Below are 67,202 nucleotides of genomic sequence, written 5' to 3' on the forward strand. Positions count from 1 at the left end.
AGCTCTGCTACTTTGCGTGCGTTTGTGACCACGTGGTTAGCCTATATCTGTATTTTGATAGTCTTCCAAAAACTTCGACGGAGGGGCCCCCTCCGATCGGAGGGTTTGGAGGGCGGTTGCTACGCCTCTGGTGTTACTTGATGATAGGCAGCACCTCGACTAGGAAACTGCACGGTTATTTAGTGCTGCCAGTCCTTTCTCCATTTAGCTATGTAAGCTATGTGTTTCTATTGTGTACAACTACGGTAGGCTACTCAATTTTTCTCGTGTGGAAAGAACAAATAAAAAACACCTCTCTTTCAGTGGGGGTGCGGGTGAGGGTCACTAGTCCTCACACCCTATGTTCGACCTTGCCTTACATGCGATGGTGGGTTTTTTTTGGGATCTCCCGACGTTGGGTTACTCAGCCAAGGCAAGTCGACCGTTGTGTTCTAACAGAAACAACTTAGGTTTGTGGTACCAAAATAAACCAAAATCTCGAAAGCGGATTAAACTGTTCGTGCCACAGGGCAAACATAATCTAATATAATTAAATAAAACATTTTAACTGAAGCAACGCCGCAAAACTAAACGTCAACACTGCAACGGATACAGGACCACAGGGAGCTGAACACACATTATTTTTTCTTCAACGAAACGATACTTATGTGAATTTATTAGCAAATCTGCAAATTAAGAACAAACATATTGCAAAGAAGTGAGCTTTTGCAATAAAAGGAAATTTGCTAACGATTTGGCGTTTTGCATATCATATCATAAAGTTCTTTTAAAGAGTGCTCTGTGACATGAGACCGAAGAAGACTTTCAGCTTCAGCAACATCTTTAATACTTTTCTTTTCATGAGTGACATCTATCGAAAAGCCACAAACTTTGCACTTACAAACTTTTTGCACACATCTGACTTTGACACAAGTATCAATGCAGTTGAGATACGCTTCAGGAGTATTGATCTGAAAAATAAGTATAGAAAACTCTATTCTCATTTCTGTAATAATTTTGTAATGTAGCCTACTCAAAAATTTGAAAACTACAGTTTGAGTGAATGGAAATTTTGTTTGTTTTGTTTGTCATATCTTTATCCTGCATTTCGGGAAAGCGGACTTGAGCGCTATGCATCGGATTGTACGCCTTCCGACGTACACCTGACCCACGCTGCATCCGACGACAATGTCTGTTTCCGGTTGTCTACTCTACTTATGACTTAAATTTCGTACTGCCCATTACTCAAAATCGATCACTGGGTAGAGGCAATTATCGTAAAGTTTCTTGCCCAGAGAAACAACAGCAAGTGCGGGTGGCTGGGTCGAACATGCAGGCTCTCGACTGCGAGCCCAACGCGCTAACCACTCGGCCACTGCTGCCGGCACTCGGCCACTGCTGCCGGCACTGCACTGCTGCCTGCCGGCTGCATTTATTTTCCTTGGACTGAAAAATCATTTTCTGGTACAAAATTGTGGCTTTAAGCTAGCTAATGGCACAGGCCCGAACACCGAAACTGGCAAGGTAGAGTTTCTGTTTGCAGTTGAAACTGTTGTTTTCTACAAACATTAAATCAGCAGAGGTCACTGAATGGACAACTACATTTGATATAGATTGCTCTGTTACAAAGAGCCTATGAGAATTGAAAGATTGTTGCTTGTCTGGCCATTTTGCAAGGTCTTCAGGCCACTAATTAGGCTAAATGGTCTATGAGCTCAAACTGTAAAACATCAGTAGCTGATATCTTACTACGTTGGCCATTCCGTTATGGCTGTGAGTTTTCTTTGCGTTCAAATTTGTTACAACTATTTCTTTGTTGTTGAAGTCAGCGAGAGAAATTTCTTTTTCTAACTGAAGGCAATCTCCTGATCTCAACAGAATGTCATCCTTGCTTTTGAAGTTGTTATCATTGGATAGTTTCAAATTTGATTTAACGCTGCTGTGATGTTCCAGTCTGCAATAGAACAAGTTGACCAAAACATTTCCATGGAACGAAAAACCACGGTTTCCCAAAACTTACTTTAAAGTGCGGCAAAAAATCTAGAAATGTTGAGAGAGCGATGAAAGAATCTTTTCGTCCATATTATTGAGCTAACCCTAACTATCTAATACGTAGCCTACCCAGTAAACATTTTTCCTTGGTCCAACGTTGGCTGACGGTTGTTCGGGTTAGCTGAGGGTAGTGTAGTTTTGCCAACTTTGCCAACTTTTGAAATATTTTAATTGAAGATACCTTCGAAGAATTGTTTAAGTTTGCTTCATGCATGGTAGGGGAAAGCCGTGTATTATGAACTCCCTGTTGTTTTTAGAAAACGTGGCAATAAAAATGTTTGACTTTTAACAGCTTGAATTAAGTAAGTTTGCTAGTCATTCGACCGGAAAAGTTCTTGTTGAAAGTTGGCGTGTTATTGAAGTTTTGAGGGTATGAAGGTTTAAAGCTTGTGTGATATTATTTTGCAGATGGAGAAATTGTTGTTTTTTTTTATCAGTATATCAATGGACTTGTATTTTTTTGATTAATATACCCTCAAATAAACGTGATGATGGAAATCACAACAAGTTTTGTTTAAAAAATGCATTATTTAGTTGATTATCAGCATTTTAACTGGAATCACCACAAGTGTGTAACATGAACCCTAGCTGAATGTGTAATATGAACCCAGGTTCATATTACCAAGTGCTTTATGATGGTGTAATGAATTTTTTTAAACTGGGGTTCTGTAAACTGGGGTTCAGACTTCAATTTTACCAGCATTCTCAATGCAGTGCACGTCATTCGATTAATGTTGCTTATCTTTTTGTGAATTTAATGCTTGCATTTAAAAAGTAGTGCATGTTTACTAAAATTGGTGTAAATTATTTGAAAACCTTATGGTAATAAATTTTGTTATGCTGCACATGTAATGTGGCTTGCTTTAGTGCAGTTTTTGTGTAGTCAATCCACCTCTATTCAGCAATGATTCAAAGCGGTTCATATTACACATCACAGGGGTTCATATTACACAGAGGGTTGTGTAATATGAACTCTTTTGGTAAATTAATAAAATTGAAATAACTTTTTTATTGCAAAATATCACATACTAATATATTGATGGGGAATAGGTATGCATGTTAGCTTGCTGTTCTGTAAATATTGTCCATATTTTCATTGAAGTTGTGAAATTAGGAACATTTATTGTTAGGGGGTTCATAATACACGGCTTTCCCCTATTCCTTTTACAATATTGTAATGGGACAATGAAAATGCAAAAAAAATTAGAATTCAAAAGTCGTTCTTGCCAATGTTGGTGTGCAGTTGTACAGAACGTTGGGCCAACGTCAGTATTTGCGGGCGAACTATGGTAACCCCTCAATATGTTTTACGTTGGCCCAAAGATTTTAAAATAAGTTGGCCCAAATGCGTCGAATGGTACAAGATACGTTGGGTCAACAGAGGAGCACTATTTTACCAACTGTCACACTACGTTGGGCCGAGGTACAATGTTTGCTGGGTATGTTTAATTAGAAAACTTTTAGCAATGTTAAGGGAATAATACGTCAATAATAAAACGAACAATTTCTCTGTATTTCATAAGTAGGCCTATTTAGTAATAAAGTCTATGGTAGACTTTACTAACTTTACTTGTTGCTTAGACTAGGCTTTATGCGGAATGACATTTTTGGCAATACTTCAGAAAACAATGACAACGTGAACAAAAAATATGTAACAATTCATATAGAAACTAAATTCCAATGAAAGGAACTCAAACCTGGAATTCAAATTTGTCTTGGAAAACGATTTCGGCTCCAAGCAATTAGAACGTTCATGGGAGACAAAATAATTTATCCGGCCGTTTTTATGAACTTTGTCAAAGGAAGGTGTTACTGATATATATTTTGCATTCCATGATCTTTGCAGATTTATATAGGGAAGAATTAGGTCTTTTTCTTGATCACTGAGTAAAGGAGAGAGTGGCAAACTAGATGGTTGGTGAAGTGAATGTGTGTGCTGTGGAATATGCACGCAGTTTGAAGGAAGCGGAGCGATTGCACTTTTCTTTGCAGTGACGTCAGAATTTAGTGAATTTGATAACGCAGAAATTGAGACAGTGGATTTGTTTGATGTTTTTCGTCTTTTGTACTTCTGTTGTTCAATTTCGTTGTTACATTTGGTAGACGAAGCTTCATTGCCGAAATTTTGTCTTTTGCGAAAGTTTGTAAAGGGAACATCCGATTTCTTGCACTGCATCAAACTTGTACCAACAACATCTGCAAAAAAAAAATTATTGAAAATACCGTGTAGTAAAGTAAATTACGTTTCCACCACAAAATCAAGGTAGCTAAGCGAGCGACTTGTCATTATCTCACATTTCCAGTTGAAATGCTGAGTTAGGTGCCACGCTAAGACGCTGTTGTGTTTTCAGTGTGAGACAAAAGGTCACCATGCAGTAAAGCATAGCAATTATGACTGGCTTCTCAAAAATCAATAAAAAAGTACTACAATCTTCATGGTTTGCAGATCGTAGCAATCAGTTTTCAGCTTTTTAGAACTGCGGGATTATGATTTGGTTTTTAACGTTTTATCGGTTAATTATATCTGAATAAAATTATACATTTCTTCATCGTAGCCTTTATGTGTCATGGATTGGATTCAGTATAGTACATTCAGTTAGTTGCATTCAGTTAAAGTCGCAAATTAACCTTTCTCTGATTATTGTCGGCAGGCTCGGATTTAGGGGGGGGCAGAGGGTGTAAGTGCCCCGGGCCCCCCGAATTTTGAAGGGCCCCCCTACGTGGAAAAGATGTGATTTTGCGTTATTTTTTTTCTTTCAGCCTTTGAAGTTTCTGCAAAATGCTGTGCAGTGCTGGATTAATGTTAGCCTACTGTATAGACGTAGAGTTGGTTTTTCACGGGGGCCCCCGATCTAAAAGTGCCCCGAGCCCCCCATCAGCTAAATCCGGCCCTGATTGTCGGTATCTATCAGTATCACCACACTTAGGCTACTTCTCCGAAACTCCAAGTACTCTATCAAATATAAAAAAATCCGAGACTTTGTTAAACTTACCAGTACTTAAAGATCCCAAATCGAGATTTTCCTTCTGACAGATTACATTATTTTCGGAGATCGGTTTTTGGTTAATCTTTTTCAATTCACCGAAAGATGATGATGGAAAGCATAAAGATTGACTGACATCTTCCTGAACATGAATTAAAAACGTCACATTGACGTCAGCGCATAACGTCATAAAACAACCAGAACAAATGAAACCAATCAATTCTAAAAAATTAAATTAAATCACATCACTCAACCTTAGATCGAATTTTGAACTGGGAACTTTCCAATGCAGCAGTGGCCCACTCTCCAACTCCGTAATACTTGGAAGCAGATGCATCGAAATTCAAGGAAATATCCGAGCACTCAGAATCCTGATAAAATTTGTATAAGAATTGTATAGTAGCAAATTAAAAAGTCTTTTTCGATAAAAAACAGTTTTTTACATTATTGTGCTATCAAATTATTGTCCAATAGTTTTGTATTGCTGAAATAGGCAAAAGACTTTGTAGTGGGGCAGAAATGTACGACTTCTCGCCCTCGGTTTATAACCGGGCCCCTGGGCCCCCCTATAAATCCGCGCCTGATTGCGCTACCAAATTGTTGTACAATCGTTTTGTATTGTGGAATTAGGCAAAACTATGACGTTTAAAAAAAAATCAAGAGTGAGAACAAGAAAAAAAAATCATAGCATATGTTTATTGAGCTTTCATGTGACAGACATCATGCTTACAGCGGTTTAAAACAAACACCTGAAACATTATAAAATATGATTGAACCCACCTCTGCACCAACGCCATTCACCAACGAAGCAGAATAAGTCGGGTCGCTGTTTGTGTGAAGAGTGTCTTGGGGTATTTCTTCTTTTTTTTGCTCTCTCAACGTCACTTCTGTGACATGCCACAATATTTTTTAAGTGAATATAACTCAAGGAAATAATTACGTAAACCACTTTGCGTCTTACTTGATGATGTAAACACTACGTCATATGACACAATCATCACAGGACGTAAGTAATTACAAGCTAAAGGGAGTGTCTAATTTCGTTTGTTAAAATAAACTGTAATAAACACACTTCAAAATCAATGATAACAAGACTAACAAGAACAATGTCGTGTGAGCAATCGTAGCTAACGTGTGAGCAATCGTAGCTAACGTGTGAGCAATCGTAGCTAACGTGTGAGCAATCGTAGCTAACGTTTGGCTTAAAATTTCTGGTTATCTCAATTTACGTGAATTTGCACTAGTTTTACTCCTCCACTCGAAAGCACATTATTCATCTTCCAAAATCGCTTCTTTCATTAAGCTCAGTACCAAAACAAACTGTTTGCTTAGGATGCAGTTTCTTACCACTTGAATTGATGTACTTTGCGTTGATTCCAGCGTCATGATTGTTTTGTTCCCTTATAAATTGGATTTTTTTAGCGTAAGTTAACTTTTTTGCCACCCCAGACAAGCAAGATGATGCGCGTGAGGATTGTTTTCCACAAACGGAGGAATTCCATGGCTGTAAACAACTGTTTCATTACCGGTCACACCATTGTAAAACAAGCGCATTTGTTTCTACTGAATGGTAGGGTGTGATCAGGGGTGTAGCCAGCACAAAATTACGGGGGGGGGGGGGGCAAATAAGTATTGTTGCACTTGTCAGAGCCCAACAACGAGTCAACAAAGATGAAGGGCCCAGAAGTTGGTGTGGAGGGTTCCCTTGGACATTTTTGAAACAAAAAACCTTAAAATTACGCATATTGAGAGTACTTTTAGCCCAAATCACTCATAAAACTTTGTCAAATAATGCTGTAATAAACGGTGAAATATTTATTTAAAACATTCCAATTCCTCCCTCCCCTGACTACACCCCGGCTATGATGTTAATTACAGCTTCAGCTTCTATCACATATAGCAACTTTCTGCTTTGTAAAGTTACTTAAAATTAAAACGATTTTTGACAATATTGTAATTATTGCTTCAGAGTATAGACTGCATGAACATAATTTCTTGTGTACCAAACCTTACTTTATTTCTTTTTCGAGGTGTAGGGCAACTTGTTGCTCTGGAAGTGTTGCATTTCGTAGACGATAAACTTGGATCTAAACAAAAATGAAACAATAAAATTAAACAATCTTGTCGTGCGAAGAAAAATTAAACAAGCAGTGAATAGTAGGCTATAGTATCCTAATTACAAACGCTTGTGTGTTTTCTGGTTGTTTTTATAGTTTCATGGTTATTTACAGGATATGAGATGGAAGGAAAGACATTTTTTTCATGTTTCATAACATAAATTAAAGAGTAATAATAACATTAGAAACTTTGTTTATTAAACCTGAAATTTGGCTTGCGTTTAAAGATGGCAAAATTTACTTATCACGAAAAGTTTCATTGCGACCTTTAATACCAACTTCGACCCTTACGCTCTCGTACAAAATATAATTTCGAATTTATATATTAATACTATCAGAATTTTTTGTTTTACTCGCTCTGAGGATGCACATTGTCACGATGCGCGAAACGTTAGTGAAGCAATAAAGATAAAAGAACGTGTACAAAATACCATTCTACTTTTACTTTTGTATTCATTATGTGAATGTTGCAAGTTGCAACCATTGCTGGAAAGCATTTTTCGGTGAAAAAAAAAGGCGAAGTGATTAATGAAATCAACTCCCTTCTGTCGAGAGTAATGACATCCAGATGCTGACGTCAGAGTTTGGCAGAAAGTTTGCCCAGGGCTTTAGTTTGAATAAACTTATCCAAACGCACGCGTAAGCACGTTCACTGAGGTCGGATGAATCATAATGGTCTGACGTCATTGTTGTTCAACAGCTCCTTTGGATATCGAATATGAAATAAACTGAACCGTGACGACCAAAAATGAGAACGTTTTTATTTCAAATTGATTTCGACAAATGATACTTTAATGCCCGCTCTTGATTTCTTTGCTTTCAGGTCAATCGTTTACTTGCCTAATTACCGCTGTATTTTTACCACAACACAATGCAAATCCGAAACTACAACAGAAGTAGGCTACTGGTCGGTAGCCTACAATAGCTGTTGATATAAGTCTGGAGATTGTTGCCAGGGCAGCAAAGTGGCAGCCTCAAATATGTAACACCAGGCCTTTGGTTTTTGCGCAAATAATGTCGCATTTGCATCTTGCACAGTAGGCTACATGTTGTCTGGGAACTGGGGAGGGAGCAGAGAGGTTACTTTAGCTACCCTTGCCACAACGCACACGATTAACTTACCCATTGTCGACTAACAGTTTGTACTTGATATCGGAAATAAAAACTTAGTAATAAATAAATAAATAGTTCGCATTGCTACACTGCGAATGCACAATGATGCAAAACTACTGGCCACTGGTCACGTGCTGCTGACTAGCCAACTTTAACCATAACACTTAAAAATGACCCACTCACAAGAAATCACAACTTACCCCTGTCCATCTGGTTTACTAAATCTTTATTCAAACCTCAAAAATAACCTGGGCTTCCTTGCTTGTGAGCTCACTGTTACACTGACGTCACCACAAGTTGGCGATTGTGTTTACTCACTCTCCAAGATGACGTCATATGAGCATGAATAATGCGCGTGCGGTTTAGTAAAAAAAGAAACGTGCAGATGCAAGAACACACGCTAACGTCAGCATTCCGAAAAGCGAATGACTACATCAATACAACGTATAAGTGACTCGAAATTTGCGTTTCCAATGTTTTATTTTATTTCCAAAAAGTTGTCCCGCTATTTCTACTTCGTGGTCTCATACACTCAGGTTGGGAGATACATTGCCAGTGGCGTAGCTAGGGCTTCCAGCCCCCTGGGATAGTGACACTTTTTGCACTCCCTAGAGCTAGAGGCCTAGAGAATAGTATGTTGAAATGTTTAGTTTTGCAACATCACGTCTGCGCGCTGAAATGTTGCACTTGGAGACAATTGTCCTTTCTTGCCCCCCCCCCCCTCCTTAACTACAACATTGTTTATCTGGAGTTGGTTTTCACGGTTCCAATCAAAACTGGAGAGACAATGCAAATCATTTTGACTCCTTTGCCAGCACTCATTCATCCAATGGTGTTGGTTTCAGCCGTAATTTAGCTTTTGACAAAAGAAAGACGGTTACTGAGCTTTGTATACAAATAAGTAAAATTGTGGCCGATTGTAAGTAAGCCTAAAACCCTAGTAAAAGTTGGAGGCGAGATCCTTTGACTTAATTGCCTTTCCTTCAGCAGCTCCGCCCGCTCAATATCACATTTTGAAAAGAACGGTGTGTTTCAACTTTCACATTCACCTGGTATCGGACCAAGGTCAAGCTCAGTAGGGTTAACAGAGGGGTGCGAGAGGTACTTTTGGATTTGGGTCCGGAATAAATTTTGGAGTCTGAAACCTTTTCAGGGACTCGGGAAGGAAAAGAAAACGTCGCATATATTTTTGTTACATTGCATTTGTTTAGCAGTGTTTTGTTTTAGGGATCTGGAAATGTCACTGGTACCGAACCCAATGTGACCTCTGGACCGCTTTCCTTAAAACAAGACGTTGCTAAAGAAAATGACACTACTCCAGAGATTCTATTTGAATAAGCTTAACTGAAGATGATCTAGTTGCTAGCTGATCGAAATCGATTTTTAGCTGTTTATAAAATTCGTTTGTACTCCAGAGAGTAAACATTTTACATTTGCTGATTTAATAGGCCGTTGGTCCGGCACAGTTTCCTATCATGGTTGTAAAATCGAAACAAAAAATATTTATATAGAAATCACTTGTTGTTGTGTGAACGTTGTTGTTGAATTCACTTATACTGTAGTTGAATCACTTTTATCTTTTTTTTAATTGTAATATTTTCAACAATTTTACTGCACATTGTGTTTTGATTTATCGCACATCTTTTTCCCAGCAACCGATAAACACCTATCTATCAATAAGCATAGGCATAATTTTTTTTTGAGTATGTCGCGAAGCTAAACAACATAGGCATATCTATTGTTGACCTTAAATAGTGAAGAACATCTGGCAAACTGATCGTCTTAAGCATTTGCAAGTGCGTTGCATTGAATCAACAACGTATTGCATCAAAACAATCATACCAAAATTGCAGCTGACTCAGACATAAAAATGTCTCGTCATCCAGCTGGCTGCGTTTGTGCCTTCAAGTTGTAACACAAGATCAGACTTAGATGCCTGAAGCCATTTTCTGCCAATTCACTGAATACCATACCTCAGTTGCCTCTGCTTGCTTATCTCACTCAGCATAATATGGTGCATATAGAGTAGGCTACAATATGTTTATTATGAAACTTTTAGAAAAGTTGCATGAGCAAAAGACAACCAACTCAGATTAACGATATGTTTGGTGACTGGTTCAAAATTAAATATTTTTTCGTTACAAAATAATTTGAAATCGTTTGGTTGCGCTTCCATGGCCTTAGCTGTTTTCATTACTGAGCCTACCACTAGGCTACTCCAGGTTGCAAAAATCGTTAGACGTTAAAATTGTTCTAGTACTATGACAGTAATCCCTTAGAACGGGAGGGTATCATAAGCATCTGCTTCTAAATTTTTTGAATTGAAGAGCAGTAGTTTCATCTGATGAATAAAGAAGTTTATAGGTTGTTTGGCAAGATATGCAAGAGCATGAATTCTAATCATTAGCAACTAGCATACGGCCCAAGCTTTTCTATTCCACACGACTGTCTAGTCTAGTGGTTGACAAAAAGCAACATGCTAACTTGCTTTTTGAAATAAAAGAAGGAGAAAGATTGTTCCTTAAAATTTAGAGAGGCACGGATTTTATCAAGCGGGATAGACTGAAGGCGCATACAACCAGGCCCGGATTTAGGGGGGGGCAGAGGGGCAGTTGCCCCGGGCCCCCCGACTTTTGAAGGGCCCCCTATGTGGAAAAAAATGTGATTTTGTGTTATTTTATTCCCTTTGACTTTTAAAGTTTCTGCAAAATGCTGTGCAGTACTGGACTGATGCTACTGTAGACATAGAGATGGTTTTTACGCGTCGTAGGCGCGAAAAATTTTTTTGCACGGGGGCCCCCCGATCTAAAAGTGCCCCGGGCCCCCCATCAGCTAAATCCGGCCCTACATACAACAACAACAACAACTGTTTCCACATCACTGTTTGCAATTCCAAGAATGTTCTGATTGCTGTTTTGCTGAAATCATTTTTTGCAGGTTGACAACATTTAGTATTTGCTGATCTAAATGGCTAATTTCACGTAAAATGTTTTCGTTACAATTTCACCCGTTAATTCATTTTGCTATTCTTCTTTTGAGTTTACAAATAACAACTAGCCAATATGCACCAGACGACAATGTTGTCAGAGGTGGAGAATTTGATTCAAAACCTACAGGTCCTGCTGATAAAGGTAAGAATTAAGCTAAAAAATATCTTTTGCTTTCAATGTTTTGATCTACAGTATCAGTAGGCTACCGTAATTAAAGCAAACGTTTTGTGTGGATTTGATCTGTTTATCCACAAAAGCAATTTCTTAGTTTGTAGCAAACCTGGATTGAAACCGATAAGGTCATAACTGTTACGGCCAATCTCTGTACAAATCAAACGTCATATAAAACCGTTCAAGTCTACTGAATATTACGTCATGGAAGTTGCTAGAAAATGTGCCAAAATTGCACCATCGTTCATAGACTTGTGTCAAACTTGTTTGGACTTGTTTGGGCCTGTTTAAACAGGAAATATTACATCAGCTTTAAACACCTGTTGGAATGACTTCATAATTGTCTTTCATTATTGCGTCACAGTAGGCTACTGCATACGTGAATTTGAGATATTGCTATCTATTCTGGTCATTCGTAAAATGATTGTTTGAAAGTTGGCCGCACATTTAACTGTTGGCTTAGTGCTTGCTAGCTGGACAAAGGTTCCGTCTTTTATCCAAGTAATCTGTTCTGTAGTGACAGTTTTTCAGTGGTGTAAGGCGTTGCACCCCCTCGTTTTCGGTAGCCGTGGGCTAATTTTACAGAAATACACTGTTTGAAAAGAAGTTCAAGTGTGTGTTTCTTCGGTCATTATATACAGACGAACGGATTCGGGAACTTTATGTTAAAATTTTCCCAAGAAGAGATTATGGTTTACCGCTGTGACCATAAAAAATAAAAGACGAAGTTTGTAGTTGGTAGGCTAAGAAGCACTTAGAAGCAAAAAATAAAAGACGATTCTCTGGCTAGTGTTTGTACGGAAGCACAGGCAGCATAAAAAATAAAAGACGGTTCTCTGTCTAGTGTTTGGCACAGAAGCACTTAGAAGCAAAGAAATAATAAAAGAAGATCTTATTGGTTGGTAGTCTAAAGAAGCAAAGAAAATTAAAGACATTTCTTCTCGGTAGGCAACTGAAGAACTTTAAGCTAAAAAGTAAAGACATTTCTTCTCAGTTTGGTACAGAAGAAAAATAACTTTGACATTTATTGGCAAGAAAGAAGATTAAAGGCAATCCATCTGTGCTTGAAGATTCAAGTGGAAGAATCCAAGCAAGTTTTGTGGACGTTTGGACTTCACATACTCGTACAGCTACGGTATCGTGCATTTAAATTCTTTTTTGTATTTTTACGGTCTTTGCAGTTAAGTTTTTTATAACTACTGTAATTTTGTGTGTTTGTGTAACTTAATTTTTTAATTGTTAAATTTAGCTCTAACATTTAATATGTCTACACTCGGTGGTGACAGGGACTCGACCGCCGTCGACTCGACTGAGTTTAAGCCTGATGATGTTCTTTGCGGTCGGGCAGGCCATTCTGGGGAGGGACCCATTAACGATGAAGCTAAGTCAGTTCGAGAGGCCCGGCATCTTAGACGGGATATTTTGACTCAAATTGGGAAACTTTCTGTGGCCCTAGGTTCTTTGAGTGATAAGCAGGAACTGTTAATTTTTAGATCTAACTTATCTACTTTAGAAGAGGAATTAAGGCATTTCCATGCTCTTTTGAGTAAAATTGTTAACTCTGCAATCTTGGCAGAACTTCGTGATAGGGTAGATCCCGAATTTAACTCGTTAAAAAATAACTTCGAACAAAAAGAAAGTGATTTCTCAGATAGGTTAGATGCTGACATACATCCTGAGGATAGCGCCTCAAATGTAAGCACTAGGATGTCTGAGAGCTCGTCACGGATAGTTGCACAAATTAACCTACAGCTAAGACGAGAGGAGCTCCAGATCCAAGCCGAGGCCGAAGCAAGAGCTGCTGAGGCCGAAGCGAGAGCTGCTGAGGCCGCCGCGAGAGCTGAGACCATACGAGTTGAGGCCGAAGCGAGAGCTGCTGAGGCCGCCGCGAGAGCTAAGGCCGTACGAGCTGAGGCTGCCGCGAAAGCCGAAGCGAGAGCTGCTGAGTTCGCACTCAAAGACGCACAGTTGAGGGCTGAACAACGTAAGGAGGTAGCTTTAGCTGAATATCGTTCTGAGTTGGGCTCCCGGCGTAGCTCTAGGAAGGGCTCTTCTAGGCATTCCAGAAGTGAACATCAATCGCAGTTTAATTTACCTAACCTTTTCCAGACGCCTGTTCAATCTGTAAGTGGACCTGTACAATCCACATGTTTTCCAGCTGTTTCAGGAGGTCTCGGGACCGCGGCTAAGGGTCTTCCGAAGGCTGTAGAGCCAAGGTCTGCAAATTACAACCGAACTCCTCCCCCAGAGCGTACAGGTCACGGGGCCGCCATTAGCAGTAATGCTTTGCCCCCTTCAAAGTTTTCTGCGCCGCTAGTTGCTGATCGCCCAGCTACACGTAATTTAGGTGGTTGTGAGAGGCGTATCGTGTCTCCTGATTTTAACGTGTTTGAGGATCGTGATCAGGCTGTGCATGTGACTGAGCCCACTCAGCCCCTTAAGGGATATAGCTTGTCTTCTCCCGCTAAATCGAGTTCTCAACAGCAGGATTGCTTTTTTGAATACCAAAATAGTAGGACGTTCTTCGATAAGGCGGCCTTGATTGGTTACGATGGTAATAATATGCCATTTGTCTTCTTTAAAAATCGTGTTATGGCCTTGATGGCAGCTTCGCCCTTTAAGGGAACTCGTTTGACTTTGTTGCAAGCAGCTTGTGTTAGAACAGCTGCACAAACGATTGCTAATTTGGTTTCCGACACTCCTGGCTTGTCAGAGGAAGACAGGATAGAAATGTCGTTATCTCGCTTGTCCCAACGTTTTGGAGTTCGTGGAGGTCTTTTCGCAGAACCAGAAATTAGAAAGTATCGCTATGGTAGCAAATTGACTTCTATCTCTTCCAGTGATTTGAAAGAGTTTAAAGATGAATTGTCGCAGTGTTTGCTTTACGCGAAAGCTTATGGTCAGCGTGATAAATTAGAAGGACGTTTTGTTTTGGATTTGGCTAAACGACTCCCGTTTGACGCTAAGCAGCGTTATCTTGACTTTTTAGGTGATCAGTATGGTAGCACTGAGGAACCTACTTTTCAGAGTTTGTTTGATTTTGTAGTACGGGAGGAAACGCGCAAGTCGACTGATTTTAGCATTATGCTAATGGGCGATTCTGGTGAGTCGCAGCATTTTAAAAAGTTTGGCAAAGGAAAATTGCCTTCATGTCCGGTTAGGCAGACGTCGGTAAAACCCCATGATAATGTGATTTCAGGGAGTTCGCAGTACTCGACTGCTGTTGGCGCACCGCGCGGCGGTGTGGCCAGACATAATGACATACCGGCGTGTTTTTGTGGTTCGTCACGTGGTCAAGTTGAATATCATTTTTTGTCTAATTGTAAAGAATTTTTGCGCTTGACACCTAAAGATCGGAGAGATGTCATTGTGAAAGCTGGCAAATGCTTGAATTGTTTGCGCCAGCATATGGTTAGAGACTGTAATCATGCAAATAACTGTCGTAAGTGTGGACCCACCAACGATAGGAAACACTATTTTCTTCTGCATGATTTTTATGTGACGTCACGTGATTCTCTGGATTTGGTCGGTAAAGATGAGGCTGGTGCCAGAGTTCCTGTGCGTAATGTTAAAATTGGAAATGTTAAAGCAGCCTTTAACCGCGTTACTGCTGCTCGTGTTTTGAATCCAATGACTGGCAAATCGAAGTTGGTGTATTGTCAGCATGATCCTGGTTCGCAGTTGACCTTTGTTTCGAGTGACTTGGTGTGCGAACTTGGTCTTAAACCGTATGATAAAGCGTCGTTTAAAATGGATACTCTGGCTGGTCAGAAACCTACTTGTGCTGAACTTGTTAAACTCAACATTCAGTCGTTAGAGACGAATGAACTGTTTTGTGATATAACCTCGGTGGTTAACCCAGCTTGGGCTGACGATGTTAAAACTTTACCCCATAAACAAGATTTAAGTGGTTTCCGTCATTTTCATGACGTGAATATGTTTCATTTGAATGATTGTAGTACTGTAGATGTACTGATTGGCAACGACAACGCTTATTTGATGTGTGCAAAAGAAGAGCGTGTTGGTGACAATCGTAGTGAACCGCATGCTTTGCTCACTCCTCTCGGTTGGTTGGCTTGTGGTGGTAAGTCACCCTTAGTTGAAAGCGTTGCTAAAGTGTGCAGAGTGCAGACGTCTTCAGAGTCGGATGTCATCTCTGGCTTTCAGCGTAAAATTGAGTCTCGCGATATGGAAATAGCAGACCTGAATAAAGTCATTCAGGATTTGACTTTGCAAAATGAAACCTGTGAATTGTCTCGCAATGATATTTTGGCTAGAGAACTTGTCGAACCGAATATTGAGTTGAAAGATGGTCGATTTGAGATACCTGTTCCGTTGAAGGAAGATATTGATCTACCTAACAATTTTGTGTTGGCGTCAGATAGAGCTGCTGCTTTAAGAAAGAAAGCTTTAAAACAACCTGAACTTCGTGATTTCCTTACTGACACCATGAAAGATCTTAAATCTAATGGCTATATTGAGCGCGCGGGTGAAGCAGGAAATGTCAAGGGATTTGAATGGTATTTACCATACTTTGTGACGTCACAATTAAAAAAGCGCATTGTTTACGATGGCAAGTCTGAATTTCGAGGAACTTGTGTTAATGATGTAATGTTTTCGGGTCCTGATTTGTTAAACTCTCTGGCAGATCTCTTGGCTAGATTGCGGCTTGGCAGATTTGGTTTCGTGGCCGATATGACCAAGTACTTTTTTCACATTTTGGACTCTTCAATTCGTAAGCCCAGTTTTATTGAACTGCTTACGTACACAGGCAGTGCCGTTCGGATCGTGAACGAACGCCCTTTGGTACCTTTGAGTGACGACCCTAGGGATTTTACTGTCATCACCCCTGCCTCACTTTTGACCCCATACTTAGACCCATACTGTGCTGTTGGGCAACCACATGATCGTGACCAATTAAGAAGGGATTATCGGTTCAATTTGTCACTTTCTCAGCAGTTTTGGAATAAATGGATCGATTTTTACTTGCCAGGTCTTCAGGGCCGGAAAAAATGGCCGAGAATTTGGAGCCTGGTCAACTTGTAGTGGTAGGTTCTCTCCAAGACATTGGTAAACGTGGGAAGTATCAACTTGGGAGGGTGCATGAGGTAGTTCCACAAATTAGGAAAAGGAAGCCTGTGGTTCGTAGAGCCAAAGTTGCCGTCTGCAACTATGATGAGAGTACGGGGAAAGTGAAAGTAGACTACGTGTTGAGGGATATTTCGTGCCTCGCCCCCGTAAAGAACACCTAAGTGTTAGGGTTTGAGCCTGGTTTTGTCTGCGGTGGCCGATACTTGTCTGAGCCCGGAACAGTCGGTTATTATCGCAACTATTGTATATAGCGTCATTTAGCGTGTACCTATGGTACCAATTTCATGTATCGTCGTGTTTATTCTTATTGCTGTTCATTCTTTGCATGCCCTTTGTATTTGCGTATTAACTTAAACGTGAGTGATTCAAAAAATTTGTGTATCGTGTGTTTTATTCATTGGCTCACGATTGTCCTTCAATTCTTTTTTAGTTATGCCATGTTAGACTGTCATAACTAGGGGCCGCTATGTTACGGCCAATCTCTGTACAAATCAAACGTCATATAAAACCGTTCAAGTCTACTGAATATTACGTCATGGAAGTTGCTAGAAAATGTGCCAAAATTGCACCATCGTTCATAGACTTGTGTCAAACTTGTTTGGACTTGTTTGGGCCTGTTTAAACAGGAAATATTACATCAGCTTTAAACACCTGTTGGAATGACTTCATAATTGTCTTTCATTATTGCGTCACAGTAGGCTACTGCATACGTGAATTTGAGATATTGCTATCTATTCTGGTCATTCGTAAAATGATTGTTTGAAAGTTGGCCGCACATTTAACTGTTGGCTTAGTGCTTGCTAGCTGGACAAAGGTTCCGTCTTTTATCCAAGTAATCTGTTCTGTAGTGACAGTTTTTCAGTGGTGTAAGGCGTTGCACCCCCTCGTTTTCGGTAGCCGTGGGCTAATTTTACAGAAATACACTGTTTGAAAAGAAGTTCAAGTGTGTGTTTCTTCGGTCATTATATACAGACGAACGGATTCGGGAACTTTATGTTAAAATTTTCCCAAGAAGAGATTATGGTTTACCGCTGTGACCAATAACCTAGAATCCGTCCTAGAATCTAGAAAACAATAGATTAAAAACAAAACATAGCCTATAACATACAACTATTTATATATGCAGGCGGAGGTGCAACAGGCTGTAGGACGTAGGTAGCCTAAAGCAGTTTTTAGGTTGGGATAGAATATATATAATCGTGATGTGGACTGATTTACTTTCTATATTTGCTCTGTTTTGAACTAAGCAATTTTTACTTACGGCACTTTTACTTTTAGATTGAATGAGGCTGTTCAGCAGGTATTTAGTTCAATAATATTAGACGCTCTTCTGGTGTAAACTAAGCTAAACTATCACAAGTTGCTTCAGGTTATAATGTATAATTATTCCAACGTTTTGTCAACCAGACACGACTGACTTCTTCAGGTCACGGTTGACTTATTTTGATGGTTGCGCTTACATTGGTTGCGCTTACATTGATTGCGCTTACATTGATATGTTCCGCTGTTCTGTTAAAATTAATTATTACTGTCTTGATAAAAACAGAAGAAGGAGGTGGCAATTCCGTTGTTGTGCTGGGAGTCACTTTGTGCTTGTCGGTCATTTTCGCCATAGCCGGAATCTTCATCGGTGTGTACTTCCACGTTGAACGGTTTCTTTGCTACTGCTGCAACAAAAGAAACGTGGATTCTAAACTTGAAGCCAGTGATGCCCCTTTGTACGGAAGCGATAAAGCGAAGACCGCGAACATGTTTATGACGGCTGGTTCGGTACGAAAAGATTTTGTGACTTATTTTTGTCTTAGGACTATATCCAAATAGTTAGGCGTATCATTTGTGGCTAAAGTTTATGATTAGCGAGATGGGAGTCAAGGTAGGTTTAATCTGGTTGTCCATTCAACCACTTTGGGCTACCCATGTCTCTCCCTCCTCATTAGAGGAATGCAAAAAGAAAATCTGTGGAGACCTAAGTCTTCAAGCATGTGATTAAATGTGTTCTCAAGACCCACTTACGTACTATCGTTTGTTATCGAATAATCGTCCATAAAAATAACTACATGTAACTGCCAAATAGCTTTAGGAGATTTGTTGTTAACAATTGGTTGGAATTTATTGGGGCCAAACCGATGAAGGCTGTTGGACGTAGGCCTACCAACGTGACGTTTCTATCAATTCGGTTCTAACCTGTAAGCTGTAGTCCATCTAAAATATGGCAGCTTACAAAATAGGGTTTGTGGAAACAAAAAGTGTTGCTAAAACATATTGTAGAGCAAGGAAAACACAAAATTTCATTTAGTTTCGGGGAGAAATTTCTTTGGTTAGATTCACTTTTATTTTGTTGCAAGTTAAGCTTCTTGCTCAAGACTTCTATTTCGTTTCGATTCCCGAAAAAACAATGCTTCTCACGATCATAATACGTATGTTCATGTATGTCGAAATACTTTGCATTTTTGGATCACTAAAATGAAATGTCACCAACAGAATTCCGCTTTTACGCAAGATGAAGAGAAGTCGCAGAATTTCAGTGTTGCTGCTGAAAATCCAAACGAGGCGAAAGAAAAGAAACCTTCAACCGCTCAGTTTGCCCCAAGACGTAAACCATTTTTTCCACCAAACACCAAAAAGAAGAAAGCCAGAGAAACGTCACTAATGGTCGTTGACCCGATTGCATTTGCTTCGTCAACCACTCACGTGACCGATGACGGAAGCATTGTTCGTTCAGCTGATAAAAACGCCTGGCAACCTCCACCCAGAACGTCCCGGCGAAATCAAAATAACGAAACTACTTACAAATCATTCTCCACCCAACAAGATGATATTCTATTTTAAAAAGGTTCAAGGTTCATAAACCTTGACCTTGTGCTTCAAACTTAGCAACTTGGCTACTGTGCGAGCAAAAGAGAACATAGGTTTGTTGGCACCTTCTCAAAGCAATACTTTCGTGCATCTAATTAAAGTTATAGCTTGCGGAAAACTTAACTTTCAAAATGATATCCAAGAAATCTATATAGCTACAGATGAAGTAATAATCCTTCGCTAAATGAGCAATTCATGCTTGCGGTTTCTCACCTTTGTTTTGTTTATCTTCTGCACCCCAAGTTGTGCATAAATCAGCCAGCAAACCAATCTTTTTACATTGATTCAACGTCTGCGATTTAGTTTTAAAAGTACTGTTTGTACTGTTTATTTGATCGTCACTAAAAATATTTACTGGAGAAAATAAACTTTTTTAGATTTTGATGTTGACTCAAGAAAGGAGAAAATGTTCGATTTATTTCTTTTTTTGCATAAAAGTTAAGGATGGTAACGTTTTGCATGTTTAAAATTATGCAGGCTATATGTAAAACTGTTTTAAATTTAAGCAGTCTAACCGTTAGTTTGAATGTTGTTGTTATTTTTTTAGTGACTTTCACCATTGAAGTAGTATCATTTTTGAAAAGTGAAGTTATGCCAGCCCATCCAGCCAATCCTTTGTTTTTACATTTATTGAACATATACATACGTAAATTTATGTAAAAAAACCTTGAATTTATGTTATAAACGACTCAATACTTATCTGGGTATAGCCTAAGCAGTGAGCACAAAGAAGAAAAAAAACGTTGCATTTTGCTACAAGACGGTCAGTGTCAGCCATGGTTTCAGAATGTAGCCTGAAACACGCAGTGTTAATACTGTACTGCAAATTCAAGCTTGCTTCAATACAGCAACAATAGCGTAGCCTACTGTATATTGACAGAAAGCAATATTGCAGATGGTACTAAAAAAAGACAATGCGATACCAATCGCTGCTACTAACTGAGAGTGTAAGTTTTAATTACTTTTGTGAAAAGTTAAACTAAAAGCCAATACAAAGAGTCTTCATCTTCTTGGTTATTTTAAATGTGTAGCCTATAAATGCATGGTAAGAACTAAGAAATACGATTGTTTTTTGTTGTGATTTTGTTGTCTTAAATTGATTTTTATCTATCTTGCCAGTTTGTAACCTAGAGACATAAATTTGTATAAATAAAGAAGAAAATATAATTGTGTAAATTGCTTTCAAATTTTTATAGGCTCACACATCTACTTCGTTATTTTAAACATTTTGAATCAAAAGTCAACAGAGAAAGCCAAAAGCCCACTAAGCACGTTTGAAGTGTGATGTAGGCTACATTTTTAAACGAGCAATTGATTTATGCTGAATGAAAAATGCTGAAAATATTGTTTGTTTCAGCATTAACAATATCAGTTCAAAAACGATCGTAGGACTACTCGGCATCCGACAACTCAGCAAGTGCTTCAACTCAGCAAGTACATTTCAGCTACTGCCAAGTCAGCAAATGAGATTTACGTGTTCACGTCGGATATGCTTGGCCATCGCTTATCAAACTTATTTTGCTTATTTGCGACATTCCAATTTTTGGCTTGCTCAGTTGTCGCTTGCTCGGTTAACAACTGCTGACTTGTAGGACTCTACAAAAACAACGAAATCTCAGCATGGTTAACCGACAACCATTGATGTAGTGTCTGGGGGTATTTGCTAGGGTTTGTAGATCATGGGGATGCAAAACTACTTCCGCTGTTGGCTTATCCGTAACACTAGAACGTTAAGTTGTTTTCTTCTTAACAAAATAATGTACCTTTTGTGGGTTATATAAGAGGACTGAAGTTGGTTTTGAAGTAATTTAAAGTTTTTAGTTGAAAGCAAGCCAGTAGCAAAGCGTAAAATATGTCAAATTAGCAATTGACTCTTCTAGTGTTGCTGGAATGGCGGAGTTGCTCGTCCCTTAATGTACTGTCTCTAGGCATTAGCAAGTACCTCCACATCATTTTAAAGTGCTGTCCAGAATTTTTTTTTTTATTAGTTAAAATGGTTTAATAAAGTTGAGTAGAAATTTTTTTTTTGGTTGAAATAAAGTTACAAAGTATCAAGGGTAGGGGTCAAAAGTCACTTAGATTGCAAAATTTATGGATTTGAAACGTTCTTGCTTTCAAAACTCAAGTGAAAATTAAAGAAAAAGCAATGACATTTCAAGAATACGTTACTAAGGAGGAGTTCGTGTTTCTAAAAACATTGCTAACAAGAGACAAAGCAGACATTGCTTGACACTGTCTGCTTTGTAAAGCGCTGAGGAGCAACGCATTCTGCGTTGGATACAGCGCTATATAAAATATAAAAGCTAACATTATTATTATTATAAGAGCTAAGTATTTACAAACGCTGTTAGTGACGTCATTATTGTTCATTTTTCGTCTTGTTTGTTGCTGACGAGGTCAGTGAGTTTAAAATTAGGGGTAGGCTATATGCTTTTTTATGACGTGCGGAGTTTTAGGGATAGGCAGTGGTTCCCAACCTTTTTTTGGCTGTTTCCCTAATCTCCATCCTGAAGTGAGCCAATTACCCTCACGATCAATTTTCAAAAACAAAAGTGTTTATTGCTATGTATTTCAAAGGGCTAACAATGACAATCAAAATGCAATACAATACTCGTCGTCGTGTGAGCCTCTGGGGCCGAGGGTCTATCCTTTTACCACCCCGGATTCATGATGTTCCCGGACGACACAATAAAGTTACCAGAGAGCAGCCAGTCTTTGGTTTCATGATCCATGACACGCAGACCTTCCGCTCCATTAGGTGACTTGAAAATGGAGCAGTCATTGATGATGTGGTCTGCGGTCTATTCCTCGGCACCACATTCACAAGAGGAGGAAGAGGCCATTCCCCATTGGCGCATGGTTGAGCATACATGCAATACAATACTGATTACTGAATACAAGATAAAAATGCGTGGTAAACATTCAATGCGAAGGTTGGGCCTGGACGTCATCGGCCAGCTTTGTAATCCTGGGCTTTGTGGTACTGAGGGCAATTCTTGCGTCGCTGTCAACATCTAGGCGATTGCGCTTCTTTTCCAAGACAGTTGAAAATCCTTGTTCACAACGATACATTGTTGAAAAAGATGTCAGGATATTTAATGCCTGTGTCGCTAATGTTGGTGCGTCATGGAGTCTGCTAAACCAGAAGGGTTCCAAGCCTTTCCTTTTGAAATCAAGTTTTAACGCTTCGTTCATTCGGAGAGTGATAAATTTTTCTTTGGTCGGAAAGTTGTCATCATCAACCTGGCTGTCATCACATGTGAAGGGCTCAGTGTACCATTGGAGACTAGCCGTGTCCAAATTCGGAAAGTGCCGTAGTTGTCTATCTTCTTGGCTAGCTGGGCTAAGTGGTCAGCTATGTCCTTCTTCAACGCCGCTGTCAAATCAAGTCCATTGCCTTCGATCGAGGTACATGTCAAGCGTCTGAAACTGCACTACTGTGCCTCTTCCAACTCGCTTGTTCCACAATTTAACCTTTGCGATAAATGCTGCTGCGTCTACTTTGGTGTCGATCACAATTAGCTACATTCTTGCCTTAAATTAAAAGATTGCCTTTGTTCAATTCACCAAAGATATCAGCCAGATAGCACAGCTGGGAAATCCACCGTTGGTTATAGAGAAGTATTCAGTGAAGTCGGACTTTTTTTCTATCAGAAAAACATGGACAGCCTCACGAAGTTCGACCAGGCGGGTTATCACTTTGCCACGAGACAGCCATCGTACTTGTGTGTGGTACAGCAATGCTTCGTATCTTTCTCCCATCTTCTTGCACAGTTTCTTGAAAAGACGGTTGTTCAATTCCTTCGCTTTTATAAAGTTCACAACCTTCACTTGCTTCACTGTTTCCAAATCGGGTCTCGTTACCCCCCAAAAACAGGCAAATTACCCCGCGGGGGTAATTTACCCCCAGGTTGGGAACCACTGGGATAGAGGTATATTTTTGTGAGCTTTCCTACTGTGTAAATGTAGGTTTGGAATATTGATTTTTTTTGCAAGACGCGAAAGTGCATTCGCCCAGAAGCGCAAAACAGTTCTGCAAAACCACACAAAATACTCTTCTTTTCTTAATTGTTTGTCCAACAATGTTACCTAACGGCTAGCCTACATACAGCTTCAATCTTTTTGAAAGTTTTTTTTACTGAGTGATTAGGCTAAGGTACACAATGTAGGCTACATATAGGAGGTGATTTTATAGCAAAATGTTGAAAGCGTTAAAAATGATTCATATACACGTGCCAGAAAGCAGAATAATATGAGAAATTATAAGAGAAATAGGCTATGCATAAAAAGGAATAAAATTAGTATATTTGATAATAATTACCGTATTAAAAAGTCGTAGAGCAAAAGCACAGACAATAGCAAAGTTACATAGTTAATTCGTCATCACTTGGTCAAGCTTTTGATGCAGAAAAAAAAACAGAAAAATTTGTGACGTGAATCTTAGACCCAAGCAGACGCAGGCCCAGTCATCAAGATTAACAGAGTGAAATTTCCGGTTACTGCAATATTGCTGTCTGTAAATTATTTTATTCACTAGGTGTCGCTGAATAGAAAGCAATTCTCAAATGCGTAGCTCAAGCGCACGCCCTTTGAATCGAACCAGCGCTGATTGATCGTGGAGTTTCTTCGTAAACAAAGGTGGGTGCTTAAACAACTGGACATACATTTAAATGTACAGAGGATTCGCACTTTTAGACTAAATGCAAACAACTCATTATTATTGTTCACATAAAGCTCCGCATTTCAACTTTATTTGAAACCCTCGTAGTTTGCGCTAGTGTAAAAATTTGCAACATACAAGCAGAGTAAGGGATTGAACAGAATAGAAGACGTTTTTTCCATCACTCATCCTGTGATTTTCTTCAATCCCATTTTGATTGCATCATACAGATCTTCCACTCCATCACCATAATTTCTTCCATCTTACATCGACAATTTTTGTGATTTCCATTGTATATGCCACAAGTAAGCTAGTTAACTATAGGCTAACTTGGAGCTATAAATTTAACGGCAGTAGTTTTCTACGGATTGCGTAGGTTGCGTCCGGTGTTTGGAGTTAAAACTAGAAGACCTATATTTGTGGCCTTGTTTCGGTGCAACACTTGTTGTACGGTACATTGTACATGGATGTGAAATTTTTTTTTATTTTTTTTGCGCAACAATATGAAACATCAGAAGTATCTCACCTGCATAACTGTTTGTTTTTTCGATGTCTCCAAGCATATCTCCAACTTGTTTTTGCAGATGTGTGAAGCGTAGGAGGAGCGGCTGCGTTTATGTGTTCTGTTTTCGCGGTAGGCTACCGGTATATGCAGGGGCGCCGGAACGATTTTTGACTGGGGGGGCAGGATCATGAAAAAGGGCACTTTTGTTGCTGAAAGGACAATTTTTTTTATAAGATATAAGGATAATGCCCATCGATCAGCTCACTATCGAGTAATGATACAAGTGTCCGGTATATACTTATAGGCCTTGACTGTGTTGCAGGGTACTGCGACAGTTTATCGAACGACTATTGATCGAACGACAGTTAATCGAAACGACAGTTTATCGAACTACAATTAATCGAACGACGGTTAATCGAAACGACTGTTTATCGAAACGACTGTTCATCGAACGAAAATTAATCGAAGGACTAACCGCAACCCCAGATAAAATTTGTTTCGGGAGATTCGTCGTCCGATAAACTGTCGTTTCAATGAATTGTCGTTAGATGAACTGTCTTTCGATAAACTGTCGCTCGATTAACTGTCGTTCGATAAGTTGTCTTTCGATAAATTGTCGCGTCACGGTGTTGCAGAATTTTGTGCCGTGAATACTACTTTGAGGCAAAAACAAAAGATTATAATTAGACTAAAAGCGAATAGCAGAAATTGTTATATTGCAAAATGTGCAGTAGCTTACATGATCTTAAAAGGGCACTATTGCCCCCCTTGCCCCTCCATCTACAGAAAAATTGAGGCAGGGGGGACATCCCCCCTGCCCCCCCGCTTCCGGCGCCCCTGGGTATATGTCCAGTGTGTGTTTAGGAGTTTGTTACGGGGCAAGCTTAGGCTACTTTCTGTTTCTATTCTATCGGTTAAGTTTCATTTATATTTATTGGGTCCTTGTCTTAAATAGCCACATGTTCTGTTTTTTTTTTGTTTTTTTTTTGGTGCTTCTCTCTAAGATGTCGCTTCGATATATCTAATTCGTTAGGCTACGGTATGTGTTTGATATAGCGTGAGCTACTACTTTTGTCAAATGTAGCGTAGGCTACCGTTATGAGAAGCTATAGCTTCTCATAGCTATACCATATGCTATAGCTATACCACAGGGGTGTGCAACGTGCGGCCCGCGGGCCAAATGTGGCCCGCGAAGAAAAATTTTGTGGCCCGCGAAGATGTGCCAATTTTGAATTGTGTGCGGCCCGCGAAACATGTTTATACGGTAATTTAGTTAGTCTGGTACGTTTAAACAATTCATTGTGGAGTGGAATATTGTAGATTTCGCACCTTCTGTTAACCATATTTTAGAAGTCTCCCACCGGCCACCGCCAATCCATTGTATTTAATTTTCTATTCTGATGTCTCTGGATTTATTAATATTCAATTGAACACTGAGAATATGTCCTTATAATCTTTGTAATGTATTGTATTGAGTTTAAAATTAACCGTTGTTATTGCGTTCATAAACGTAGGTGCACTGATGAGAATTTAATATACGAAAACGTTTTTTCTGCAACACTGTTTTTTGCACTCTGTAATGCCAGATGCAGATTTATCTGTAGCTTTCCATCACGCATTGAAGCGGTGATCTGATCATGAAATTTTCTAAGGTTCGAGAAAAAGTTTTCTCTGCCTATAAAACGTTGAATGGTAGTTTAATGGTTTAATCCAGTGGTTCCCAACCTTTTTTTGGCTGTTACCCTAATCTCCACCCTGAAGTGGGCCAATTACCCCCACGATCAATTTTCAAAAACAAAAATGTTTATTGCTATGTATTTCAAAGGGCTAACTATGACAATCAAAATGCAATACAATACTGAATACAAGATAACAATGCGTGGTAAACATTCAATGCGAAGGTCAGGCCTGGACTTCAGGCGCCAGCTTTGTGATCCTGGGCTTTGTGGTAGGCTACTGAGGACAATTCTTGTGTCGCTTTCGACATCCTGGCGATTGCGCTTCTTTGTCTTCCTTCCCAAGACAGTTAAAAATCCTTGTTCACAGCGATACGTTGTTGAAAATGATGTCAGGATATTTAATGCCTGTGTCGCTAATGTTGGTGCGTCCTGGAGTCTGCTAAACCAGAAGGTTTCTAAGCCTTTCCCATTGAAATCAAGTTTCAACGCTTTGTTAATTCGGAGAGTGATAAATTCTTCTTTGGCCGAAAAGTCGTCATCATCCACCTGGCTGTCATCACATGTGAAGGGCTCAGTGCACCATTGAAAACTAGCCGTGTTCAAATTCGGAAAGTAGTTGTCCATCTTCTTGGCTAGCTGGCCTAAGTGGTCAGCTATGTCCTTCTTCAACGCCGCTGTCAACTCAAGTCCATTGCCTCCGAGATACATGTCAAACGTCTAAAACTGTGCTTCTTCCAACTCGCTTGTTCCACAATTTAACCTTTGCGATAAATGCTGCTCCGGCTACTTTGGTGTCGATCACAGTTACATTCTTGCCTTGAATTAAAAGATTGCCTTTGTTCGATTCACCAAAGATATCAGCCAGGTAGCACAGCTGGGAAATCCACTGTTGGTTAGAGAAGTATTCAGTCAAGTCGGACTTCTTTTCTATCAGAAAAACATGGACAGCCTCACGAAGTTCGACCAGGCGGGTTATCCTTTGCCATGAGACAGCCATCGTACTTCTGTGTGGTACAGTAATAGGCTACTGCTGGTCACAGCGGTAAATCATAATCTCTTCGTGGGAAAATTGTAACATAAGATTCCCAAATCCGTTCGTCTGTATATAATGACCGAAGAAACACACACTTGAACTTATTTTCAAACAGTGCATTTCTGTAAAATTAGCCCGAGGCTATCGAAAACGAGGGGGGTGCAACGCCGTACACCACTGAAAACTGTCACTACAGAACAGATTAATTGGATAAAAGACGGAACTTTTGTCCAGCTAGCAAGCACTAAGCCAACAGTTAAATGTGCGACTAACTCTCAAGCAACCATTTCACGAATGACCAGAATAGATATCAATATCTCAAATTCACGTAGAAAGTAACTGTGACGCAATAAATGAAGACATTGTCACGCGATTCAAAACAGGTGTCCAAAGCTAGTAATCCAATGTATTCATGTTTAAACAGGTTTCAAACCGAAACAGGCCCAAACAGGTCCAAACAGGTTTGACACAAGTCTTATTAACGATGGTGCAATTTTGGCACATTTTCTAGCAACTTCCATGACGTAATATTCAGTAGACTTGAACGGTTTTTATATGACGTTTGATTAGGTGAACCATTGTCTGGAACAGCTACTTCGTATATTTCTCCCATCTTCTTGCACAGTTCCTTGTAAAGACGACTGTTCCATTCCTTCGCTTTTATAAAGTTTACAACCTCCGGTCTCGTTACCCTCCGAAAACAGGCAAATTACCCCCCCGGGGGTAATTTACCTCCAGGTTGGGAAACACTGGTTTAATCACTTATTTCTAAAAATGTATGGTCACATAAAAGGCATTACGAACAAAGTACGACTTTGGAAAGCTCACATACAGACAGGACATCTTTTCCACTTTCCAACTTTGAGAGACTATGGAATGCATCCGGAGAAGAAAACTAAATTTAAAAAATTGTTGTATCGTATGAATTTTTGGCTCGTTTCAAGGACTTCAAATCTCATGAACATTTGTTTGATATATTCTCTTCGCCATTCAACACGGACATTGACAAAGCACCAGCTGATATCCAACTTGAACTGATTGATCTTCAAGAGAAAAAGGATTTGAAAGCAAAGTATTTAAAAATGAATCTTGGCGATTTTTACCGAAAACATTTCAACTAAGATGACTTCCCACATTTCAAAAATCCATGGCTTCAAAAATGGCACTTTTTGGCTCAACGTATTTGTGCGAACATTTTTTTCTAAAACGGGCGTCATGAAATCTCCCTATTGATCGGTTCTGACAGACCAACACTTGGAAAATGGACTTCGAATTGCGATCACTTCCATTAAAGTAAATTTGGAAAAAGCCGTCAGGAAAAGAAGCCAGCTGCAAACTTCTCACTGAGCTCGTTTAAAGACAGTGTGACAATAAATTTGAATAGCAGTTTTCTTCAGAAATTTATGCGTCCTAACTTATTATTTCTGGAAGGAGATAACCCCTAATATAAGAATAACATGAATAACAAGAAAAACTACTCTTTTGTGCCTGCAACTACTAGAAATCATATGTTAAATAAACGTGCTGGTCACAGCGGTAAACCATAATCTCTTCGTGGGAAAATTGTAAGATAAAGTTCCCGGATCCGTTCGTCTGCATGTAATGACCGAAAAATAAACACTCTTTTGAAACGTCTATTCAAAAGTATATTCCTGTAAAATTAGCCCGCGGCTATCGAAAATGGAACGCAACACCGTACGCCTCTAAAAACTGTCACTACAATACAGATTACTTAGATAAAAGACGGAAAATTTGTCCAGCTAGCAAGCACCAAGCAAACAGTTAAACTTGCGACTGACTTCCAACAAACAATTTTACGAATGACCAGAATAATTTGCGATATCTCAAATGCACGTAGACAGTAACTGTGACGCAATAATGAAAGACAATTATGAAGTCATTCAAACAGGTGTTCAAGCGGCTAATGCAATATTTCGTCAGGTCTTACGACCGATGGTGCAATATTTGGACATTTTCTAGCAATTTCCATGACGTAAGATGCCAGCTAGGTTAAGTAGACCATAACGGTTTTATATGACGTTTGATTTGGTGAATAATTGTCGGGAACACGTGCGGCCCGCGGTTTCACCCAATTATTTATATCTGGCCCTCCTGTAACAAAGGTTGCACACCCCTGCTATACCACAATAAACTTGATTGATTGATTAATTATTATTATTGTTACAATTACAGTTAGCACTTTGGTTTTCAAAGTGCTCTGCTTGCTGCCAAACAATGTAGGCCTACAGTAATTGTTTCTAAAACTGTTTGATTGATTGTTCACATTTTCATGCAAAGGATTCAAGAGCAATGCAGTGTATTTAGAGTAAACGACTGAAGTGAAATTATGCTACTCTCGAGAGTCACGAGGATGCTTAAACTGAACTGAACTGATGCTTGTTTGTGAATGTTGTTGACTTCTCGAACAACCATCGCGTTGGTTCATTACGAATTGATATATAAAAAACCGTGTTAGATGTAACTGGAAACCACAGATGTACGTGTTAGTGTTAGATGTTAGTGTCAGTAGCGTAGCCAGGAACTTTGAAAGGGGTGGGTTTTGACCACCCAGCAGCGGGTGGTCTGGGGGGCTCCCCCAAGAAAATTTTGAAAAATTACTTTGAATTTGGTGCATTCTGAGAGCATTTTCAACAAAAATGTGGGTATGAATATTCCTGTAAAATGGTGCTGTCTGGTAGCATAGCAAAAGAATAAGATCATGTTTTCTTCGGCATTTTTCGGAAATAAAGCTAAGTCTTTGTGTTTTCTTGTTGCTAATTCCTGGCTGAGATGTTTGAATGTTTGGTATTGGCAAAACTCGCTCTTTTAATGCAATTTTGTTTAAAACTAGGCAATTTTTTTTAGACTGAAAGCATCATTCTCAATATCGTGACGTCACACGCGTGCCAAAGGGGGGGTTGTAACCCTCAAAAACTCCCCCTTGGCTACGCCACTGGTTAGTGTTAGATGTTACGTGTTAGATGTAACTAACATGTAACCGTGTAAAATGATGAAACTGGAAGGGAACGATGAAAGAGTGTCTTCCATCCCATTCCATCTTTGACATTTTCCGTCTTCCGTCGCAAAATATGCCTTCCATTCCATCCAATCCCATTCTGCATAGCCTACAAGTTTAAGCTGCTCTCCATTCAGCGACACCTACTGGATGGAATAATTTACAAACAATTACACTTCTGCTATCGAAAAACTTACTCAGTCAATTTTAGTGACCATGGCTGCGTCAGTAATTAAACTTCTATACACCTACGTTAAAATGCGAACAGTAAAATTTTAAACAAACCTTTTTTCACTTTGAGAAATCAAAAATAGAAATTTCAGCGATCAGTTAACTAAACTTCTACAAACTTGAACTTGTGTTGAAATTATACTGTTCATGTAGGGAAAGCCCCTTCGGTGTGATTAACTTTCATTGCAAGGTTTGATCAAGGTCCGGTGAAACGCATAGATCATTACATTTGTGGACAAGCAAACCTAAAAGAATGCACCAAATAACTGAAAATCACGAATCTGGAATAACATTTAAAAATTTTAAAGATTGCAAATAAACTTTTCGGTGAACATATCATAATCATGGCCTCGGGGCATTTTTACTGTGGACTGGGCTACTTTTAAGTTAACTACCGGTACCGCATTTTTATTGGCATGCCTTCTGGACAGCTTTTTTCCTTCGCATAGTGCCTTTCATTGTTTGATTGTTATCGTGATTTTAGTTGAAAAAGCACACAGCTTAACTGAAAGTCATTACAAAGCTAGGAACTTAGGCCACAGCAGGTATTATTATTATTTTTTCTCGACTATGGTAACTGTTTAGGCTCAATGAAGTTGTGTTTGATGCGCTGCCACTGTCTTACCTTGAAAAGCAGATGAGGTTAGGCATAAGACTCATCACTCCTTTAGATTAGGTTTTGCAACTGAGGCTACATTGTGTTACTGACTAAAGCTTTTATAGAATTTTAGCACTGTTTTAAACTATGCCTGTTGTTGTTTGATTTACTTTTTAGATTTTAATTTATTATTTGTTTGACATGCTGCTGCATTTTGCTTTTAGCGTAAAGTTATCTATGAAATAAAAACAGTCAATGAGATTAAATTTTACAGCCTGAGCTATATCTGTAGTAGGCCTATTTCTTTATATTTCAATCATAAGCAAGAAGAAGATATATCAATAGCCTACAAACTTTAAATTTGGAAAAAAAGCAGTTTGGCTGCTTAAAAGTAGCTAACCCATGGCCTTAGAAACAATAACTAAGCCCATGGAATCATTGCAAGCAGTACAATAATTTGAAAAATGGCATTAAAACTTTCTTGTTAGGGTTATAGAAAAATGACAAAATTTGAACGGCAGTGGGATAGTGTTTAATAAAACACAAAATGTCTGAAGCTATTATAAATACATACGGTACCGGTACTGTATAGGTTGCTATGCCAAGTGTGCTGACAGAAGTTAATACCTAATATATTGCATTAAACATTGGCTGTGGCTATATTTACACTATATTGTGTAATAATAGCCTAAATAGTGTTGCCAGATAAGGAATTCTGCCCTAATTTGAGAAAAGTTTAAAGCTGTTGAAAACAAAAACTTGTATTTTGGAAATTCTTTTTAGTTCTGGCCATAATCAAAACCCTAATCTTATTTCTAACCCTTACCTTAACCCTTCCTAACTTTAATCTTAACTCTGGCAACACCTGATTGTAACCATGGCATTAAGTGTGGAAAAGTAGCCACTTTCTTAAACATTTAAACTAAAGATTCACATTACCGTATATGTTGTGCGTGGGTTGTAGCTTATTTTTTGAAGTAGCCTACAGAGGCACTTTGTTTTGATATGAGCCATATTTTCTTCAAGTTTATATTGTCAGTTACCAGTGCCAGTAGGTTTAATGATATCAGTTCATCAAAATTTTAAAGATTGATTTAATTTGTTTAAAAAATAACAATTTCAGCAAGTTTAAAGAAATTTTTGTTCGTACTTCTACATTACCAGTTCAATAGGTAGGCCTATGTCTAATTTAAACTAGATAGGCTTATGCAATTAAGCATATGCATTTATGCATCAATAATGATGACGCCAAGTTACTTTTTTAGTTACCATAGTACAGTAGCCTACTAGAAAGCCACGTTTCTCGTAAACACACACAGATGGAAAGATTTCCGGTTTAATCGTGTAGATCTAGTATTATTGTGACAACAATAGATTAACTTCACATTGGCCTACATCCGGATTAAACGAGTTTCTTAAAAATTGAATAGAATATTCAGTAAATTTACAAGTGTTCATAAAATACAAATGAGACCTTAGTAAATAAATTGAACATAAATGAATTTTGATGAAACAACGGTTTAAAAAAGTTTTACTTTATTCAATTTTAATTAAAAAACATTAATATTTTTTTATATTGGTAAAGTTATTTAAGAAGTTGTAATTATTTTGATAATTTCGATTTACATTGCAACACTGAATAAATGTATGAATGTTTTTGTAAATTTTGCAAAACCAATTCAGACAATGCAATTGTATAAATGTCATTGAAACGAATAAAAAAAATTTGGAATCCTCTTTTTCTGAAACAAAGCACAGCCATTTAAAACTAGCCTACTCATAAATACAATAAGCAAGCTTTCTGTAATACTGTAGGCTATCTCATTTGTGATCATTGCTTTGATTTCTTGGCCTTTGTAAAAAATGGTTTATGGCTGTAGATTGTTTTATGAATGTTCACATGAATAAAGGGACTTGCGTTCTTCTGGTGACTATAGGCTGCTAGGTTACCTCCTGATGTTAAGGATGATACCAAAACCATCATCTTTAACATCAGGAGGAAACCTAGCAGCCTATGGTCACCAGAAGAACACAAGTCACTTTATTTATCAAATTATGCCTGGTGAACAGTTTCACTCTGATTTTAATGTTCATGTATAATTTATGAAAAACTTCAAATGGCTCTTTAAGTTTTTTATATTATTGTAGGCTACATTGTAAAATATATTTTTCAAACTTATAATAGATCAGTGTGGATAACCTGTAGTTATGGAGTTTAAAGGTAGAATAATGGTGTTTTCAACTACTAACTGTACCCAATGTAAGGATGCCAAATTACTGTTAGAATCATTAAATTTGCCATATCATGACATTAATGTTGAGAAGCACCCCGATCAAAGGTATGTACAAAGTGTTAAGTCTCTTTGTCTTTTATAAAATTTAATTAGTGGCGTAGCTTTATGATATATATACTTGACTGGTGTGGTTTCATGATGTTAAGAATTACTGTAGCTGGCATTAGGCTCACTGTGTTATTGTGTTGTCCCCACAGGCTTATGTGTATGCATAAATATTGTCACAAAACAAGATCAGGTCATGTCCTATTTGTATTGTGAACAATGTGACTAGAGATATTAATTGTATTGTTAAATAAATTATCCATGTTTTGTGTCTAAAGCCTTCTATGTGTATATTTTTGTGCAGTCTTCTCCTTACATAGGCTATCTTATTTCAGCATGGATTGAGTTATTTTTTTAAACTTACTTTATTTTTTAGCCTTAGGCGCTTGTTTTGTTGTTTTGAATGATCTGTAAGTATGTTAGTCGTTTTTGTTTTAACATCTACACCAGTTTTCAAATATTAATAAACGTACAATAACAGGATTAGAAGTGATGCTGTGAGTTATACCACTAATTATATTTGTTTATTGCAAATCAAACATGTGCTTTCAGAGACGTGATGAAAAGGTTTTCTGATCAGACATCTCTACCGCAAATATTTTTTAACGAGAAATATGTTGGAGGAAATGATGAAATTCAAGCTTTGGTACATGTTCAATTTAGTTGTTTTGAAACTTCAATAAAAATAGTAATTAAAAGTTTGTGTTATCGTTAGAATAGCCTTTACTAGAATAGCCTTTACTGACATTACCACAATAATTGGGCCGTGAAGTTTGTTTACAACTAAGTGGCTCTTTAATTCGTTACCTTAATTGGTGTTTTGGAAAATCGTAAAGTAGCCTACGGTACCTGAAAGACTTCTTATATCAAAACTCCATAAGATAGCAACTTATCAGTATAGTTAATCAAGAAATTTCTTTTCATACGACGACGATTCAGTGGTTGCCTGATACTGCGAATAACTGACACTGAAAATCACAGTTTAAGAACCATTTTCTATTGTTTTGTTTTTTCTGTTACGTAGAGCATTTGCTAAAAATGTGTCGAGCAGTGTTGTTTTCAATTCATCACATCAATCATTAGAATTTCAAACTCGATTGTGACAATTTTTACATCGCAGCGCGAAGAGGAAATCCAGGGATTGATCAAACATGTGTCCGAAAACCCTCCTCCTGATGGTGCCCCTGTACCACTTCAATTTGATGGCTCAGGCAAAGATAACTCTAGCAACGGTACGCTTAACTTCTGCTTATCACCGATCGTGGTTGTGGAAAAATATTTTATAGTTACCGGTGTAACAAAACAATTCCCAGCTCAAATGATTAACCACAGAATTTCATTGTGGGTTGTAAACGGTACGAAAAAAAAGATTTGTAACATAACACTTTTGTTGTGTTTTCTGGCATCCCTTTGTCTAAAAAAACAACAAACTTTTATATCGCAAATGCCTTTGAGAGATTTTTTATCTAAGTACGCAGTTCATAAAACCCCGTTTTGCAGATTCCTGCGAGAAAATAGACGAAATGGCGGAATTTATCGAAGATATAAAGCAACAGAAAGGAATCATTGTCAATCACAGGCAAGTAGATGTCGATCATTCCTAATAATTTTTACTTTTCCCCCTTTTTGATTACAACTAGGCCCACGTTGCCTCAGCGGAAAGCCTATTGATAAAAATTCTATTTAAAAACACCACGACTGGCATTATTTCCCGATTATCTGAAGTTTTCACCCAACTGAAATCAATATAGGTTCAACAACAAAATAAATTTAAAGAAAAAAGAATGTATTTTAAAAGCCTGCAGTAAAACGAAACTATATTCTAAAACGATCTAAACATAAACTAATCTAAGTAAGGATTATGCTAAACCAGCTTGTTTGTCACAGTAATCACAAGCTGGTTTTACAATCATATCATGTTGGGAAATAAATTTAGAATGTTCCTGTTCCGACCAACTTTGTAGTTAAAAAAGTTCCAGTTTTAACCAGAATTATAATCGCGGTATTACATCTCTTTCGAGCACCTAGCTGGTTTCAATTCATGCAAGCTTTCAAGTGAGTGGTGAATAGCAGAAATACATGTCGTTAAAATCAACGAGATGACTGCCAGTTTGTACTTTTTATTACATGTGTAATATTACCCGGCGGGCCGGATAGTGTTGAATTTGCCAGCACAACCACATCAAACCAACAAAACAATTCATGCCATTTACCTCAAAATCATGTCGTCATAATTTGTTCAAACGTATGATCGCTTGACCTGGACGACAGCTTGTGTCGCAGTTTGACTGTAGTCTACTTTGCTTAAAATTGATAGGCGCCGTTTCACCTTTTATAGCTAACTAGATATTGTATTTCAGGCAGTTATTTCATTCGTACCCTAAGACTTTCACGGGCAAAGATATCATCACATATATAGCACACAAAGAAGGATTAGGTGAGGTAGCAATTTTGCTTTACTTGCTTGGCTAATGCATGCACAAAATCCACAAGCTAGCAGAAGGTGGTTATTTTTAATAAATCTTAACGTATAGTGGCGTAAAAATTGCAGTTTTTGGCTGTAATCACAAACATTCTATTTCGATTCACACTGCATGATTTGCAAGTGTGGACAACTGCGTTTAAAATACAGGCCTTTTCGATCGATAAAGTTAACGGCAGCCATTAATGTCTCACCACAAGTTGATAGGAGAAAAAAAAGCTTTACTCAAGTCTGATGGGTGTATCCTGATTTTAAAAACCTTTTATGTTGTATGTGAAAGCTAAAGTTGATCGTATCGGTAATTACACCAATTAGTCAAAACCTTTTTCTATTAAATGAATGTATTATTATGTGTAGACAGAAACAGAGCCACGGAAATAGCCCAACAACTTATCGACAAAAAGTTTGCGACTTCCTTGAAAATGGATCAGCCAATCAAGGACGACAAAACCCTTTATCGTTTGGTCCAGCACATTCCATCAAAAGCATTTAATGCTGGACAAGCTGCTTACAAGTGCATCACATCAGGTATGTGGTTATCTTCAGAGAAAACAAAAAAGTGCAATTTATGTCGTTTTAACGTCAGCAGTTAGTGCGCACAAAAACCACATCAAGCAATTGTTATGGCAAATCAAAAATTCCAACATCGTAGCCTACAGTATTCTTGACATTTTTTGAGTAAAATTTCTGTAAGTTCACCCTTGTCAATGTTTACTGCCTGTATCAATGATTTGTTGTGTACCGGTATTCTCGAAATAACTTGACAAGAATGCCTTCAACTACTTTAATAGCAAAGCTCACTAACAAACTAATTAATTAACGATTTAATGAATTTGTGCATATTGTTTTGTAACTTTTAAAAGTTTGAAACTGGTGTAACGTCAACGAAATAGTAGTGTAGTTAGTAACACGGCTTTTATCAAAACGAATCATACAGGCATTAATGATTAATCTATAGTGTAATTATCCTTCATTTAGCGATTAATAGGCTATCAATTTGTCTCGTAATTATGAGTAGGCTACATTTAGTACGCGTGGCTAAGATTGGGGAAATGCTGTTGGCATCCTACTGGCGAGGAACTTTTATTTTATAGCTAAATTATAATCAAATTGAAATAACTTCTTTAAATTCGCTTGTCTACAGTGATTATCCCACGCAAAGCGTTAGCCTACTCACCAAGAGTTCCTATTGTTATGTGTGTGTGTTGTATATGCCACTCATTATCGCATTAACTCACGGACTTAAAACTATAAGTTTGCAGACTACATAGCTTGTAATTTCGTGTCACCTGAGATGAGCCAACCTTGTGGTACAAATGGCTAAGTTTGCAACAACATAAAATATTAAGTTATCTATGATTAATTAATTCTGTTTAGCTTCTGAAGTGTCCATCCTCTTAGCAGAAAGCTTGTCAAAGTTATATACTGCCTATCTATCGTCAGACGGTTCGTCTGTGAATTATAGTGGCCTTGAGCAAAGTTTTGAATTCGAAAATTATGTCGAATTGACAGCCCAGTTACAAAGAATCCAGGTACGGCTATCTTATTATGATGTCATCAACGTACAGTAATCCCACCGTTCGATTTCGCTCACGGGACGTTTAGTGTTTGTTGTTGTTACTTTAAGTGCCACTTTCCAATCAGCATGTCTTTGCCTGGAGGTATGAACGATAGAAGATGCCATTATCGTCTTAAACTACGTTTTTATCAGACGTATTGACTACCCGAAAGCAATTTACAGTAAACGCTTTCTAAATCACTGTTTTATATCTTTACAGTTAGAAGATCTAGCCGAAGAAGAAAAGCTTGCATTTTTCATCAACGTCTACAATGCGCTGGTGGTTCATGGGAACATCAAACTTGGTTTCCCAAACTCAACGTACCAGCGATTTAAGGTGACCATAGGCAGAGCCGTTGAGAGAATAATTTGGGCCTGTGACCAATGAGACTCTCAGGTGCACTATATCCAACCAATATGAGGTGGTGTCCAAGTTCCAGGGCCCCTTGGAATGATTACAAACCCCTAAAATCAACCTAGGCCCGGGTCCAATAGCACCCTCTGGACCTCCTTTTAACCTACTGACTGTAGGACTGAGTTGTAAGGAACCTCTGTAATTTTAAACCGTTCCTGCCTCTGTTCATCTTCCAAGACTTCTTGCCATGTAATTTTATCTGTCTATATTTTAGTTTTTCAACAATGCGAGTTACATTATTGGCGGATACACGTTTTCCTTGCAAGACATAGAGAATGGAATCCTTCGGTCCAACCAAAAGGTAAGAAAATATAAACGCTCATCAAAACATGTCACAATCATCATGTCAGGTAACAGGATATTTGAAAGATTATCATCACATATCAATGAAAAATCTTTGTCTTTTCTTCATCTGGTTTGCTTTTGCATTTATTACTCAGTGAATTAAAAAATTCCAGAAATAACCTAAGTTACAAGTTGGACAACTACAAGATAAAATAATCATAAGGTGGCGTGATATTGGAAGGATTAGAGCTGTTCATATGATAATACTTTTAGCACGATAAGTGATATTAATACCACAAAAGAGTGCTCAATGCCAATTCAAGTAATATAAAAAATCGGCTCAATCCAAATGCAGCAGTAGGTTGTGCGATGTAGGCCTACATTGTAGCCTACTAGTCCTGTTGAAAATTGTTTAATGCACTCAGTTGCGCCTCTTTACGGCTGCATTTACACTGTCTGCTTTGTAAAGGGCTGAGGAGCAACGCATTCTGCGATGGATACAGTGCTATATAAAAACAGGCATACTTATTGTTATAAACTTGTTCATGAAATAATGTTGCGGTAAAACGAAAGTGCAGTAATAACAGTTTGCGTTATCTTGATGAATAGTTATTAAAATTTTATTTTTGCAATTAGATTTGATAAATTACAAGGGTGTGGGTTTTAAAGTTGATCGATTGACTTGCAGTGAATTGAAAAGATTACGATTGAGTGTGTAACTGGCCTGTGGGCATCAGTGATCTATTTTGTACGCTTTATCTTTATTCAATTGGTTTTGAGACGACCATACAACTGTGTTATCTTTACCCTGTAGGGTGTTGGGATGATGAAGAGACCATTTTCAAAATCTGACACGCGGTTGAAGTACATTTTTACACCTCCCCAACCTCTTATCCACATGGCGTTAAATAGTGGAGCAAAAAGTTCTCCACCTCTAAAGTTGTATTCATCTGAGGTAAGTAGGATGAGCTCTAGCCTATCATTTACTAGTAGGCTAAGCCACTTTACCAAGTACCGTATTAAAATAGTGTCGCTCCTGCAAGCAATCGATAACTGATGCAGAGCTTCAGAGTGATTGATGTAGACCATTGTCACAATGCGACCTTGTAAATAGTGAGCAGAGTAACTTTCACATTTTTTAAAGGGGAAGATCACCCCTTCTGGATCCTTCACTGTGTGGGCCGGTAACGCCTAGAACATCACATAACCAAGGCGAAAGAGAAAATTGAATTGTCCTGTCTTTGTCATGAGTTACCAAGGGGGGTGGGGGGGACTTGTATACCTGGGACTGGTATATAAGTCCCCCCATGGTAACTCATGACAAAGACAGGACTCAATTCAATTTTCCCTTTCGCCTTAGTTGTGTGATGTTCTAGGTTTTTCCGTGTGTGCCGTTCATCAAGCGTCGCGTACAGTTATGAACAATGCCAGTTTAGCTGATGATCGTAGTTGCTGTCTGTGCATAAATGGCCGTTTAATGCGTAAGCTTTGACCTACAAAGTTAAAACTTCTGTTATAGTTAAAACTGTATTGACAGAAGCCTTATGACAGCCAGCATTTTAACTAGAAAACCCTATGGTTGTTCTGTGCTGCCAGTCTTTTCTATCACCATTGTTTGTGCATATGCGTTTCATTTTCTCAACTCGATCGTATTTGAAAAGCAAGCTAATAGCATCTCTCTCTCTCTGAAGCGGTGGCTTTGAGCAGGATGAAGCACTCTCCGAGAAATGTTTGGAAAAGATTGCTATCGAGCGGTGCAAATTTCTTTCTGACAAAACCTCTTCTGAAGCTCAATCCTGGCAGTTTACCTGATAGTTTGATTAAAAACTTGGTGATGTGCAAGATCAAAGAAGGTTGCTCTGATTTTGTCGAAATCATGACAAAAAGCCATGTTATTAATCTACGTCAAATTCTCAGCCTTTTACTGTATTAACATTCATAGGACTATTTGCTTAGGGTACCTTATTTGGCAAAACAACTAAATGTGGATTTGTGTGCAGAATACGATGGAAGAGCTAAGATTGTCCACGGCGTCTTTCTTGGAGAGTGACGATGGCTGCTGTATTGACACTGAAGAGAATCTCATTGGATTGAGTTTGATATTCAAATGGTACAAAGACGATTTTGGAGGCAGTCCTTATGAGGTAGTAAAACAGTGCATTGACTAATTAGTAAATTACGACGTAGAATCTTAGGCAACAAAGTCCACAATGTTTAGCTAATTGTTCTCTGTAAAATGAACATTGACACCAACAGCCAGGGCATTTTTTTCTATGACTGTCCATTTAGCTAAGCCCACATTAATGAGAGGTGGTTGTGCAATAAGTTCAATAACCATGTCAATTCACATGATCGAAATGACGTAAGCAGGGAGACGTAAGCTACAGCATTTTCGTCTACAAAGTTTGAATGACAACATCGCATTCTATGAGAAACTTTCGAATAGCGTTCTTGCCAATACTTTAATATCTTATAGCCAGCACACGTTTTAAGTTTTTTTTTTTTTTAATTTTTTAGAAAGGGTACGCCACTGCCTCTTGGTCTATCATGAGCTTCAGACCTCAAAGTTGTCGTGGTTATGCCACCATTGTAAGTTAATGAAAAAAGAAAAAAAAACTTCAAAACCAGAAGTTGGGACAGTGTCGAGATCAACCTACATGAGCAGAATAACATAGATATTGCAGAGTTGTGTGCAATACAATTTTTTTCATTCCACCCCAGCCATAGTTATCAGCTTATATTAGTTTAATGATAATAATCAGAAACGTTTTGATGCTAACCCATGGATACTTTAGGTGCTCAAATGGGTTAAAAACCACATGGATGAAGGGAAGAAGAAGCAGGAACTGACGAATCTGTTGGAAGCAAAAGTTTATGACCTTGTCTACTTAACATACGACTGGGAAACAAATAAGATAGAAAACCCAACAAGTGACCTGTAAAGAGACCTAAGCCATTGCAACAACACCCAATGTTCTTTATGCCACATCCCTTTCTTTGTACTTTATTGAGGACGAGATAAAGTTTTTATTTGGTTAGGGAAAAAACGGTTGAGACGACCATTTATTAGGTTTTAATGAGCTAAAAAAACGAAGTACGCTTGCAAATATAAAACGAACAAAGTAAGTCAGTCTCACAAGATCAGAACTTAAAGCAACAGAAAGTCCCTCTGAACATTGTAACAAAAGCTCTTATGAAAACGGGTTTGCTGAGACTGAGTGAGCACAGAGGCGCGATCAGAGAAAACAATCAACGTAAAGCGCGCCGGGCAGAGAAACCATAATGTAGAAACATAAGTAGAATAAACGTAAATTTACAACAATGGTTTTTGATGTACCTGTAAATTTGGGATGAGAATAACACCGACAGACGTTACCAAATTGTACGATAGAGATAGTAGAAATGCCCCGCAAAACCTGCCCGTTAATAAACAAAACGCGATGACGATGAGACAGGCTTATAAAAAGGGCATAAAAAGGACAGTAAAAATAGAATGGAGGAAATTGTCCGGCAAATCTCAAAGTTTAAGCACAACGTATAAATCGCGTCGGAAGTTGTTTGTTACTTGCGCTTAGATACTATGACGTATATATCACTTAGATACTATGATACAGAGTTTAGTATAATGGCCTCTTCCTCCTCCTGTGAATGTGGTGCCGAGGAACAGACCGCAGACCACATCATCAATGACTGCTCCATCTTCAAGCCACCTAACGGAGTGGAAGGTCTGCGTGTCACGGATGATGAAACCAAAGACTGGCTGCTCTCTAGTAGCCTTCCAGTGTAGTCCGGGAACATCGTGAATCTGGGGTGGTAAAAGGATAGACCCTCGGCCCCAGACGCTCACACGACGAGAGTTTAGTAGCTTCAATCCCACGGTGAAGAGACGCAGAGCAGATTCTCCGTTTTTTTTATGCGTCCTCTTTTTGTAAATCCACGGTCAGTACAAATAGAAGGTTAAAACATTATCAACCAATTTTGATTATGCAGTCCACGAATTAATCCTGATGTTGATGATGTGGCCTGTCTGTCTGTTAGGACCGAAATCTTCCTCATCTCACGATTTATTGGGGTGGAAGAGTCCATGTTCACGGCTGCAAGATCACACTTTACGAGTATCCCTTTGAAAGTTTGGGTCTACCTTGGTCCCGCTGTGCTGCAATGTTGAAGCAGCAATGTGCGATAAACTCAGTAATTTTCATTTTGTTTGTTTATGCGTCACTTCTGACATCATAGGGGTGCTTGCCCGACAGCTTGCATGCTTTATCATTGGAGTTTATAATCTAATCGCACTTAACGTACAACTGTAGCATAATGAGTTTCTGTGTAGAATGGGATAAGTTGTTTACTATCAGAAGAAGCAACGTATTCCAGTGTTACTTCTTGAAAAACTTCACTCTTGTCAACTTGTTTAAAGTTAAGATTGCTTTCGAACATTTTTAAACTCGCCGTGTTTGCCATGCCAATCTTAGCGTGAAACGTTTCTGTTCGTAAATGCTTGATTGCGTATTGCAAGATCAGCCTCACAGCCTCTGTACCGAAGCCACGTCGTCCGCAACCCTCTTCTGCCACCATCACGGAAATTTCAACGTTTTTACGCCAGGAACCGTTGCTGCAATACAAGTTGATGTCTCCGACCATGCAATTTGCCTCCAACGATATATCTTCTTCGGTCATGTTGTGAAAGGCGCCATCTTGAGTGCTATTTTTGTCATTTTCTTGCTTTTGTTTGTTCCTAGAAAATATAGCGCAGCTTTAGTTTGCCAGTGCAGAAACATTTGAAAAGTTTATTTGAGATTGCAATATTATAACTGTAGACATTTCATGTGTAAATATACGTATTTTGCAAATAAAATAAGCAGTTTCATTTGAACTAAAACATATTAGAAGTTGCAGAGACAAATTAGGTTTGCAATATTATAATAAATCTATTAAACGAAGTACATACCAAGATCCAGAATAATGGTTGTTACGGAGATATACATAATAATAGCCAGGGCCTGATTAAGGCTCACGGGGGCCCGAGGCACAGCTAAGTTTAGGGGCCCCTGTTGGCAATCGCTTTCAATGCAATACCGTGTAGTATCTGCGAATGATGAAATATGGGCTAACAAATAGTTCAAGCAAAACTATAACTTCATAAATATTAATTTAGCCAATTTACCTACAACTTTCTAACAGTATGCCTGAGCAGCAGTGGCCGAGTGGTTAGCGCGTTGGGCTCGCAGTCGAGAGCCTGCATGTTCGACTCCAGCCACCCGCACTTGCTGTTGTTTCTCTGGGCAAGAAACTTTACAATAATTGCCTCTAACCAGTGATCGATTTCGAGTAATGGGTAGTACCAAATTTAAGTCATAAGTAGAGTAGACAACCGGAAACAGACATTGCAGTCGGCTGCAGCGTGGGTCAGGTGTACGTCGGAAGGCGTACACCGATGCATAGCGCTCAAGTCCGCTTTCCCGCAATGCAGGATAAAGATAATAAAACAAAACAAAAGTATGAACACTCTTATACTTGTTACAAAAATTATTGGATGAAAAATCTCTCTAACAGATTGGAAATTGAGCTCATTTCAATTTCATAATGGAAACACTAGTAAAATATATGCTACATTTGAATTTGAACTAGCAGAGTTTATTAATTGATCCTTGAAACCAGTGCTGTGTTAAACCCTTTGTGGGCCCCGGGGCCAGAATAATTTTGGGCCCTCTATCGTCAAGCAGACCTATAATATTGTGTATATTTTCACTGCACCGACATGGTAATGTGGTTCGTTTCAATAGACTTTCTCACCAGTTTAGAAAACAACACAAGGGTAAGTAACCGCAAACACAGGTCTATCATTTCTTAGCTACACCTTTGCTCGGAATGAAAGCCAAAAGTGTTAACAATTTCTAATAAAAAAAATACTGGCAATGGAACATATCAAACATATCGGTCACGACGCGGTAATACCATCGTACAAAATTTTGACTGTTTGAACTTTGCCGCCCGGTACCACGCAGATAAAACCAAAACTGTAGAAATTATTAATTTCCATTCAGATTTGGTCATCTGGTAACATTATTGTTTTTCCCCATTTTTATTTTTTATCTGGCAACATTACTTGTTTTGTCAACCAAGGTAAAAACATTGTAATTGTAAACAAAAGCAGTGTAAAGCGTTTTGAGGATCAGGTGTTCAATTATTTTTATTCAACATTATTTCATTTCAAGGCAAAGCTTTCATAATTTTATGCAGGCATTCAAGTCTAATTAAAGTTTTTAGGGTATGGTAGCCTAGGTTAGTGGCAAGAATAAACATGTCCTTGTGTTAAGAATGATTTTTGTTTTGTACCGTACAGCATGTGATATGCCAGGCTTATAAGGTATTTGAAGATAAGAGCAATTTCATGTGCATATATTCAGAAAAAGTAAATACAGAAGAACGTTTCTGCTAAAAGTACAGGACAAGTTTTTCCTGCTCGCAACATCACTAGTCAAGGATATTTATAATTATAGTATTGTATGTAAACGTTCAAAATGAAATGATAATTAAACGATCTGAAATACTATTTTGCTTACACCTAACAATTTTTTAAAACAAAACACTTTTATTGGTGAAAATAAATTGAATCTGTGAATTCACAAAGGGCCTAACCCCATTTTTTTTTATTTTACTTTTTGTGCTTTCCGATTTCTTTCAATGAAAAGAAATTGAATAATTATGTGAATTCAAAAAGGGCCCTCCAGTTTTTTATTTCACTATTTGTGCTTTCCGATTTCTTTCAATGTCTTCTAAACTAAATGATACTTAAAAAAAACAGCCAAATTTTTCAAACATATCGGTAAACACATAAAAAATACCCTATCATTTTTACATTGATTTTGAAATGGGCCCAACTACAGCAATTGCACTTCAACTTCTTTATAGTTTCTCCACAGAATCCTCACTGAGTGAACTTTTTAGGTATGATGCTTCTTACCAGTATATATGTTTAAACATATAATCATTATCGAAGTTTCACCACAAATGTAAATGACCAAAATAATCAAAACAGTTGTGCCAAAAACACTTTGTGGCAATTGGGCCCTTTTTGAATTCATATATTCAATTGCATCAAACCTGTTATATGTTAAATACATTTCTGCAGATCATGTTACTAACGTTATCGCAGTTTAACTTTGTTTTTAGAGATGTTTCATTGTAGTTAGGGCCCAAATTTGTATAATAGGGCCCAAATTTGAGATGTTTTAGTATAATAAGGGCCTAAATCATCTTCTTAATGGACAAGTACATGCAGTGAACTTTAGCAACTCAAAAAACACTTTACTGAAACGCAAAAGTATATTATTTGTGGGCCCCTGAGATGGTGGGCCCGAGGTTCGGGCCCCCTTTACACGGCACTGCTTGAAACCTATAAAAGTATTGACGCCTACGGTACTAAGGTAAAAAAATTGGGGGCCCCCAAAGCCAGGGGGCCTGAGGCCTGTGCCTCGTGTGCCTCATGGTTAATCGGGCCCTGATAATAGCAATACGGTACCGGTAATGACAAAACAAAAGTCCATCCCAAAAACAGGTAAAAAAAGGATCAAAAATGTTTATTAGGCCTTCGCAGCTCAAACTTGGATTTAGTCTTGCAATCCTGTTTTTTTTTTCGGTGAGACTTTTCGGTCATTTGTCCGAAATGACTTGAAAAAAATTCGGTCATTTTTTATTTATTTCGGTCATTTTTGGTCATATATAGACAATTAACTATATTTTTTTCGGACATTTTGCTACAAAATCGGTCAATGACCGAAAAAAAAAACTTAGCTTGCAATAAATATATAACCTATAACACCAACAGTATACCCGTCTTTCTAACCTGGAAAATTTGTCATTGTGCATCAACATGTACGCAAATAGATAAAAGTATGCCTCATTCAACCTTTAAAAATATACATCTTTATCGTTGAACAATAAATACTGTACTAGTAATAACTATATTTGATGTTTTTTTATCGTTGCATTTTTTGATTTTACATTTATCCTGGCCGAGTATCTGAAGTGTTTCAGTGGAATGCGCAACATTACCTAGTTGAAGAAGGTTGGTATAACCGAACGAAACTTTCTGAGTATGAAGTAGAATAGCATGCAATTGATAGCTAGTTTAGTTGATTGTTTCACTTAACAAGTCAAATTTGATCACAAATTTGGAACTTACCATAAAAAAATATCAATCCTAGATCGTGTCGTAGAAAAATTAAATTAAAAACTAAGTTTCCATTTTAGAAAGATACATACTGAAGACTTTAACATACCACTTCTGTAAATCTAAAATAATAAATGTCAGTTTTCCCTCATCGAGATGCCAAGACTTTTGCATTTCATATTCTTGTTCCAGTGTCAATGGTTCAGATGCTGTGAGTTGTTGCAACTTGACGTCTTGCATCCAGATGTTGTATTTGACAACATGGTGTCTTTTATAAGGCACCAGTGCTACTTTTTCACCAAGCAATGTCGTGTTTGTGTTTATTTTCATTGTTTTAACACCACTTGTGTTACTTACAAAGTAGAAAGCACCTGAGCAAGAAGAAAAATATAGTAGCACACAAACAGCAACTACTATGGAGTAATAGGACTATCCCCCTTTCTACAGGGCTTACGTTATAATAGCATCGACAAGTAGAATATAGGGGTCCACAATCTGTAAGTGCTCATACTGTGGGACCGGATAATTTGATGCTGCCTCGCTGTGATGCTGGGTGATTTGAGCATTCTTGTTAGTAAATTGTATTACGTGTATTTTGCTGAGTGCTTGCACCAGTGTGGAATATTTTAGTAATGCATATACTGTACTACTGGATCCAATATTGAGAAAGGTGTTATTAAAATGATTATTACTGCAGTTATTATTGTCATAGATTGTCTATTTAGCAGGTTGGCAGGCTATTACAAAATGCCTTACAGACAGAGGGAACATAATCAGTGCCTGAATATTCAAATACAGGCAAGCTCTTGCTTGAACACGTACCTGTATGGGAGACTGGGGTAAAGTCAGGGTTGGAAGTCGGGTCATTTCATTATAATTCATCCAGAAAATTGAAATTTTGGAACCATAGAATTTATAATTGTCCCATTTTTTCACAGTTTAAAATGCTTGAAATTCTGAGTTATTTGGCACAAATTTTGTCAAAATTGGTCGAGCGGTTTTTGTTTTATCGCTATTTTAATCTTTGACCACCAGGTGGCGATTTTTTTAGTGAGCCGCATAAAAATGCTCATATCTTGGGACCTAGTTGCCCAATCTTCATAAAATTGGTATCTATCCCTCCATTTTCAGGGGTGAGCTTTCCAAAAATGAAGGTTAAAATAAGCTAGGAGTTACACTTTTTGTGATATAAACATTTGTAGTGCTTCGATATCATGGCCGATTTCGCCATGCGGCCACACATTTTTTTCAAAATTTTTTTGATCATTATTATTAGCATAGATGTTATATTCCAAAAATATCTTTTAAATCACTTACAATTCACAACCTCATAATAAAAAGTGTGCACAAAAATGCAGAATTTTTAAAATAGTCAAAAACATTGGATTTTATTTTTTTTTTGAATGTTGAGATAAGACTTTAGATTCCATTACCACTACTTGTATTACAACTATTTTATGAGCAAAACTGTAGCCAAGCCTTTTTCTCAATACTAATATTGACGTAGATAACTGACTCCTATTCCAATAATTCCACTTTAATCACTAATAATTCATCAGTCCATACTGGGTGGTCCACCCTTCCCCCCTTACTACGTCACTGTATGTCAAGCAAAGAATAGTACAGTAGTATAATACACTATTACACAAGGTGAAGGAGTCAAGACATAAAGATGAAGGAGTTTAATACATCGAAAGGATGTAATGAGCTTGTCCGATGTGGGACATAATTATATCATTTTCCAAACATGTCTCGCTGCTACTAGTAGGACAGTGTGCACAGTACAATTGTGTTACTTTAATTTGTCAGAAGTTACATTAAAGAACAGCATATGCAGCAATCTAAGAAATACATAACAATCTGAGAAAGAAAGCATATACATTGCAATTTCTGAATTGGAATATATGGGCTTTGTCTGCACTGATCAATGTAAAATTACATATATACATACATCATTGTAAGATTATTAGTGCCAAGAAGTGTACGAAACATTAAAGATAGTTTTAAGTAACTTTCTGCAATAAAATACAATTAAAAAGGATTCAATAAAATAAACCTATAGTTTTGTATGCATAACTAGTGCATCCCATTTTGCATTCAACATCATGTGACACTGGACAAAATATGCTCACTGCAGAGCCATTACAACATTTGAGGGCAACAATCGGAATGAATAAAAACGCAATTGAACAAGGGCCGCCATGCATGTAAATAAACCGACAACCACGGTTTCTACCATGTAGCTAAACATGTGAGAGGCAGCATAAATTACTATATAATTGAACACGGGTTGTCATGCATGCGAATAAACTGCAAACCACAGTTTCTAGCACGTACAGTAACTAAGCTCTGTGAGAGGAAGCAAAAATATAAATACAATATAACATAAATGAACAAAGGTTGTTGCACACTTGGACACATAGAACAGCATGCCATTATTGTAACATTAGTCAAGACCTAGACAGCAATTTCAGGCAATCAAACCCAACATAATAGAAGCCAATCAATGCTCATCTTGAATGCAAATGAAGCGACGATTCACAGTTTCCATGTTTGGAGCCGAAAATGTGTATATTCTGCCAGTTGTAGTGGAAGGACTGTCCAAAATCATCATGATTGAAGAAATTCAGGACCAGGCACAGTGCTTCCACGCTGGAATCTTTGTTGAGTATTTCTTACTTACACTTGTTACAGCTTCAAAGCAGTATTGATGGGCAGCTGCAGCAGTCAAAATTTGGTTAGCAGTTGGTCTGCCTAGACTTTCGTTACCCAGCTTCCTTTTTACTACTCCATCAATCCTGTCACATGGAGATTAACCATGACTTGTGGCAAAAAATGACCACTCTTGAACAAAGATTCCAGCGTGGAAGCACTCTGCCTGGTACTCATGGACAGTTGGACACCATTACTTCAGTTCAAGTTGTATTGGTTCTTTCAGTTTTAAGCGCGTATCAGATGATTCACAGTTTGCTGGCACATATTGTTTCTTCGATGCAGCCCCAATGATAAACATCCAAGATGTAAGTGTCATGTCTTATGTAGCATGTGTTTATGACGGACAGTGGTGGGTTGGGCTTGTTGAAATTGTGGACAAAGAAAAGAATGATGTTCTGGTCAATTTTATGCATCTTTGTGGCCCCTCTCCATCTTTCAATTGGCCTGGCCATGAAGATAAGTGTTACATGCACATTTCTTCAATCATGATGATTTTGGACAGTCCTTCCACTACAACTGGCAGAATATACACATTTTCGGCTCCAAACATGGAAACTGTGAATCGTCGCTTCATTTGCATTCAAGATGAGCATTGATTGGCTTCTATTATGTTGGGTTTGATTGCCTGAAATTGCTGTCTAGGTCTTGACTAATGTTACAATAATGGCATGCTGTTCTATTTGTCCAAGTGTGCAACAACCTTTGTTCATTCATGTTAATTTATATTTTTGCTTCCTCTCACAATGCTTAGTTACTGTACATGCTAGAAACTGTGGTTTGCAGTTTATTCGCATGCATGACAATCCGTGTTCAATTGTCTAGTAATATGTGCACAAAATGCTGCCCCGAGCCTTTGCTGGCTGCTTCATTTTTGTAAACGAAATTCACCATCATAAAACCCGTCAGAACCAAAAGAATGATTTATATTTGCCTTCTACAACGTCAAACTCTGGTAAGAAGATGCTATGTTTTAATGGAGTGAAACTATGGAATCAAGTACCAAAAGAAATGAAAGAAAAGTCTTTTAATGTTTTTAAATTTAAATATAAATGTTTATTAAAGAATTTGTACAATGATCACTCCTGAAACGTATCATCCGCTTATTTCTCTACACAGTTTTTTTATGTTGCCCTGTGCTATTCCATTAATGTATTATGTAAAGTGCTGGTATTGTGCTATACAGTATATTATATGTATGTGTTAATGTTCTTAATTTTGTGCCTTTTGTTTAAATGTTTGGGTGGCAGCTGACTTTGGTGACCTTTCGGTCTTTTGGTGCCATCCCTGCTGTGCGAATTATTTTGTGTTTTTGCTTTTTGTGTCTTTCTTTTTCGCCAACAAAATAAAAAATAAACTGAACTCTCACATGTTCAGCTACATGGTAGAAACCGTGGTTGTCGGTTTATTTACATGCATGGCAGCCCTTGTTCTTGCGCTTTTATTCATTCCGATTGTTGCCCCTCACATGTTGTAATGGCTCTGCAGTGAGCATATTTTGTCCAGTGTCACATAATGTTAAATGCAAAATGGGATGCACTAGTTATACATGCAAAACTATAGGTTTACTTTATTGAATACTTTTTAATTGTATTTTATTGCAGAAAGTCACTTAAAACTATCTTTAATGTTTCGTACACTTCTTGGCACTAATAATCTTACAATGATGTATGTATATATGTAATTTTACAATGATCAGTGCAGACAAAGCCCATATATTCCAATTCAGAAATGATAGCAGAAATGCATAGACTTGTAGTTATATCCTCAGAACAGTGTGACTTTATTTTGCAATGTATATACTTTCTTTCTCAGATTGTTATGTATTTCTTAGATTGTTGCATATGCTGTTCTTTAATGTAACTTCTGACAAATTAAAGTAACACAATTGTACTGTGCACACTGTCCTACTAGTAGCAGCGAGACATGTTAAGAAAATGATATAATTAATTAATTATGTCCCACATCGGACAAGCTCATTACATCCTTTCGATGTATTAAACTCCTTCATCTTTATGTCTTAACTCCTTCACTTTGTGTAATAGTGTATTATACTACAGTACTGTACTATTCTTTGTTTGACATACAGTGGCGTAGTAAGGGGGGGGGGGGGACCACCCAGTATGGACTGATGAATTGTTAGTGATTAAAGTGGAATTATTGGAATAGGAGTCAGTTATCTACGTCAATATTAGTATTGAGAAAAAGGCTTGGCTACAGTTTTGCTCATAAAATAGTTGTAATACAAGTAGTGGTAATGGAATCTAAAGTCTTATCTCAAAATTCAAAAAAAAAAAAAAATCCAATGTTTTTGACTATTTTAAAAATTCTGCATTTTTGTGCACACTTTTTATTATGAGGTTGTGAATTGTAAGTGATTTAAAAGATATTTTTGGAATATAACATCTATGCTAATAATAATGATCAAAAAAATTTTGAAAAAAATGTGTGGCCGCATGGCGAAATCGGCCATGATATCGAAGCACTACAAATGTTTATATCACAAAAAGTGTAACTCCTAGCTTATTTTAACCTTCATTTTTGGAAAGCCCACCCCTGAAAATGGGGGGATAGATACCAATTTTATGAAGATTGGGCAACTAGGTCCCAAGATATGAGCATTTTTATGCGGCTCACTAAAAAAATCGCCACCTGGTGGTCAAAGATTAAAATAGCAATAAAACAAAAACCGCTCGACCAATTTTGACAAAATTTGTGCCAAATAACTCAGAATTTCAAGCATTTTAAACTGGGAAAAAATGGGACAATTATAAATTTTATGGTTCCATGGCCTGGATGAATTATAATGAAATGACCCAGTCGTTAGTTAAAAAGCAATGACTATTTCGCTATTAAAAAGTGCCCAAAAAAGCAATGACTTTCCGCTATCGATACTTAAAAAAAGCAATGAATAGCAATTACTAAAAATTGACTGGCCAAAAAACAAGCCCAAAAACAAGCAATCTGCAAACTAAAAAAAAATACGGAAACTCGAAAAAACAGAACTGTGTTGCCGCAAAATTTTCCTTAATCCTTTGAAGTTCGAAAACCGGAAGGGGACTAGGTCGGATAGTAATCCAAAAACTAAATCTCTTGAATTTGTTTTGACGACAAAGTAAGTGAGCAACAAAAAATGATTCAGCAGTTCTCCTAAATATCGATTAGTGAAAAACGAATAATGATTTCGTTGCTTGCATAAAAAAGCAGTGAATAACGCGCATTCAATATTTATTTTTAAAAGCAATTGGTATAAGCATTCGATATTGAGAAAGCAACGAATAACGCTATCGAATAGTGACTACTAGTCGTTACTTCCAACCCTGGGTAAAGTGTGCAATGGGTAAGATGAGCAACCCATGTTTTTGGAAAAACGAGTCAGCAGGGTTTTTGTTTCTTTTTTCTGAATATATCACCGAAAAAGCTTTCAGTGTATATATTTGTTATTTTATTTTTATTTATTTGCAATCAGACTCAAAGTCTATAGAATTCAAATTTTTAACAGTCATCACACAAAATATCAGACTAACACAACATCAAGCAGGCTACATCAAACAACGTACAAAATACTGTTGTAGTGAATATAAAATGTAGAATTAAAATAGTAATCAGAAGACATAATATTGCGCAAAAGTGGATTAATTGATCTTTTGCAACGTTCTACAAATGCATAGCAATTTTTTCTTAATAGAGCATCAAATGTTAACACGTCGTTCTGTACCTGATACACTCTAGCACTGTCGCATCTCGACAACTTGTGGATAATTCTGTACGAGTCGTTGTAAGCAACTCGTATGCGATTTAAAGTAGAAGTTTTATAGTTACACCATAGCTGCGAACCATACATTGGCATACAATATGATTGGTACATAACATTTTTAACTTCGGTAGAGCAATTTCCAAACTTGGACCTAAGCTGATTGGCAGTGACGTAAAGGGATCGCACTTGCCTTTTAATATCCGCGTCATCACTGATGGTATCATCAATCAGTATACCTAAATACTTCACTTGTCTAACAAATTTAATTTGTGTATTGTGCCGCATGCATGGAGAAGTCAAAACTTTAAATTTGCGACATTGATGGACCAATCCAACAGTTTTGTTATAGTTGAAAATAATGTCATGTCTAGAAGCATAGGATTCACAGACATCAATGAGTTTTTGGGTACCTTTAGCACTTGGACTAAATACACACAAGTCATCTGCAAACATTAGGTGATTCAAGTGAGAGGAACCAGTATTACATCCGACATCAAGGGAATTCAATTCAGTCGATAAGTCATCTATATACAAAGAAAATGTCCAGTGAGAATTTCATTTTACAATGGCACGCAATTATATAGTTTATGTTGAAAATTCCAACTTTTTTGTTGCCAAGAACTGAATAACTTCATTGTTACACTATGTATTGTATATAAATCAAATTTGTTTTTTAGTATTGGTAGGTATAAAATGTGAGGATATTCAATAAAAACATCAGATTAGTTAATCTTGTAGTTTTTTAAATATTTGCAATCTTGTCGCAAAAATTATGTTGAGGTAAAGCGTGCAATGTTATAGTTGAAGTATCTTCAAGGAGCAGTTGTTCAACTTACCCCAAAAGAAATAGCCTTAGCTTACTTAATGTTTACTTAATTGAATTTGTGTTTTTTTTAGCTTCATATTGAATAAAAAAAAGTGTTGTGTTTAAAAGCATAATGCCTCGCCATTATACAAACAGACTGACTGGAGGGAAGGCTTCAACTTACCCCATATCATTTATGTTGGGGTAAATTGAGCAAAACGCATATAAATATCAATATAAAAATCACAAGGTGATCAAACTCAATCTAAAATGTAGCTGCTTCACTAGTACTTCAAGTCCACCCTTTTAAAATTTTCTAAAACAAACAGTTATTTTGTAAAAGCGACTTGAGCAAAAAAGTGCTCATCTTACCCCACCCTCCAATATAAGGATAGGGATGTCTAATATTATGAGTCTACTTACTGCGGAAGCTACAATTTCCACATGAGAAATTAGGTTGTCATCGACCCATCGTTCAGTTTTTTAATTTAATATCACTCTTTTTATTGCACCTTGTTTTCGAGTACATTTAACGCATTGCAACTATTTGTATATTTTTACTGTTTAATACAAAGTTTCAAAAAGCATTAACTTACCAAAACCAAAACAGAAAATTCATGGGAGTAATTTTAGACATTAATGTTGTTCAATAACACGTTACACACAAATATATGAAAAAAATATCATAATGATATATAATCCCCAAGTAGATTGCTCAACAGAATACACTTTACTTGGAAAACAGGTAACTGATTGGTGCCATGGTCGCCTTCGTATGTCTAAATTCTATGAAATCTGAGACAAGACTTCTAACACCAAATCCGCTTTTAATTCCATTCTATGCACAACATGAATTGCTGTATATCTAGATTTCGAGTATTAAACTCTCTTCAGTACAGCTTGAATAGCGAATGAATAAACACTACAATGAACCAGTATATATAATGCGAAAACAACACGTAGGCAACAATGAGGAAACAAATGCTTCATCATCATTGTCTACCTGGCAGGAGATTCGACAGTAGCGAAACGGTTTAAGCGAACAACAGATAAAGGCCAACGGATAAAGCTACACGTTGAGAAAACTGCGTGAACAATAATGTCAAAGTGGAACAGTACCACACTAGTTTAACGTCTTTTCGGACGAGCGGTTAAGCTCGACTGGGTCTTGGCCCAACTAAGTCATCAGGAACTAGGAAGCGTATCTGTCGAAAGCGAAACCTTGAAACAAGCAACATGGTGAAGTAGCACTACAGTCTGATTGCCTACATGTCTGCACCATAAGTCTTACTCCAGAACATAGACAGAAAAATTTACATCTTACACTTTTCACCTTCCCTTACTGAGTGCCTACATGTCTGCACCATAGAACATAGACAGAAAAATTTACATCTTAAACTTTTCACCTTCCCTTGCTGAGTGCCTACATGTCTGTACCATAAGTCTTACTCCAGAACATAGACAGAAAAATTTACATCTTACACTTTAAATTATTGAAAAATTTACATAACTCCATTATCGCATGCCTGATCAACAAACTTAACAACCAGCTTATCGAGCTACATGACCAGTCAAACCAGCATCAGTTTTTAAAATAAAACTATTAAACAAGACAAACTTTTTGCTGATCCAAATGATACTAAAAGCTTCAGATGTTGTGTTTCAATACAATAGAAACCTAAGACACGGAAATGATACGCTAGGAAGACTTGTTGAGATGACTCATAAGCATTATTATATTTATTGTGCAGCCAAAACTTGTTTCAAGTTGCATTTCAAAATATCTATGTTTTCAGACAGTATTAAAATGGCATTTAGTAAAACTATAGACTACCTCGTGTATGGCATCTTCCATTTTGGTTTGATTGGGACCTTAATGATTTAGTAAAATCTTTATTTTTTATTAGCTTTACTTCTGACTACCAAAGCAAAAAAAACATTACTTCATTTACTTGCAGCAACTTTTTTTTTAAACTCTCGGCTTGCAAACATTTAGAAAAAAAGGGGAATTGAACAAATGTAGTAAACACCTAATTGATTTACTAAGTGCAAAGGTTTGACAAGGTCACAACACTTTGAGAAACTTAAAAGTGAAAAAATGTTGAGATTAATCTCAAAAACAGATGTTTTGAAAAACCACATAACAAAATTAAGAAAAATATAATTTATTGATCAATAAAAACATAAATGTTCTCAAAAATTAGTTTGATAGGTTAATACTTTTTCAAGGTAAAAGTTAATATAAAAGAATGATTTACTTTACATTTTGCAAGCAGCATTCACTGTCATTTAAAAATACTTTCAATCCATATAATATACGTTTTCTACACCATTCTGTCTTTCGCTGTTCTCATCCAGTTGATTTCGGTCTCCCTATAGCCTAGTTCTTTTTACATATCTTGGTGTCCATTTTGTGATTATTTTGGTCTATCTGTTGTCTGTCCTCGTCAGATTTGTTGCTGTTTTATTGACATCTTTGATAGGCATTTTGTTACTGAAAACATCATCATCATGTAAGTAATTTCAGAAATGAAGCCGGTAATTTACAGAAATGAAAAATACTTTAACACTAGGATGCATTTTTACTTTGCTCTCTTTTCAATGGAAACGTCCCTTGTAGTATGATTTCAGGAAACTTTTTTCTAATACATAGCCTATTACAGCACTGGTAGTAACTTTTTCTACTCAAAATGATAGGCCTTGAATTTTTGGTTTTTAAGAGATGGTGAGTTTCACATGCTTTTATTTCCAAGAATAATATTCATAATACCATACTTTTGCAAAGAAGAAAACGCATACACTACAGATCTTCCTCATGCTCTGATATGTGGGATTTTGAGTTGTTATTGTGTTGACAAATGACATGAAACAACCAAAATCTATGCATTTTAAAGCAAATAAAAAACATTTGATGAACTATAATTACATATTATTTACAATATGAAATTTCACTTAGACAGTAAAAATGGCCTCATGAACGAGGAAAAACAAAAAAATATTTGTTCTTTACAAGCGTTAAACTAAAAATTAGGGGTAAATAGCCAACTACCTGATCGGAGAAAGGTTGTTTCTGGTAGTTACACCTTCTTGTAGAGGCTTTTGACACAAGGCCAGTTACAGAGATTGACAGAGTGAAGTTTCCGGTTGTTGAAGGTTGTTACTGAGGAATTATTTCATCATTAGGTGTCACTGAATGGAGAGCAGGCCTTAACGTGCGTTCGACTCTCACTGAATAAAACAGAGACTCCAAAAAGACGTCTGCAAATCAGCTGCCATTTTCAGCCAATACAAAAAAATAATAATAGAAACCATATCATGCTAAGTTCAGCGGCTAGCTTGTGGATGAAATAATTCACAAACAAACACACTGTAGCAAAACTACCGTACACTGATAGCAATTGGAAACTTTACTCTGACAAACTCGGTGACCGGGCCTGTATCAGTGGTTCAAAGCCTCTACAAGTATCTGAAACTGTGAGGAGTATGCTCTTAAAAAAAGCTTTCTCAATCCCAGGTAAACATTCCCACAATCAATCTAGTGATAGACTTTCACAGTAGCCTACAGAGGTTATAGGTGAATTGTTCGTAAACAGTTGTTCGTAAAGCAATTGTTCGTAAACAATTGTTTGTAAAATCAATTCTTCGTAAAGCAATTCTTCGTAAAGCAATTCTTCGGATACATCAATTCTTCGTATAGGTGAATTGTTCGTAAACAGGTGATAGGTGAATTGTTCGTGAACAATTTTTCGCAACAGCAAGGTTTGTCTTGCAATTTCCGATGAAGGTGCGTAATGCAAATTTTCCTGAATAACCAAGTTACGACGACACAAAGAATTAAGCACAATGAAAAAGCGCATTTTTTGTTATTTATTGGAGTACAACAATTGTCTGTGTTTAGCAATTCTTTGCTTACACTACCAATACTACTTTGAGTAACTTCGTACAAATTGTCCACGAGCCAAGTTTAGTATGAAGTATTGTGTGCAATTCCACGCAAGTAATCACAAATTTCATCATCTTGAAAGTCTTGACGCCAAGTTCGGACGACTCTAGTTAGTCTTTCTGCACTGTCCTTGTACTTCTTCTTTGGAGGGGGTCCTGCCTGGCCACTGACATACTGTTCAATGCGAACCTCATTTAGGTTTTGCTCTCGCTTGATTGCAGATATGAACTTCCAAATATCTGGATGATTTGCAGATACCTGGAACATGAACCCCCTGTGCCATCCTTTAATGCTATTATTAGTTTAGGGAAGGCCACTGAGGACGCCATCATAGCAGTTCCACATTTCAATTGCAAACATTGGAGGATGGCGCCCTTGACAACGATCTGGGCGCCCAACCCAAGTGTCTTCAAAGTAGTCAATTACTGGCTGGGCAACATCTGGTAATACATTCCCATCAATGAGAATGTCAAAGGCCCGGCTGACTTCATCAATAGGCACAAAGGCCAGAGACGACAACATGCGCAGCCTCAGAGCAAACTCTGCACTTGTCTTGTACTGCTCCTTCAGGCCACTTGATTGCGTCTTTCTCCAAATGCACTGGCACACATGGAAGAAACAGCCACGGTGAGTTGAAAGTGGGTACTCTCTGCTTACTGCATTGACCATGGCCATCTCAAAGTCAGTCATGATTGTCTCTGAAACAGCAACAGCAGGTAACAACTCCTTGATCTTTTGCAGCAGATGAATGTATGTCCCTCTCCTTTTGTCCCCCAGCAGGGCATACACCAGAGGCACTGAAGTGTTTTCCTTCAGTCCGTGTATTGTGTAAAGCTGTTCAAACAGTGAAGGCACTGTCCTGAAGGTGCCGTCAGCATACCAGTGCTTTGAACGGGCAAGGAGCTGCAGATTTCTTTCAGTGGCAAAGAGGACCATACGGTTATCTCCAGGCCCAGAATCATAGGCCAAGAATGTTACACCAGCAAACGTTTACTTGTACTCTACTGGAAGCACAATGTCACGGAGAGAATGTGGGATTGCTGGGCCTGCATTTTCCTTCAATCGCACTTTGGTGACTGTCTTTTTCATGCTCTGCACACTGGGCAGTTTTGCTGCCGTGGCTTGACTGAGTCCAATAGTTTTTGCTGAGACGAGGTAACTTGGGGCATCACGACTGTCTTTTGCTGCACAACGAATATTTTGCATAACCTTTGCTGCTTCGACATGACCAGCATCTCCAGCATGATTGTGCTCACCTCTGGATTGTACAATGGCTGCCATAGCAGTTGTTACTCGTGCAGGACATTTCTTATTAAAATGCTCACATTTCCAATAAGTAGTTTCTTGCCCTTGTGCGTTAAGTGCACTATAACCTTTGTAATAAAGCTGGCCACTATACAAAAGTTTTGGCTTTCCTTTTTCGCTGCTCACAAACTGTAATGCCATTCTGAATCAGGGACTCTACACTCTGTCTGCTCGTCTACACTCTACAGGTACAGCACGTCTTTAAGCACAATTAGCACATCTCCAGCATATAGGCTACCCTAATTGATTGTTCGTAAACAATTGTAACTGTTTTTTTTTTAAAAGCTGTAGCCTAACTTTTATGAACATTTGTTTACGAACAATTAGTATTACGGTCAATTGCATGCCCGAAGAATTGCTTTACGAAGAATTGATTTTACGAACAATTGCTTACGAACAATTGTTTTACGAAAAACTGTTTACGAAGAAAACGTCGGACACCGCCTACAGAAGACCCACATTTGAAAATGAATAAGTCTGCATAAGCCATGTCAACTGGGGAAATTCCCTCGTTCGAAAAACATGGATGCAGGGATTTGGAAAAGATCAAAGAGAAATCGTGTATTTCCATTTCTTGCATTCACAATTAGTACAAACTAAAAATATGTAGCTGTTATCAAAGATAAAATTTTGTCATTAAAACTATCATAAAATATCATTCTTGAATCCGTGCTCTAGAGATTTGCATAATTCCCTTTTTCACCTACAAAACGACAATTTACAGGCAAGTTTTTAGAACACCGATGGGGTCGCCACTTGGTTGGTTGATTTTGAATCTTTATCCTCGAACTGGCAAAGCCTTGATTGGTTATTCCTGGTAATTTCGCATACTTGTAGAGGCTTTTGACGCAGGGTCGGTTACCAAGATTGGCAGAGTGACGTTTTTCGATTGTTGAAGTGTTGTTTGCGGGGAATTATTCCATCCATTGGATGCGCTGAATGGAGAGCAGTCTTGAAATGCGTTGCTCAAGCGCACACCCCTAGAGTCGAATCAGCGCCGCGTGATCTTGAGCCGGGCGCGTAACCACTGAGCCAACGGGGCAACACTTTTGCCGGTTTTGGCCAATATAGTTATGAAACACATCGAAGAATAAACTCTTCACATTCTTTCATCGCCCCCAAAAACTTGGCTTCGATATGTAGCTGACACTTAACCTATGTTATACTACAAAAACACGCAGTAGATCAATTTCATCAACACCTATAGGCTACGCCATATCAAACTCCATCCAATCCACTAAAAAATTTGAAAGTAACCAATCATCTCATTTCTTGATGTGAAGGTCACCAGACCAACCAGCTATAGAAATTTACAAAAAACCAACACACACCAACAGATACATGCAGTAGGCCTACACATCACACCGCTCACTTCAACACAAATTATCTGTTCCCAAAACACTTTAGGCTACAACCGAGCCAACAACTTGGTCACTTTCTCAAATAACAATAAAAACGAAAATAAACAAATTTATAACACTTTAAAACTTAATGAATTTCCTATAGGAAAATGGCAGAACGGCACAATCATTTCTCGACCAATCGTCACGTCAAACAATTAAGTAGGCCTACCAGCAAAACTTATAGGCCTAACAGCTTCACCCAGGGGCGCCGGAACGATTTTTGACAGGGGGGCAGGATCATGAAAAAAGGGCACTTTTGTTGCTGAAAGGCCAATTTTTTTTAAAGTTTATGGTAAGATATAGCGATATTGGTCTTCTATCAGCTCATTATTGAGTATAATGATACAACAAGTGTCCGGTATACATATTCCAGACGGTTGTTCGCCTTGGCAAACGTCATGTAGAAACCGTTCGGGTCTACTGAATATTACGTCATGGAAATTCCTAAAACATGAGCCAAAATTGCACCATCGTCCGTAAGACCTGTGTCAAACCTGTTGAAACCGGTTTAAACATGAAATGTTGCGTCGCGCTACTGCTGTCGTGCCTTTGAGTTATCACAAATTTTTCTGATTCATTCTCGAAGTTGTTTGTTGGAAGTCGGTCGCACATTTAACTGGTTTATTTGGTGCTTGCTAGCTGGACAAATTCTCCGTCTTTTATCCAAGTAATCTGTATCGTAGTGACAGTTTTAGAGGTGTAGGCATTGCATCTCCATTTCGATAGCCGCGGGCTAATTTTACAGGAATACACTTTAAGAATAGACGTTTCAAGAAGTGTTTCTTTTTCGGTCACTATATGCAGACAAACGGATCCGGGAACTTTATGTTACAATTTTCCCACGAAGAGATTATGGTTTACCGCTGTGACCATAAAAAATAAAAGACGAGTTCTTGTTAGCTGGTGGGCCAAGAAGCACTTGAAGGCATAAAAATAAAAGACGAGTTCTTGTCAGTTGGTAGGTCAAGAAGAAATTAAAGCAAGAAAAATAAACGACGAATTTGTTAGCTGGTGGGCCAAGAAGCACTTGAAGGCATAAAAATAAACGACGTGTTTGTTGTCAGCTAGTGCAGAAGAACTAATTAGAAGTACAAGAAATAATAAAAGAAGATTTGTTGGTTGGTAGTCTACACTCTTACAGAAGCAAAGAAAAGTAAAGACATTTCTTCTCAGTTTGGTACTGAAGAAAAATAACTTTGACATTCATTGGCAAGAAAGAAGATTAAAGACAATCCATCTGTGCTTGTAGATTCAAGTGGAAGAATCCAAGCAAGTTTGTGGACTTTAGGACTTCATACTCGTACAGCTACGGTATCGTGCATTTAAATTCTTTTTTTTTGTATTTTTACTGTCTTTGCAGTTAAGTTTTTTATAACTACTGTAGCCTAATAATTTTGTGTGTTTGTGTAACTTAATTTTTTTAATTGTTAAATTTAGCCCCAACATTTAATATGTCTACACTCGGTGGCGACAAGGACTCGACCGCTGTAGACTCGACTGAGTTTAAGCCTGATGATGTTTTTTGCGGTCAGGCAGGCCATTCTGGGGAGGGACCCATTAACGATGAGGCTAAGTCAGTTCGAGAGGCCCGGCATCTTAGACGGGATATTTTGACTCAAATTGGGAAACTTTCTGTAGCCCTAGGTTCTTTGAGTGATAAGCAGGAACTGTTAATTTTTAGATCTAAGTTATCTACTTTAGAAGAGGAATTACGGCATTTCCATGCTCTTTTGACTAAAATCTTTAACTCTGCGATCTTGGCAGAACTTCGTGATAGGGTAGACCCCGAATTTAACTCGTTAAAAAATAACTTTGAACAAAAAGAAAGTGAGTTCTCAGATATGTTGGATGCTGACATACATCCTGAGGATAGCGCCTCAAATGTAAGCACTAGGATGTCTATGACTTCGTCTCGGATAGTGGCACAAATTAACCTGCAGCTAAGACGAGAGGAGCTCCAGATACAAGCTGAGGCCGAAGCGAGAGCTGCTGAGGCTGCCGCGAGAGCTGAGGCCATTCGAGCTGAGGCTGCCGCGAGAGCTGAGGCTGCCGCGAGAGCTGAGGCCGAAGCGAGAGCTGCTGAGGCCATTCGAGCTGAGGCTGCCGCGAGAGCTGAGGCCGAAGCGAGAGCTGCTGAGGCCATTCGAGCTGAGGCTGCCGCGAGAGCTGAGGCCGAAGCGAGAGCAGCTGAGGCCGCCGCGAGAGCCGAAGCGAGAGCTGCTGAGTTCGCACTCAAAGACGCTCAGTTGAGGGCTGAACAACGTAAAGAGGTAGTTTTAGCTGAATATCGATCAGAGGTAGGCTCTCGGCGTAGCTCTAAGAAGGGCTCTTCTAGGCATTCCAGAAATGAACATCAATCGCAGTTTAATTTACATAACCTTTTCCAAACGCCCGTTCAACCTGTGAGTGGACCAGGGCAATCCACACGTTTTCCAGCTGTTTCAGGAGGTCTCGGGGCCGCGGCTAAGGGTCTTCCGAATGCTGTAGAGCCAAGGTCTGCGAATTACAACCGAACTCCTCTCCCAGAGCGTACAGGTCACGGGGCCGCCATTAGTAGTAATGCTTTGCCCCCTTCACAGTTTTCTGCGCCGCTAGGTTTTGATCGCCCAGCTACACGTAATTTGGGTGGTTGTGAGAGGCGTATTGCGTCTCCTGATTTTAACGTGTGTGAGGATCGTGGTCGGGCTGTGCATGTGACTGAGCCCACTCAGCCCCATAAGGGATATAGCTTGTCTTCTCCCGCTAAATCGAGTTCTTAACAGCAGGATTGCTTTTTTGAATACCAAAATAGTAGGACGTTTTTCGATAAGGCGGCCTTGATTGGTTACGATGGTAATAATATGCCATTTATCTTCTTTAAAAATCGTGTTACGGCCTTAATGGCAGCTTCGCCCTTTAAGGGGACTCGTTTGACTTTGTTACAAGCAGCTTGTGTTAGGACAGCTGCGCAAACGATTGCTAATTTGGTTTCTGACACCCCTGGCTTTTCAGAGGAAGACAGGATAGAAATGTCGTTAGCTCGCTTGTCCCAGCGTTTTGGGGTTCGTGGAGGTCTTTTTGCAGAACCGGAAATTAGAAAGTATCGCTATGGTAGCAAATTGACTTCGACCTCTTCCAGTGATCTGAAAGAGTTTAAAGATGAATTATCGCAGTGTTTGCTTTACGCGAAAGCTTATGGTCAGCGTGACAAATTGGAAGGACGTTTTGTTTTGGATTTGGCTAAGCGACTCCCGTTTGACGCTAAGCAGCGTTATCTTGACTTTTTAGGTGATCAGTATGGTGGCACTAATGAGCCTACTTTTCAGAGTTTGTTCGATTTTGTTGTACGAGAGGAAACGCGTAAGTCGACTGATTTTAGCATTATGCTAATGGGCGATTCTGGTGAGTCGCAGCATTTTAAAAAGTTTGGCAAAGGAAAATTGCCTTCATGTCCGGTTAGGCAGACGTCCGTAAAACCCCATGATGATGTGATGTCAGGGAGTTCGCAGTACTCGACTGTTGTTGGCGCACCGCGCGATGGTGAAGCTAGACGTAAAAACCTACCGGCATGCATTTGTTGTTCGTCACGTGGTCAAGTTGAATATCATTTTTTGTCTAATTGTAAAGAATTTTTGCGCTTGACACCTAAAGATCGGAGAGATGTCATTGTGAAAGCTGGCAAATGCTTGAATTGTTTGCGCCAGCATATGGTTAGGGATTGCGTTCATGCAAATAACTGTCGTAAGTGTGGGCCTAACAACGATAGGAAACACTATTTTCTTCTGCATGATTTTTATGTGACGTCACATGATTCTCTGGATTCTGTTGGGAAAGATGATGCTCGTGCCAGAGTTCCTGTGCGTAATGTTAAGATTGGAAATGTTAAAGCAGTCTTTAACCGCGTTACTGCTGCTCGTGTTTTGAATCCAATGACTGGCAAATCGAAGTTGGTGTATTGTCAGCATGATCCTGGTTCGCAGTTGACGTTTGTTTCGAGTGACTTGGTGTGTGAACTTGATCTTAAACCGTACGATAAAGCGTCGTTTAAAATGGATACCCTGGCTGGTCAGAAAGCTACTTGTGCTGACCTTGTCAAACTCAACATCCAGTCGTTAGAGACAGATGAACTGTTTTGTGATATAACTTCGGTGGTTAACCCAGCTTGGGCTGACGATGTTAAAACTTTACCACATAAGCAGGATTTAAGTAGTTTCCGTCATTTTCATGACGTGAATATGTTTCATTTGAATGATTGTAGTACTGTAGATGTACTGATTGGCAACGACAACGCTTATTTGATGTGTGCAAAAGAAGAGCGTGTTGGTGAAAATCGTAGTGAACCACATGCTTTGCTCACTCCTCTCGGTTGGTTGGCTTGTGGTGGTAAGTCACCCTTAGATGAAAGCGTTGCTAAAGTGTGCAGAGTGCAGACGTCTTCAGAGTCGGATGTCATCTCTGGCTTTCAGCGTAAAATTGAGTCTCGTGATATGGAAATAGCAGACCTGAATAAAGTCATTCAGGATTTGACGTTGCAAAATGAAACCTCTGAATTGACTCTCTGCAATATTGCAAATAATATGTACATGGATGATTTTATATTTTCGGCTGATAGCTTAGAGGAAGCTCAGCAAATCACTCATGAATCAATTGCTTTGTTTGATAGCCGTGGGTTTAAACTTGGTAAGTGGAGTGCTAACAAAGAGGCTATGATTGTCTTGTCAAATTTGGATAATGAGATGCTTTCACCTTTGATTCGTGACATTGACTTTCAGACTGAAAATATGACTTTGCCATCAGCGAAGACATTGGGTTGTGTGTGGCAAACCGAGTCTGACGAGATGCGTATCGCATGTTCCTTAAAGCCCTTAGCTAAACACACGCGCCGAAGTATGCTCAGTCAGCTTGGACAAAATTTTGATCCGCTAGGCTTTGGAGCGCCATTTTTTCTAAATCACGCCTTATACTTCAGCAATTGGCGATAGACAAGTTTGATTGGGACACCGAGGTCCCTGATAGCTTTGTTAAAGAGTGGGAGTCGTGGCTTTGCTCTTTGGACCTGCTTAAGGATTTTTTGTTACCGAGATGGTATTTTGCAAACTCTGGTGTGTGCCGTTCGGATCGTGAACGAACGCCCTTTGGTACCTTTGAGTGACGACCCTAGGGATTTTACTGTCATCACCCCTGCCTCACTTTTGACCCCATACTTAGACCCATACTGTGCTGTTGGGCAACCACATGATCGTGACCAATTAAGAAGGGATTATCGGTTCAATTTGTCACTTTCTCAGCAGTTTTGGAGTAAATGGATCGATTTTTACTTGCCAGGTCTTCAGGGCCGGAAAAAATGGCTAAAAATGGCCGAGAATTTGGAGCCTGGTCAACTTGTAGTGGTAGGTTCTCTCCAGGACATTGGTAAACGTGGGAAGTATCAACTTGGGAGGGTGCATGAGGTAGTTCCACAAATTAGGAAAGGGAAGCCTGTGGTTCGTAGAGCTAAAGTTGCCGTCTGCAACTATGATGAGAGTACGGGGAAAGTGAAAGTAGACTATGTGTTGAGGGATATTTCGTGCCTCGCCCCCGTAAAGAACACCTAAGTGTTAGGGTTTGAGCCTGGTTTTGTCTGCGGTGGCCGACACTTGTCTGAACCCAGAACAGTCGGTTATTATTGCAACCATTGTAGATAGCGTCATTTTTTGCGTGTACCTACTACCTATGGTACCAATTTCATGTATCGTCGTGTTCTTATTGCTGTTCATTCTTTGCATGCCCTTTGTATTTGCGTATTAACTTAAACGTGAGTGATTCAAACAATTTGTGTATCATGTGTTTTTATTCATTGGCTCACAATTGTCGTCAATTCTTTTTTAGTTATGCCATGTCAGACTGTCATAACTAGGGGCCGCTATGTTCCAGACGGTTGTTCGCCTTGGCAAACGTCATGTAGAAACCGTTCGGGTCTACTGAATATTACGTCATGGAAATTCCTAAAACATGAGCCAAAATTGCACCATCGTCCGTAAGACCTGTGTCAAACCTGTTGAAACCGGTTTAAACATGAAATGTTGCGTCGCGCTACTGCTGGCGTGCCTTTGAGTTATCACAAATTTTTCTGATTCATTCTCGAAGTTGTTTGTTGGAAGTCGGTCGCACATTTAACTGGTTTATTTGGTGCTTGCTAGCTGGACAAATTCTCCGTCTTTTATCCAAGTAATCTGTATCGTAGTGACAGTTTTAGAGGTGTAGGCATTGCATCTCCATTTCGATAGCCGCGGGCTAATTTTACAGGAATACACTTTAAGAATAGACGTTTCAAGAAGTGTTTCTTTTTCGGTCACTATATGCAGACAAACGGATCCGGGAACTTTATGTTACAATTTTCCCACGAAGAGATTATGGTTTACCGCTGTGACCAATACAAACAGCAATGGCATGGAAGAGCATCATGCTATGTTATAATGATGTAACTATAAATGTGATACAGAATTTTGTGTCGTGAATATTATTTCGAGAAAAAAATTTAAGATTATAATTAGGCTAAAAGCGAAAAGCAGAAATTGTTATATTTCAAAATGTGCAGTGGGCTACCAGTAGCTTACGTGACCTTAAAAGGGCACCATTGCCCCTCCTGCTCCCCCGCGTTTCCCGCGCCCCTGGCTTCACCACTATTCCATACATAGGCTACATGGAGTTTGTAAGTCGATAAAGCAAGCATTGAATCGCGCCGGAGTTAAAGTCGCTATGAAACCGATTCGAACCATCGGCAATATTTTATCACTACCAGTAGGCCTACCAAAAGACCCATTAACCTCTTTCCACAATAAATGTGGTGTTGTTTGTAAAATTCCGTGCAGTGATTGTGACGCAGTTTATATAGGCCTAGCTGAACGCAGCATAAATTTCCGGGTCAAAGAACATCGCAGAGCTGTCAAAAACACGGAAGATGAAAAGTCAGTTCTTTGTTCACACAATAG

At 38.4% G+C, this 67,202-nt stretch overlaps 4 protein-coding genes across 4 annotated transcripts; 2 read left to right on the forward strand and 2 right to left on the reverse strand.

Moving 5' to 3' along the window:
- Nucleotides 1–653: 653 nt before the first annotated feature.
- On the reverse strand, nt 654–8,514 carry LOC145777702 (uncharacterized). Its single transcript, XM_082589137.1, has 9 exons — nt 8,446–8,514; nt 7,029–7,102; nt 6,363–6,519; nt 5,796–5,902; nt 5,270–5,386; nt 5,025–5,157; nt 3,729–4,227; nt 1,729–1,933; nt 654–950 (listed from the first exon to the last, which is right to left on the reverse strand). Exons 1-9 carry the CDS (start codon nt 8,453–8,455, stop codon nt 726–728), a joined length of 1,527 nt encoding a protein of 508 aa, XP_082445263.1. The 5' UTR covers nt 8,456–8,514; the 3' UTR covers nt 654–725.
- Nucleotides 8,515–11,188: 2,674 nt separating this feature from the next.
- On the forward strand, nt 11,189–20,509 carry LOC145777552 (uncharacterized). Its single transcript, XM_082588965.1, has 3 exons — nt 11,189–11,376; nt 18,044–18,267; nt 18,979–20,509. The coding sequence occupies exons 1-3, from the start codon at nt 11,232–11,234 to the stop codon at nt 19,324–19,326; spliced, it is 717 nt and encodes a 238-aa protein (XP_082445091.1). The 5' UTR covers nt 11,189–11,231; the 3' UTR covers nt 19,327–20,509.
- Nucleotides 20,510–33,278: 12,769 nt separating this feature from the next.
- Nucleotides 33,279–41,096, forward strand: LOC145777300 (uncharacterized). Its single transcript, XM_082588651.1, has 12 exons — nt 33,279–33,414; nt 33,967–34,060; nt 34,535–34,646; nt 34,915–34,997; nt 35,779–35,851; nt 36,254–36,424; nt 37,274–37,428; nt 37,675–37,791; nt 38,084–38,170; nt 38,969–39,109; nt 40,155–40,298; nt 40,950–41,096. The coding sequence occupies exons 1-12, from the start codon at nt 33,284–33,286 to the stop codon at nt 41,094–41,096; spliced, it is 1,455 nt and encodes a 484-aa protein (XP_082444777.1). The 5' UTR covers nt 33,279–33,283.
- A 115-nt stretch (nt 41,097–41,211) lies between these two features.
- Nucleotides 41,212–46,657, reverse strand: LOC145777301 (alpha/beta-tubulin-N-acetyltransferase 9-like). The gene is made up of 2 exons (XM_082588652.1): nt 46,437–46,657; nt 41,212–42,889 (listed from the first exon to the last, which is right to left on the reverse strand). The coding sequence occupies exons 1-2, from the start codon at nt 46,655–46,657 to the stop codon at nt 42,448–42,450; spliced, it is 663 nt and encodes a 220-aa protein (XP_082444778.1). The 3' UTR covers nt 41,212–42,447.
- Between the last annotated feature and the right edge of the window lie 20,545 nt (nt 46,658–67,202).

Source organism: Aplidium turbinatum, chromosome 9 (assembly GCF_918807975.1).
Source record: "Aplidium turbinatum chromosome 9, kaAplTurb1.1, whole genome shotgun sequence".
NCBI classification, from domain to species: domain Eukaryota; kingdom Metazoa; phylum Chordata; class Ascidiacea; order Aplousobranchia; family Polyclinidae; genus Aplidium; species Aplidium turbinatum.

Excerpts from the sequence above, each read along its gene's own strand:
- LOC145777702 (XM_082589137.1), bottom strand. Across the intron at positions 5,903-6,362 it reads AAAGTACATCAATTCAAGTG|AAGTGACGTTGAGAGAGCAA; the intron begins GTAAGAAACTGC and ends GGCATGTCACAG. Across the intron at positions 4,228-5,024 it reads TTTGGGATCTTTAAGTACTG|ATGTTGTTGGTACAAGTTTG; the intron begins GTAAGTTTAACA and ends TTTTTTTTGCAG.
- LOC145777552 (XM_082588965.1), top strand. The coding sequence starts at position 11,232 with ATGTTTTCGTTACAATTTCACCCGTTAATTCATTTTGCTATTCTTCTT. Across the intron at positions 11,377-18,043 it reads TACAGGTCCTGCTGATAAAG|AAGAAGGAGGTGGCAATTCC; the intron begins GTAAGAATTAAG and ends TGATAAAAACAG. Across the intron at positions 18,268-18,978 it reads TGTTTATGACGGCTGGTTCG|AATTCCGCTTTTACGCAAGA; the intron begins GTACGAAAAGAT and ends TGTCACCAACAG.
- LOC145777300 (XM_082588651.1), top strand. The coding sequence starts at position 33,284 with ATGGAGTTTAAAGGTAGAATAATGGTGTTTTCAACTACTAACTGTACC. Across the intron at positions 34,061-34,534 it reads ATGATGAAATTCAAGCTTTG|CGCGAAGAGGAAATCCAGGG; the intron begins GTACATGTTCAA and ends TTTACATCGCAG. Across the intron at positions 34,998-35,778 it reads TCATTGTCAATCACAGGCAA|TTATTTCATTCGTACCCTAA; the intron begins GTAGATGTCGAT and ends TATTTCAGGCAG.
- LOC145777301 (XM_082588652.1), bottom strand. The coding sequence starts at position 46,657 with ATGAAAATAAACACAAACACGACATTGCTTGGTGAAAAAGTAGCACTG. Across the intron at positions 42,890-46,436 it reads ATTTTAGATTTACAGAAGTG|GAACAAACAAAAGCAAGAAA; the intron begins GTATGTTAAAGT and ends TATATTTTCTAG.